At 35.6% G+C, this 72,089-nt stretch overlaps 2 protein-coding genes across 2 annotated transcripts; one reads left to right on the top strand and one right to left on the bottom strand.

Moving 5' to 3' along the window:
• Nucleotides 1-21,312: 21,312 nt before the first annotated feature.
• LOC124848603 (glycinol 4-dimethylallyltransferase-like) lies at nucleotides 21,313-28,323 on the top strand. Its single transcript, XM_047326320.2, has 13 exons — nucleotides 21,313-21,388; nucleotides 21,476-21,523; nucleotides 24,582-24,859; nucleotides 25,003-25,086; nucleotides 25,174-25,248; nucleotides 25,944-26,027; nucleotides 26,120-26,209; nucleotides 26,306-26,407; nucleotides 27,240-27,335; nucleotides 27,426-27,497; nucleotides 27,579-27,677; nucleotides 28,065-28,169; nucleotides 28,282-28,323. Exons 1-13 carry the CDS (start codon nucleotides 21,337-21,339, stop codon nucleotides 28,321-28,323), a joined length of 1,227 nt encoding a protein of 408 aa, XP_047182276.2. The 5' UTR covers nucleotides 21,313-21,336.
• Nucleotides 28,324-30,469: 2,146 nt separating this feature from the next.
• Nucleotides 30,470-31,045, bottom strand: LOC148193975 (uncharacterized). Its single transcript, XM_088097070.1, has 2 exons — nucleotides 30,898-31,045; nucleotides 30,470-30,834 (listed from the first exon to the last, which is right to left on the bottom strand). The coding sequence occupies exons 1-2, from the start codon at nucleotides 31,043-31,045 to the stop codon at nucleotides 30,470-30,472; spliced, it is 513 nt and encodes a 170-aa protein (XP_087953196.1).
• Between the last annotated feature and the right edge of the window lie 41,044 nt (nucleotides 31,046-72,089).

The following is a 72,089-nucleotide window of genomic DNA, read 5'->3' as shown; positions in this document are numbered from 1 at the left end:
TGGATATAAAAAAAACAGACCTGCTATTAAAAAAAATTGAAGGACAATAGGCCTCGGTTGTAGCCAAAACCAAGGTAGAAAACCTATGTATGGCTTCGCATTCAACCACAATCGATGCCATAGGGTGCACGAGAATTTTTCTTAAAAAAAATAGGGCTTTGGCAGCGGTTGAAGCTAGAACCACTGCCATAAGTCTACGTTATTACCTCAGTTGAACCGAGGTAATAACCCCTTCCCCCCTCTTTTTTTTTCTTCCTTACTACTTCGGTTGCTGATGAACCGAGGCAGTACCTTTTGAGATATTACATGGGTTGAAACCGAGGCCAAAAGTTCCCCACCTTTTTACCTCGCCGACATATGCCTCGGCTCGACAGCCAAATCATATTGTCAAAAACAACCGTTGTCGTTTCCCTTCGTTGCACTAGTGGATAAAACATCCATCACAAAGCAATTTTGTATGATACAATCGATTACATTGATGTTGTAATCAATTGAACTCATAAGATAGCTTATATTCATTTGAATTTAGTATAAATACTCTAATATCTATTTGTCATATACATTTTATATATTGTTTCAAACTGATAAATTGAGCTCTGTTACACACTTTAACATCAATCATGTACTGCTCATACAATGTTATAGTGCTCACATCTCTTTGTGATAGGGCAGCATCATATTTTTTAATGGTCCGTAAGTATTTTTTTATGTTCTTTATGACATGCTTATTTCCATGTTACTTGTTTTGCCATTTTTTTGCTAATGCTCAAAGGGAGAGAGTAACTGGAAAACATGTTTCTTGTTGGTCATCATAAAAAAAGGGAGAGATTCTTGATAAGGGGAGTTATCTTACCCTTTATATCTGTGTTTTTAATGATGAACAAAAAAATGGCATAACTATTGCTTTATCATTATTATGATTGTGCTTCATATATGAATTCATTGTTTGTAAATGAATCAAATGAACATGTCATTTATGGTAGAAATAATCGGTTAAGTAATGTATATAACTTGTTAGATTTCTCCAAATATCATTGTATGCTTAACAAGGGCAAATGGTTGTGTACTGATCGATTAAGAATGACAATATATGTTTCATTAGTGTACTGATCTAGTCATAAGTTTCATAATCGGTTAAGTATGTTTTATATGTCAAAAGCTATTTCATTTAATAGCCTGAACTATTTTAACGGTCAAATGAATTTATTGCTGGCTAATGAGAATTATATAATTGATTATGTGTTGTATAATCTGTTAAATCAAAATAGAAGCAAACCTAAGACAATTTGTTAAAGTAGATGGAAAAACTTAACAAATTACATATGTTTAGTAATCAATTATATTGCGTTACACTAGTAAAAAATTGGGTTTTTACAGCGCACATTATGCCACGGTTCAACGAAAACCGCAGCATAATGGTGCGCGGTGGCAGTTTTGTAAATAAATCGAACATATATGCCGCGGTTCTGCTCCAAACCGCGGCATATACTCCAGTCAACCATTGCCTTTGACGCCACGTATGAATAAAAAATTAAATAACAGAGTATATGCCGCGGTTCTCTGGACAACCGCGGCATATACCCCTGCCAATTTATTGCAGGTGCTGACTAGGTCAGAGAATTTGAAAAGTTACAAGGGTATATACCCCCTTTAACTTCTCAACTTCTCTGCCAGTCAGAGAATTTCAGAAAAACAATAGTGTCCAAAATGTGGCTTATCACGATACAAGTCAAAAAACAATAGTGAAGATAATGGTCAGATAGAAAAAAATGGATCTGCTTTGAAAGTAGTTTGGTACCTTCTGATGAGTCAATATTTTATTCACTTCACTTAGTTTATTGTACCGAATTTAATCGGGGAATTGTGCTTAAATGTCCGGTATTTTCCCGTTTTTGATAATTGTGCTTAATTTGACCAAAAATTCTTATTTTAATTAATTTGAATTATTTGAGCTAATTATTTGCATTATTAATTGTAGGGAAATTGTTGGATAATATTTGGGACATTTGGAGGTGAAAAGAAATACCACATCAATTATGTTTTAAAATAAATGAGAGAGGGGGTGTGGATTTCATCTTATTTAGGGGTGCACATGGAGATGGGCCGAAATTAAGAGCACATGCTAGAATCAATTTTGGAGCTGCATGGAGTGAGTAGAGTCACGGGCTGAATCCAGAAGCAACATCCAGCCGCGGAGAATGGGAAGCAGTTTGGGGGTGCATCCAGCACAGATCCAGTGGCTTTCATTTTTCCAGAGTGGTGTGTGCATGGAGAGAAAAGGCTCAGCAGCAGCACACGGCCCATGAGCAAAGAGGAAGCAGCTAGCATTAAAGTGGTGTGACAATGAAAAAAAAAGGTTCACGGTCCTGCTGCCAGCATCTTTGGAGGGGTGAACAAAGAGAACAACACGTGCAACAGCCACCGAGAGCAATCCACGCGTCCACTAAGTCCAGCAGTTGAAGCAGCAACACGTGTGCAGCAGGTCCAGCATCCAAGGAGCGTCCACGTCCAGCTGAAGCAAGGAAGCACGCGGCCCACAGAGAAGCACACGGTCCAGACAATGGAGAAAAAGCACGCGGAAAATGGCACCGAGCTGAAGGGGGTGTGGATTTCATCTTATGCATGGGGTGCACACGCCACGCGGCCCAAAGCACACATCAACACACGCGGAAGCAGCGTCGCTGAGAAGTATGCGGGGAGAGAATGGGAGGTGCACGAAGGGCTTCACCACGCTCCTGCATCACCACAGCCCAACATGTTTCTTCAATTCCCAGCAGCTTGGGGTGTGCACGGGGGGAACAGAAAGGTCCACCCTTCTCGGTCCAGCAACACTGGAGAGCACACGCTGGCAGAGAGGAGCTAAAAAAAGGAGGTGACCTAGGAGGGAGGAGCGCGTTCGTCCAGCAGGAGAGCAGCCGCCACTTAAAGAAAGAAGATTTTTCTTTCTTAGTTTTTTTTTGGTTGAACCATGTTTATGCTGTTGGATTTTGGATGAATGAGAATGGAAAGCTCCATGTTAATTTCATTTTACTGCGCATTGTTTTTTTTTATTTTGGTTCATACACTTGTTATTGAAGTTTTAGTCTATCTTTGTATTGTCCAACGTTGCACGGTGATTGATTTTTAATTTCTTTCTTGGAAATAAGCAAGTAGCTGCCACGTCCTTGATGGAGAGCTCCAAAGCCGAGTTACATGTAGCAGGAGGCACATGGGTGATTTACTTTTTGGAGGGTGCTTCATGATTGGAAAGGCAAAGTGCATTTTCTTTTAGCTGGCAACGGTGCACACAGTTACGGTTTGGAGGGAAATATTTTTTTATTCACATTCAGCTTTCTTTTAGAATAGGAGGCCCTGACTCGGCTTGCAAGAGGAAGCGGTGATGCTGGCTGGAAGAATGTGAATACGGTGACAGTTTTTTTTTTAGTACTTTTGCACATGATGAATATGCATTGATAGATTAATACAATCAACATTTTATTTTTTTAGTTAGTTCACTCATTGCAATTCCAATAGCATTAGATGTGTTGCTGAATTATCTGTGCATTTCAATTGGTCAAGCAATTTGGCATTTTATTTGTTCCTGGTGCAATGTGTATTTAAGTTTTTAGCTTAAGCGTTAACGTCTCAATACCGTTAGATGAGTTTCTTTGTTAGATGAGTTTGTTTATTATCTTTGGAATTTTAATTAATTTACACACCTTGCTTGCTTTAGAGACCGTTCGGTCTCAATGTAGAAATTGTTCGGTCTCAATGTAGGATCGTTCGGTCTTCATGCTTTGTTTATTTAATTCAATGTTTTCAATTATGTTCGGTTGAATTTAATTTTCAGTTTTAATTTAGTTTATTTACAATCACAAAAACACTTTCAAAACCCCCTACGTGTTTGACCTAAGACTCGAACCACATTTGGTCCTTGAGAGACGACCTAGGAGTCACTTCCTAGTTTATACTGCATTCTTTTATGCACAACTTTTGTGAGAGGTGCGACCCTCTCATCAAAATGGCGCCGCTGCCGGGGACCAACGATTCGGTCTTAGGTCTTTTGTTGTGTTAGTGTGTGTTGTGTTTTGTCTTGTCTTGTGATGTGATGTTTTGTTTTGTTTGTACGTGTCGCATGTTCAATTGTGTTGTGTTTTGTTTGTTTCGTAATTTTTAGCATCCCTTTCTACCTTTCCCCTTCTCTTTCCATGTCTACCTATTTTGATTTTGTGAATACTGCTTATTCTGCCAGTGCCTCTGATTATGATTCTCCTTCTGCACGTTACTTTGATTGTGATTCATATTCTGCTGATTTGTATGTTGAGAGCAATATGGCTCATCCTCCGACTTTTGAGAGTTCTCTTTGGGAACCGGTTCCACCTACTGAGGATGATGTTCATTGCGTTCTCAAGACTGGACTGATACATTTGCTGCCTAAGTTTCATGGTTTTGCAGGTGAATGCCCACACAGACATTTAGAGGAATTCCACAACATTTGCTCTTCAATGAAGCCTCCACATGTACCGGTTGATCACATGTTCTTAAGGGCATTCCCACATTCATTACAAGAAGCAGCAAGGGATTGGCTGTATTGTCTTCCTCCAGGATCTATCACTTCTTGGGAAGATCTTAAGCATATGTTCTTGGATGAATTCTTCCCCGCTCAGTATGGTTACAGCAACGATCCTGGATGGAATGACCCTAGTTTGGGATGGTATGATGCTCCACAGCAATATCAGGAAGCACCATCTCAGAATGCTTGTATGCCTCCGCCAGTCCAGCAATAACAACAGCTACAACTTTATGAGTCTGCCCAGATAGCTCCTCAACCTTCTACTTTTGAGCTTACATTGCAGGAGTTGTTGGAGCAGATGACCATGCAGAACCTTCAGTTTCAGCAAGAGAACAGAGCACACCTTCAATGTTTGAGCAATCAGATAGGGCAGATGACCACTCAACTCAATCAGGAACAGTCTCAAGATTTAGAGGAATCACCATTTCAGACTATTCTAATTCCTGATGATGATAGTGGCATCAACATAGAAGATGGGGAGAAGAGTCATGAGCGTATTGTTGCGCCACCTACTTTCCCATCGCCCTATGGCCCCACTCTTGCACCTGAGGAGACTGCTGAAGATCTTGAGGACCAGGCAGGTATAAGCAGTAATTTTGAATCAGGTAGACAATTTTCATCTTCCACCACTTTTCCGATCTTTAGGGAAGTGGAGGAAAACATACCTAATTTTGACTATGCTATCCATGATTATGATGTTGATGGGTATGTTATTGATGATTATATTGTTGATGAGAATGCTTTTAATTTTCCCTCTCTGCATGATGAGAAACCACTTTTGCCATCATATCTGAATACTTCTCATCCATGCACTGAACATGAATCTGAGTCTGTGGTTGATAATGTTTCTGAAATTGAAATTGATTCATGTTCTGAAGATGTATCTGAGGTTCAGCCTGTCACACTGGGATTGGGTGTTATACCCCTGCATGTAATTTCTGTAGAGCCACATTACACTAACCATGTTGCAGGAGGTACACATGAATTTGACCAACATGCACCCACAGTGGAAGAAAAAGGTGCTTACATACACAACAGTTTCAACATCAATAAGCACCAGCTGAACCCGCTCATCAACAATCACTTCTTAGATCCAGCTATGGAAGACATTTCCCTGCTAGATCAAATCTGGAGGATGAAGCAATTCTTCCTAAAAACTTCCTGGTTGAACCTTAAGGTGGAAGACATCTCCCTGAAAGTCCAAAATTGGCAACTACCACCATGATCAGGGAAGTTTCCTTTCTCTCTTCTCCCCCTTTCCCTACTTTTATTGCACTTGTCCATGATCTGTTGACTGTTATGATTTCTGATCTTATGCTTATGACACATTGAGGACACTGTGTAGTTTAAGTGTGGTCTATTGGGGGAGATTTTTATTTTTCTTTGTTAGTTTTTGTTTTCTTGGTTAAATTTTTTCTTTTCTAGGTTATTTTTGTCGTGTCTTGTATACAGTTTTACATGTTTCTCTTGAATTCTGGATTGTGGTTAGGTTGTCAATTTTCCTTCACTTCATTGATACTCTGAGATGTTGGATTCCTTGCTTTTCTTTGCTTGGAAGATGATCATGATGTTTGAGAGTTGAATTGATTGTGACACAAATGCCCTGTGTGAGAATTTGAGCCACTTTATGTTCTTTCTTGTGTGTGATATGTCTCTTGATTGCTTGCACATATGCCTTGGCTTGACTCTTGTTGAAAATTCTTGATTGATATGCATGTTTGGAAGTGATAAAGGCAGTTTTGTTCTTGAGCCTCTCTAGCCAAATAAGCCTACCTTATTGTGATCCTTTGATAACCCTTTTGAGCCTGTACTTTCCCCATTTCTTTGTTTTGAAGCTCATACACTAGCCCTAAGTGAAAAACCATGTTTAACTTAACCTTAGGGAATTTTGGAGCTTTCGAAGTGTTTTGGGAACAAGTGTGGTCTTCCTGGGGATTCTGATGAATTGGCTAGTTGGTTCCTCTTGTTTTGTTTCGTAAATATATGTGTATCTTATCTCTTGAAATTGTGTGCTGAATAGAGAAAAGAAAAGAGACAGGATGAAAAAAAAGAGAGCAGAAAAATAGTGAAAAAAAATGTGAATAATTGTGAATAATGGAGTCAAGAAGAGGATGAAATTAGAGGTTGTGGGTGTGTTTGAATGTGTTTACACTTGTTCCCCATTGCTCCTCTGTTCCTTATGGTTTGTAGCTTCTTATCCAGATATATCCTGCCTTGTCCTTGGCCCCATTACAACCATGAAAAGACCTTTTGATTTGAACATGCGTATGTGCTTGAGTGTTGATATTAGAGGCTTGCCAAGTCTGTTGTTGTTTGCTTTCTTGAGTGCATTAGTTGAAATTGCTTACCGTAGACACTTGAGAGAAACACTGATAGTGCATCTGTGAGGTTCTGTTGCTTTTGATTCACCTCTTGAGCTGATTGATCATTTTGCCATGTCTTGAATTGCTTGGATGATTTCATGAGTATCTGCTTTCTCTGATTGATTCTGTGTTGGATATTGTCTACTTCCTTTCTTTGTCCAGATTTCTTGAGGAATGTGTAATTCTGTTTGTTTCCTTGTGAGTCTTTACTTTCTGTGTGTCGACGTTGTGTCACCTTCTTAAAAGTCCTTTGAACTATTCCCTGATTCGCGTCTTCATTTTGCCCAGGAGTGCAAAAGACTAAGTGTGGTCTATTTTGATGAGTCAATATTTTATTCACTTCACTTAGTTTATTGTACCGAATTTAATCGGGGAATTGTGCTTAAATGTCCGGTATTTTCCCGTTTTTGATAATTGTGCTTAATTTGACCAAAAATTCTTATTTTAATTAATTTGGATTATTTGAGCAAATTATTTGCATTATTAATTTCAGGGAAAATGTTGGAAATACAATTTGGAATATTTGGAGTTCAAAAGAAAATGTCACATCAATTTTATTTTAAGCTAAGATGAGAGAGAGGTGTGGATTTCATTTTTATTTTTTTGCTATGCACACATATAGGGACTTCATTTATTGGAAAAGAAGAGCGGGCCCATGGACAAATTAAAATTGGTCCAGCACTTGGTGGCAGCATAATCCCGTCCAGCAGAAGAAAGAAGCTGAAACACAGCGGCCCACATGAGAAGCAGCCACATTCATTCATTTTCCAGCAGCACACCGTGGCCCATGAGGATTTGTGACATCCAGCAATTGGAGCAGCCATGCGTCCAAGTCTAGCAGGGGTGTGTCAGTAGGAAGAAAGCCTCCACGGTCCAGCAAGCTTTGAGGAAGCCGCTACGTCCAGCTGCCACACACGCACTGCTGCCAAGCCCATAAAATCCAGCAGCTTTGGAGTGCACGGGAGGCAGCAACATTCCACGGCCCAACAGAGAAGAGAGGCACACAGCTGAAAGGAGAAAAGGGGTCTAGTTCATTAAAGCACGTGGACAACAAAAGTAGCAGCATGGGTGGCAAAGAGAAGAAACATCCAGCAGCTCCAGCAATTTGAATTGGGTTTGGCTTCCAGCACATTCAACCATGTGAAGAGGTGGCATCCAGCAGCTTGAGAGGTCCAGGAGGTGCAAAGAGAAATTAAAAAGCAACCAGAGGAAGCGGTAATAAAAGTGGAGTCTCCAGCCGCAACCTAGAGGTAGCAGGAGAGAAGGGAATGACCGAGAGAAAGGAGAGACGTTACGGAAAAGAGGAGAAGAAGGAGGAAGAATTGATTTTGGCTTGAAAAAGCTGAGCTGCCACCGAGAGGAGAGTGGATCTGGAGAAAGAAAGCAAGCATGGAGGTTCCAGTAGCCACCTTGGGGGAGATTTATTTTTGGTGTAGGGAATGAACACGGAGGGAGAAAATTGATTACAGCCAAAATGTAGGTCCAGATGCTTGGAGAAAGTGATGTCTCAGCCTATTTATTTTATTTGATTCCACGTAACCTTGCTTTTGGTAGGTACAGGGTCTTTTCATTCAACCTTTAGAGAATGTGCACATGGTTAAAGCTCAATACAATGTGCTGGAAAAATCAGAGAGCTCCAATAGATTCTTCAATTTGTCTTTAACTCTTGGACCGATAATTGTTTTCTTTTATTCTCTATATTGAAATGCTTTTAGGGTAAAATGTTTACTAAATTACATCATTCTACTGTTCAAGCACGTTTTTATTATTGTTTCCGCTGGTGATGTGCCCATCTAGATGACTAGAACGTACAATTTCTTTGTTAGCTGAAGGTCCCAATTTAATAGTTTTAGATGAGTTGCTTTATTTAACTGTTACGTTCAATCGGTGCTTTCAAGTTAACACAAGTTCGGTTTTTAATTTGCTTAAAAGTAGCTTGCTTTTAATTATTTAATTTTCTTTGGATTGAATACATGGATGTGTCACGGCTAAGGAGGTAGTTCTTTATAAGCATTTGCAATGTTTAATTTCTTTTGGTAGATGAATGGGTCATAAGTTTTATTTTCTTTCATTTTACTTTTTTTTTAAATTTTACTTCAACGCTTTTAATTTTTACCGCAACCAAAAAAAAAAAAAAAACAATCTTTCAAAATCCCCCCTCACAATGTGTTTGATCTGAGACTGAACCACATTTGGTCCTTGAGAGACGACCTAGGAGTCACTTCCTAGTAACTATACTGCATTCTTTTATGCACAACTTTTGTGGGAGGTGCGACCCTCTCACCAAAATGGCGCCGTTGCCGGGGACCAACGATTCACTTCACTTCATTTTGATGAGTCAATATTTTATTCACTTCACTTAGTTTATTGTACCGAATTTAATCGGGGAATTGTGCTTAAATGTCCGGTATTTTCCCGTTTTTGATAATTGTGCTTAATTTGACCAAAAATTCTTATTTTAATTAATTTGAATTATTTGAGCTAATTATTTGCATTATTAATTGTAGGGAAATTGTTGGATAATATTTGGGACATTTGGAGGTGAAAAGAAATACCACATCAATTATGTTTTAAAATAAATGAGAGAGGGGGTGTGGATTTCATCTTATTTAGGGGTGCACATGGAGATGGGCCGAAATTAAGAGCACATGCTAGAATCAATTTTGGAGCTGCATGGAGTGAGTAGAGTCACGGGCTGAATCCAGAAGCAACATCCAGCCGCGGAGAATGGGAAGCAGTTTGGGGGTGCATCCAGCACAGATCCAGTGGCTTTCATTTTTCCAGAGTGGTGTGTGCATGGAGAGAAAAGGCTCAGCAGCAGCACACGACCCATGAGCAAAGAGGAAGCAGCTAGCATTAAAGTGGTGTGACAATGAGAAAAAAAGGTTCACGGTCCTGCTGCCAGCATCTTTGGAGGGGTGAACAAAGAGGACAACACGTGCAACAGCCACCGAGAGCAATCCACGCGTCCACTAAGTCCAGCAGGAGAAGCAGCAACACGTGTGCAGCAGGTCCAGCATCCAAGGAGCGTCCACGTCCAGCTGAAGCAAGGAAGCACGCGGCCCACAGAGAAGCACACGGTCCAGACAATGGAGAAAAAGCACGCGGAAAATGGCACCGAGCTGAAGGGGGTGTGGATTTCATCTTATGCATGGGGTGCACACGCCACGCGGCCCAAAGCACACATCAACACACGCGGAAGCAGCGTCGCTGAGAAGTATGCGGGGAGAGAATGGGAGGTGCACGAAGGGCTTCACCACGCTCCTGCATCACCACAGCCCAACATGTTTCTTCAATTCCCAGCAGCTTGGGGTGTGCACGGGGGGAACAGAAAGGTCCACCCTTCTCGGTCCAGCAACACTGGAGAGCACACGCTGGCAGAGAGGAGCTAAAAAAAGGAGGTGACCTAGGAGGGAGGAGCGCGTTCGTCCAGCAGGAGAGCAGCCGCCACTTAAAGAAAGAAGATTTTTCTTTCTTAGTTTTTTTTTGGTTGAACCATGTTTATGCAGTTGGATTTTGGATGAATGAGAATGGAAAGCTCCATGTTAATTTCATTTTACTGCGCATTGTTTTTTTTTATTTTGGTTCATACACTTGTTATTGAAGTTTTAGTCTATCTTTGTATTGTCCAACGTTGCACGGTGATTGATTTTTAATTTCTTTCTTGGAAATAAGCAAGTAGCTGCCACGTCCTTGATGGAGAGCTCCAAAGCCGAGTTACATGTAGCAGGAGGCACATGGGTGATTTACTTTTTGGAGGGTGCTTCATGATTGGAAAGGCAAAGTGCATTTTCTTTTAGCTGGCAACGGTGCACACAGTTACGGTTTGGAGGGAAATATTTTTTTATTCACATTCAGCTTTCTTTTAGAATAGGAGGCCCTGACTCGGCTTGCAAGAGGAAGCGGTGATGCTGGCTGGAAGAATGTGAATACGGTGACAGTTTTTTTTTTAGTACTTTTGCACATGATGAATATGCATTGATAGATTAATACAATCAACATTTTATTTTTTTAGTTAGTTCACTCATTGCAATTCCAATAGCATTAGATGTGTTGCTGAATTATCTGTGCATTTCAATTGGTCAAGCAATTTGGCATTTTATTTGTTCCTGGTGCAATGTGTATTTAAGTTTTTAGCTTAAGCGTTAACGTCTCAATACCGTTAGATGAGTTTCTTTGTTAGATGAGTTTGTTTATTATCTTTGGAATTTTAATTAATTTACACACCTTGCTTGCTTTAGAGACCGTTCGGTCTCAATGTAGAAATTGTTCGGTCTCAATGTAGGATCGTTCGGTCTTCATGCTTTGTTTATTTAATTCAATGTTTTCAATTATGTTCGGTTGAATTTAATTTTCAGTTTTAATTTAGTTTATTTACAATCACAAAAACACTTTCAAAACCCCCTACGTGTTTGACCTAAGACTCGAACCACATTTGGTCCTTGAGAGACGACCTAGGAGTCACTTCCTAGTTTATACTGCATTCTTTTATGCACAACTTTTGTGAGAGGTGCGACCCTCTCATCACCTTCCAATAGTGCCCAGACTTAAGCGTTTGTTTGCGAATCCCAAAGATGCTAAAAATCTTAGATGGCATGCAGATGAGAGAAAAATTGACGGGCTGCTTCGTCATCCAGCTGATTCAAAGCAATGGAAAAATATTGATCGACAATTCCCCGAATTTGGTAAAGAGTGTAGAAATCTTAGGCTTGGTTTAGCCACTGATGGAATGAACCCATTTGGTAATCTGAGTACCAATCACAGTTGTTGGCCAGTTATATTGATAATTTATAACTTATCTCCTGCATTGTGCATGAAGAGGAAGTACATGATGTTGTCTATGATGATATCTGGTCCAAAGCAGCCTGGAAATGACATAGATGTTTATCTAAGCCCACTAGTTGAAGACTTGAAGGTTTTGTGGGTTGATGGGGTTGAAATATTTGATGCATTCGCTTCAGAGACTTTTATGATGCGTGCAATGTTATTTTGCACCATTAATGACTTTCCTGCTTATGGTAATTTGTCAGGATACAGTGTCAAGGGTCATAAAGCGTGTCCTATATGTGAAGAAAACACTGCAGCTCATCAATTGAAACATGGAAGAAAGACGGTGTATCTGCGTCATCGGAGATTTCTAAAACGTAATCATCCATATCGAAGGTTAAAAAAAGCATTCAATGGAGATCAAGAGAGGGACGAAGCACCAAATCCACTTACTGGCCTTGAAGTTCTTGAAAAAGTTAATAAAATACATCATGTATTTGGGAAAACATCGAAGAAGTCATCTGTAACGACCCCTTGGAAGAAGAAATCAATATTCTTTGATCTTCCATATTGGTCAAAGTTAGATGTTCGACATTGCATAGATGTGATGCATGTAGAAAAGAATGTGTGTGATAGCTTGATTGGTACATTACTCAACATTCAGGGAAAGACAAAAGATGGAGTGAATGCTCGTTTGGATTTGGTTGACATGAATATCCGAGAAGAGTTGGCACCCAAGGAGATTGGTAAACGTACTTATTTGCCCCCTGCATGTTACACAATGTCTAGACAAGAGAAGATAAGTTTTTGTGTATGTTTAAAGAGTATCAAAGTACCACAAGGATACTCTTCAAATATGAAGAGTTTAGTGTCAATGCAGGACTTAAAGCTTGTTGGCATGAAGTCTCACGATTGTCACGTCTTAATGCAACAGTTGTTACCGGTGGCTATTCGTGGAATTTTGCCCAAAAATGTTAGGCACACCATAAACAGGTTGTGTTCATTTTTCTCGTCAATATGTAGTAAAGCCATCGATCCTACAAAGTTAGATGAACTTCAAGGCGAGATTGTTATCATCTTGTGTCAACTAGAGATGTTTTTCCCTCCATCTTTTTTTGACATCATGGTACATTTACTTGTTCATTTGGTTAGAGAAATCAAGTTGTGCGGACCGGTATACTTAAGATGGATGTATCCTATTGAGCGTTATATGAAGATTTTGAAAGGGTACGTTAAAAATCCATATCGTCCTGAAGGTTCGATGATTGAAAGGTATATTGCTGAAGAAAGTATCGAGTTTTGTTCAGATTACATGACATCAACGAATCCAATAGGAGTTCCTCGCACAGCATGGTTGAATAAATTTTCTACAAGTAAAAGCATCCGAGGTGTCAATGTGGTGACAAAAGATCGCGAAGAATTGTTGCAAGCGCATCTTTATATATTGAACAACACAGATGAGGTGATCCCTTTTTTGGAAGCACACAAAGCCATTGTTAAGAATAAAAATCCAAGACAATCAGAGAAATGGCAATTGATGGAGCATAACAAAACATTTATGTCTTGGTTCAAATCTGAAATTGACAAAGAGCCACATTCTTCTGAAACTTTATTGTGGCTTGCAAATGGTTTGAAGTTTGATGTCGTGTGTTGTACAGGTTATGAAGTCAATAATTGCACATTCTATACGAAGACTTTGGATGATAAAAGCACAGTACAAAATAGTGGAGTCAGTTTAGAAGCTGAGTCACTTCAATTTTCCACATCAAAAGATCAATCTCCTGTACTTGGATCAATGAGATATTATGGTATAATAGAAGAGATATGGGAGGTTGATTACACCAAGTTTTCTGTTCCATTGTTCAAGTGTAAGTGGTTTGACAATAAGAGTGGTGTGAAAATAGATGATTCGGGTATGACACTGGTTGATTTTTGCAAGGTGGGTTACCGAGACGAACCGTTTATCATGGTACATCAAGCATCTCAAGTTTTTTATGTCAAAGATCCTGCGTCTGACCATTGGTATGTTGCTCTTCAAGGCAAAAAACAAATTGAAGTTAACGAAGACAATCTGATTAATATTTATATTGCTGACAACCATTCATTTCAAACTACAACAAATTTGGATGACCAATCTGTAGTTGACGATGATGTACATGCAATTCGGTCAGATCATGATGAGGGAATATACATATGATGAATCCATATCTTTATGTATGAATTTTCAATTTCTGTATAAGTATTTTATTAATATAACATAAGTTTTCCTTTTATACATTTCCTATGATATTACATAAGTCTTGGAAGTGAATTTAATGTTGTTATTTATTTTGACAGATATATGGCTGATCATCCACATTCTTCAGGGGACGAGGCTCCCCCAACCAGATCCACTAGAGGACCCACTAGGATGAAACAACTATTATTCAGGAAAAATAGTGGTGAAAGAACTCCGGTGAATGTGAATGTCACCACTGGTGTGGCAACTGGCCCCCATGCAGATGACTTCCGATCATACCTTGGAGTAGTGGCACATGATAAGATTAGCATTCTCATTCCATCTTTTGATCATGTGTCCGAGGGTGATCGGAACATTATTTGGCAAGATATATTGGTAAGTTAGTTAATAGCATTTGAATTAAAATTTGTTTATATTGATAATTTTGTACTAATACAACTTTATTATGTTTTTTTCAGATGACATTTGACATTCCAAATGTCCCAACACTTAGAAATAAGTGTTTGTCAACTGTTGCAGAAAATTTCAGAAACTTTAAAAGCAAGTTGACATCAAGGTACATCTTTGGACACCTTAAACATAAAAGTCCATGTAGTTCATATAAGTCCATTGATGAGGAGACTTGGCGGCTTTTTAAAGAGAGTCGGATGTCAGAGGAATGACAGGTTAGTGTAGTTCATATTATTCAATTCCTCATTAACAAATATATATCATATGAACTAATTAATTAATATGTGACAGGCAATTAGAAGCAAAGCACAAGGAACAAGTGCTCAGAACAAAAACCCCCACCTATTATCTCGTGGTGGGTATAGGAAGCTTGAGGAGAAAATCCTCAAGCAAAAGGCAGATGTTATACCACCATCTCAGAGTGGTAGCCCTCCTCAGCCTCCTTCTCCACCGTCTAGACATGAGAAATGGAAGTTGGCCCGTATGCGACCATCGGGCACCTACTCTTCCGACACTGCACTAGAGATTTCTGAAAAAATTGTAAGTTATCACTGTTCCTAAAATAATAAATATTGTCATTATACATACTTCATTAAACTATTTAAAGAATAATGGTGTTTTGTAATGTTACAGGACGCCTTGGTTGAGCAGAGCTCCCAAGGCCAATTCACTCCAGAGGGTCGCCAGGATATTCTTGCTGCTGCAATTGGACGACCTGAGCACCCTGGACGTGTACGTGCTGCAGGTCCTGGAGTAGGAATTACAGATTATTTTGGGAGCTCTTCTCGTCAGCCTTCATATTCATACAGCGATACACAAAGGATGACAGAAGAGATCACAAAAAAGGTCCGACAAGACCTTATACAGGAGATCAAGGCCGAGGTGAGGGCTGAATTCCAGATGCTATACCAGGAGCAGTTTCAGAGCATGCGCCCGGTGCAGTCTCCTATAGAGGAACATGTTATCCCTCCCCCTCCCACAGGTAAACTTAATAAACATTTATGTGCAATTATTTCTATCTCTTGTATAATCTAACATTTACTCTGACAGGGAGAAGCGGCAAAGGAAGTTGTTCCGCATCAGCCATCCCAGAGGATGACATGGACGATGGTAGTCCATGTCTGCTATACATTTTAGAAGATACTGAGATGGTGCTGGTAGCTCGTGGAACAGAGTTTAGGTCAGCGACTGTATGTCATGGTATGCAACTATTAGAGGATGAGGTGAAGGTCTCAGTGGATGAAATGATCATACCAGATGCCTCGGTTCCACTGTCCACGGAAGAGATTTTCACTGTGGAACAAGCATATAAGTCGTTTATCACTTGGCCTAAATTTTTGGTTAAACCAGTTTCTGACCCCTCGGTATGAAATTCTTCTTTACACTTCTCAATTTTAAAGGTTTTTGATGTCAAAACTTATCTTATCTTTTCATGTAACAACAGACGCAGGCACAACAGAAGATTCCTCTATCTGAGGATGACCCTCTTTCTTCATTGCATCTACTTGCTGACATCCTTGATGATAAGCCTTTGGAGGTTGAGTATGATGCTAATGTATTTGGGCATGGCTCTGAGGTCCCAATATACCTTAATAGCCAAGATGTCCGTGAGCTTGCGTCGGGAACACAAGAGTTGAATATTTCAATTATTCAACTATGGACGATGTAAGTCTATGACAAATTATTTATATATAAAATTGATTTATATATCAAGTATCCTTATATCAAAGTTAATTTTTGATTTCAGGTATATGTCTGGGGTCACTAATAAGTTGGGGCGTTCTGATGATTATGGATTCATTGATCCCCAAACAATTCATGAATCAAATGATTTTGAGCATATCAACATGAGTCTGATAAGAAGTTTTGGAAGGGGCAAGAAAATATACTTTTTGCCTTATATATCCGGGTAAGTGAACTTTGTTAACATAATAATGTTCCATATGTGATTTTAATATTTAATAGTTACGTTATTATGAATATCAGGCGTCATTGGCAACTTCTTGTTATGTCTATGCAAGACAACTATGCTTTGTGGTTCTGCTCATTGCACAGGCCTCCTCCCACACAACTCAAACAAGCAATTGATTGGTAAGAACCTCAATGTTTGGACTTTCTTTGTTATATAACTGAATGCTAAAACCTTTTTTTATATACAGTTCTATTCCAGCAAGTATGATGATGGGTGGGAGATCAATTGTTAGTAGTAGAAAGATTGCTTGGATTTCTCTCAAGGTTTGACATATGCTATACTTTGTTATAATTGTTTTATAACAAATGTTATTCACTAACTATTATCAACTGTGATGATATATTGTAGTGTAACAGACAAAATGGGTCATATGAGTGTGGATACTATGTAATGTATTGGATGACCCATATTGTTCGTTCTCACATCACAAGTCGCTGGGAAACGGTAATATTTAACTTTAACAAATTTTGATTTTTTAACAAATGTTGAATTCATATACACTAATTAAAATGAATTGTCTTTTGCAGAGATTCAAGACTACTACACCAGTTCCTGAGAAGTCACTATTATTCATTAGGAACGCTGCTGCGAAGTATATAGTTAGATTATACAATAGCTCTTAGATTTAAACAATGCATTTGATTAGATAGAATTTTCTTAGACTTTGTACTTTATTTGATGTTGAAATACATTTGAACATGTGTTTGCTATGTTCAAATTGAATTTGTGTATATGTTTTTATATGCAGGTTTGTTTTTGTGGTAGTGGATATCACAAAAACAGACCTGCAATTTTAAAAAACTGCAGGGGAATATGCCGCGGTTCTAACCACAACCGCGGCATATAGTGATTCGTTTTTTTTAGGTTTAATTGCTTCCTTTGTCCCCAGTTTGGTTGAATTGTGTCAAATTCATCCTCATTTTTAAAAAAGTTTCATTGTCGTCCTCACGTGGTATAAAAGTGTCAATTGAATCCAAACATAGAAAAAATTTGTGTCAAAGTAGTCATTTTTCCTATATATCTGTCTTCCTTTCATATGTCACTTCTCTGGAGCTATGAAAAGCCTTAAATTGGATAAGGTAAAATGAATATTTGTACTTGATTGTATGAAATGAAGACACAGAGATATAGGAAAAATGACTACTTTGACACAAATTTTTTCTATGTTTGGATTCAATTGACACTTTTACACCACGTGAGGACGACAATGAAACTTTTACACCACGTGAGGACGACAATGAAACTTTTTTAAAAATGAGGATGAATTTGACACAATTCAACCAAACTGGGGACAAAGGAAGCAATTAAACCTTTTTTTTAAAAAACGAGACATATGGCCGCGGTTTTGACACTAACCGCGGCATATGCTTCACTCTTTTGCCGCGGTTGAACCGCGGCATATAGTGTATTTTTTTTTTTTTTTTAAAAAAAAATGGATTTAGGCAGCGGTTCCCTCGACAACTGCGGCATATTCCGCAACCTATATACCGCGGTTAGAACCGCGGCCTAAAGTGTCTGACTTACTACCGCGGCTGAATATGCCGCGGTTCAAGAACCGCGACGTATAGTGAAAATGAACCGCGGTAAAAGCCCCTCGCTGCACTAGTGTTAGGATTCAGAAAATCCTATAAATAAATGTCTTGCACGCTGTTTCAAAATAATTCAATTGCAATCAATTTCATAACTAATTGTTTCATTGAGCTTTGATTACAAGAGCGTCCAAGAAGTGTCTTGAAGAATAAGGATGAAATTTGGGTTTTACACATCAAGATTCTATCAAGAAACTGAGTTGAATTGTTCTGATTGGATGTGCACTACTATATTGTACTTAGAAGACCAGTTTCATCTTATACAATCTGTTGATTGCGTTCTTGTGCAGGTGTGTCGAACCAATATAAATTGCTTGTGTGAATCTTTTTCTATCCTTTCTCTTTTAATATTGATTCATCACTTGTTGTTGTTTTATTGATTTCAAGAAAACCAAAGATTTTGCAAAGCTTTTGGAAAGATCAATTTTTAAAGCAAAATCCAATTCACCCCCTCTTTGTTTAAGATATAAGGCATATCTTTTTAAGATATAGTATCCTATAATGCTTTAATGATCTCATATACATACTTTTATGTATACTTTGACATTTGCTCTAAGATTTTGAGAAAGATTTGATACTTTGACGAATAAAGTTTTATATGGTCTGATAAATGCTTGAGTAAACACTTTGATAATCCTATAATGCACAATTGCTATTCACTAGTATGACCATATTGCTCTAAATAAATACAAAAAGTTGTAATGAAATTTGACTAGCATGATAGTTTTGATAAAATGGTCTAACTCTTTCTTGACAATATGATCTGATATCTATTTCGTGTTAGCATGAGTATTTCTTAAACATAAGAAAGAGGAAGATTGTTAAGACAAGATTTTCTAATAAGAAAAGATCGTCACAAACTATGTTTAACAAAATATCGTCTGATAAAACTAAACCATCTAGGATAAACATGCTAAAAACTATACATGTGTAAACATCCTAAACGCATAACATTACTCTAAAACAGACTTCGCTAAACGTTATAGTACACATATCAAGTTAAACGCTTAACGTATTAAATGAATGTATGAATAATACTCTTTTGTTTATTGTGATATGTTCTCTTTATCTATGCAGATCTCAAAAGTATAAAGCTTTTTCAAATGTTCTACACTGGATCAAAAGAGCGTTAAGAGATAGGAGGACATTCTGGGAAATGTTTCTTTAAGTTCTTTACACTCTGCTCATTCGTACAAGCTATCTCAACAAAAGCATATAACATCTGACTTCGTACCAAAGAGGCTACCTACCCTTGAGAAAGTAAATGATTCTAAGTAAAAATATTTTTCGAAGAAGAATATAAAAAGAGGAATGCACGAAGAGAAGGAAACAAGAATTATTATTGCTCTTATGTTGTCAACATTCTCTTTCGCTCACACGTCTAACACTTTCTTTCAAAAGAAAATATTTGTTACAAGTTTTCATATATTCATTGTATTGATAAATCATCTCTTTGAGAGTTATTATATTTGTACTTGTTTTTCATAAAAACACTTTGTTGTTTTTATAGGGTCATAAGTGATTTAAAATACCTATTTGTTTAACTTAGTGGAGTTAATCGATGTAGTTAGTTGGACTATTTGATACCATAAGTGGTTATACTCGTTGTAAACTAGAATCGGTTAAACTCATTGTAATCTTTCTATATATCAGTGGAACCTCTTAAGAGTGCTTAAGGGAAAACTGGACGTATCTTAGTTTGAAGTGAACTAGTATAAAATATTTTTTCTTTCTCGTTATGGTTTTAAAATGCCTTATAAACGTGTTTTAATATCTTTAAGTGTTCAACACTATGTACAAACTTTTAACCCTTTAAATAGCGTCTAATAGTATATTACAAAAAAGTTTTAAATTGTATTCAACCCCTCTCATTTTTAGAGTACCTGTGTCTCACAAAAGTAAAAATGGCTTAACTTAGGTCGAAGGTATAGAAACGGGTCAATCCAAGTCTTAGACTGATATGAGTCGACTCAAGACAATGGTCGAAACATGCTCACATGGGTTGATGGTTATCAAGGGTTGGCATAAGCCAAAGGTCAACACGGGTTACTGAAGTCAAAGGTCAAAATAGGTTAACTTGAGTTGAAGGTCATGACGGTACCTATAGAAAATCGAGATGGGCTAGTTGACCGAAGGTTAAAAAGAAATGGTCTCAGTCGAAGATCGAGACAAATTAGTTTGAACTAAGGTTGTAACATACTTGCATGAAGGATAAAGTCGAATAAACCAAAGCTCAATCAAACCTTGTCTATCTTAATCTCAGAACAAGTCACATAAATTGACTTATGAGCTAGTCTTGACCCATTAGATTTTTTATATTATATAGACTTTTTGAAACTATTTTAGCCCTTAAACTTTTTATTTGTACACTTTTTGCCTTTTTTTTTACCTTAACCCATCTAGATCACAACCCACACGGAAAAAATTAACAAGTGTTGTAAATTATAGAGTTGTAAAAGCATTATCCTCTAATAACAATACACATGGTAAATATTTTGTATTTACTATTATATTATATTTGATGTTTAAATCATTCTCACTACAACAATACACATTGTCAAGATTTTGTATTTACTATGATATTATATTTGATGTTTAAATCATTCTCACTATGTCACGGAGGTCGAGTTTGTTTGTTTTCTTACTATTCTCTAAACTTTCTATATTAATACACGAAACATTCCTCACTTCCTATCATGTTGAATTACCATAGGGTACACTCCAAGTTACATATCACTAATCTTAGAGTTCCTTATTAAATTTCTGAAGCTCCAATTGTCAAGTATAAAATGAAGAAGAAAACCTAATTTATATTTATGCACTCATAAGTGACCTAGGATTACACATTTAATAAACTAACAAAATAACTATATTATATTATCTTTTATGTAAAAGTATTACGCTAAAAGAAAATATATTTAGATACCTAGATAATGTTACTCAAATATGTGTGAAAGTTAGAATCAATCAATTATTTATTGAAAAAATTGTTTCAATTTTCTATTGTTTTTTCGTTTGTCCAACCTTATAAAATCTTATCTATCATTAATGGATATTTTTTTAGCTTTGAATATACATTATAGAAATCTATGTGATTCACAAAGTCTTTCCAAACCTTTTAGACTTTTACGTTACTAATTATTAAAATCTAAAATACTAAATCATGTACAAGTCTTTTAAATGTTTCTTACACGTGTGTTATGTTTGATTATTTTGCAATTCTTCTCCTACAAAATATTGACTATGTGCGTTGTGTATGAATTTCTGCGGACCAATGAAATTTGATCTCGCCCTAAGAAGAGTAAAATTTCATGGAGTCTTTTTGCCTATAAAATATTTCATTCCTCTCTTCTCTTGTAAAAGGTATCTACAAGAGTGTAGTGTACTAAGTGTGGTGAGTTTCCATGGCTAGGGCACATCTTATATCTTCTCCTATCGTCTGTTCAGTGACAAATGGTACCTATATTCACTATCTTCTAATTTTGTTCATTTTTCATTACTAAGTTATTTGTTGAGTAATATGTGAAAGCATGGTAATTGTAGGTCATTTTTGGGTCAGGAAACTCTCCTTCAAGAGCATCTCCTGTGCAAGTATGTCTCTTCAGTTATACCCTATTCCTTCATCTAAACTATATTATAGTTATTTGATTAGCTTTCTTACTATCTCACACTAAAATCTATTTTTTCATCTATTAGGTGGTGCAATCACCTCTAATTATCACCCTTCACAAAATAATTAATATATACATATATATAAAAGAAAACATAAATTTATCATTTAATGTAATATGACACAAGATTAATTTTAAAATAATAAAAAAGAGTAAATTTATTTATAAATTTTTTTATTAAATAAAGATTTGTGTTGGTATAGACTGTTATATAAATTAATAATTAAAATCAAATAATTTTAGCGTCAACTTAGAAAATGTTAAGTTTATTTTTTTTTATAGTTAGTATCCGTTACATTGAGTTAAATAAATATAAATATTTTAAAAAAAGTTTAGCATATAAATATTAGACTAATTTTATTCATTTGTTTTAGTTTATTTTTAAAATTTGTATCTGCTTAGCCAACATTAAAATATTTATTATGAATATATGTGAATTATTCACACTGAATATTGAACCATAGATTACTTTTAATCTAAAGATCAAGTTTAAATAATAATAAATCCTCTTATTCATAATTTTTTTCTTTCACTTTCTATATAATTTTTATCATATTCATCTTTTTTCATTCTCGTTGATAAATTTTATCACATCCATATTTTTTCATCAACACTCATCTCTTTTACTTGGATTCATCTTCTCCATCCATATTCATTCATTACATCTATGAACATATCATTTATTTATATTTTTTCTCATATCTTCATAATATTCATTTTTTTTCTCGTCTCATTCGTTCATACTTATTTCCTTTTATTCAAAACTTATTTTTTTTTAATTCACAATCATCTTCCTAATTTATTATAATTAACTATATCAATTAAAAAAATAATTTTAAAATAATTATGATTTAGTTTTGGTTAAATGAACACTAATTAAAGTTGGTAAAAATCTGACACTAACATTAACCTCTATGAATTTAGTGTGGCATTTACATCCAGTGTAAAAGCTGACAATGATATCTATTTAGCATCACTTTTTTGCTTGTAAGTATCAGTTTTTACTGACTCTAAATACTTATTTTCTCGTAGTACCAAAATGACAAAAGTTAATGTCTCGGTTAATCTTATTTATTATATATTTTACTAGCCATTTCTATTGAACAAGTTAGTTGAACAAGTCAGTTGATGTCGTTTTATTTTATATATAATAATTTGTACCAATATATAAAGAGAATATATTTTGTGTACTTAATTTTTATTTTCATTTTACTTTTTAGAATATAATGTTTAATTGAATTTTAAAAAATATAAATATTAATCGATTTTTAAAAAGTAAGTACTGTTTTGAAATATTTTATATAAAACTGTTATATGTTTTTTTATTTCTTTATTATATTTGTAGTTTTTATTTCTAACATTCAATAGCTTCTTATTACTCTCGATATTCAATTACTTCTTATTCTTCTTATTACTTTTCTCTTATACTTACACCTATATATGAAGAGATATCTGTTTTTGTATACACAATTTTTATTTCCATATTATCTTTCATAATCTAATTAGTATGTGATCTTTTAAAAAATATAATTGTTAATTGATTTGTTAGAAGTAATCGGTTTTTTGTAATATTTTTTTGTAATTACATGTTTTTCTTTTATAATCTAATTACATGTTTCTCTTATATATATATATATATATATATATATATATATATATATATATATATATATATATAGTTTTTACTGCTAACTAGTTACTTTTTACTATTTTTATTATTTTTCTCTTATATATTAACTTAATCAATTTACATATATTATTAACTTATAATATAATGCAAACATTTTAAAAATACGAACACACATGCTATATTGCACATATATTTACGCTAGTAATAAATAATAATAATAATAATATCTTTATTTAAAAGTTTATACAAATTAATAAATAAATTCTTATGAAATATAAGTATACATTTAATTTATTTATTTGTAAAACCATTTTTTTCATAATTAAAAGTAACAAGGTAAACATATTAATTGCAAAGCTAGGTCAATTTGACTTTTCAGCGTCTAACCATAAGTAGAAGTGTTATGGACCCGTAATGCTAAGTTTTTGTTTTCAAAATAAAAAATTCATTCATTTTTTAGAAGACATATAATGTCTTTCTTTGTGTTAATAGATAAAATAAATATTTTCAAAATTATTAAAGGCATTTGTGAATAAGTTTTTTTTACAAATATTGAGCAAAATAAAATAAAACGAAAGATGAAATAAACTTTTGCATAATTTTTGTATGAATTAAAAATTACTTTTAAAGAAATAAAAGCATGAAACAGATTTATAAATTACCTTACATATAAACAAATTTTAGGTTTGAAAAAAACCAGGCTGCTTATATTTTCTTTCTTTCACATTATTAGAATATATATATATATATATATATATATATATATATATATATATATATATATATATATATATTATCTTTATTTATTGGAATGTAATTATGAGTTTAAGTTCAAGTTAGGTAAAACTTATAAAAATAAAAACTCAAACTTTTGAGATTTTAGATTGAAAATATTATCAATCATTTAAGTGAATGAAACTCAAAATTTGTTAGACTTGAATTTTGCCAATAAAAGCCCCTCATAAAAGAGCCATAAAAAATCACTAGGTAAACTTAATATCTAGTATCTCAAAATCATTAATTATATATCTTCTTATAAAATTATTATTAAAAGAAAAAATACAAAAATTATAGAAGAACACGTAAAACAAATATTACGTTTGAAAATCAATAAAAGTTGTTTTTATAAATATTATACATTATTAATAATTTTTTTCGTGTAAGTAATAGTGACTATTGAATTTGACTTCTCCCAAAAAAACTACAGTTATTTTACCACGATTTTTCTTATTTCCACTTTCAAATTTATCATTCTCTCAATTCATCATCTTGCCATGATTTAGTTTCATTAATTTTAAATCTATCTTTCTGTTGTGCATGCTACAACTTTGAACACGTGTTACATTAGGTTCTGGTGGATCAAAATCTTCTAAGCACAATATAAAAGCTCAAATACAGTACAATCCTTTGAGGTTTCAACAATCACCGTTTAATAACCATTACAAAAACACTGAAAGAGGACCAACATATGAAGAAAGCAATAAAAGTTATGTTGCGAAAGCCGTCAATGTACCATCTTCTGAGTCAGAATCTGAAGCTTCCAACTCCAATAACATTGTCAACTCTGTCAAAAATTTCATGGCTGTTATGTACCAATTTATTTATCCTTACGCAATGTATGGTCGGGTAAATACAAACTTTTCCATCACTCTCATAATTCACGTTCAAAAGTTATGGTCAATACTGAGTTTTTGTTCCTTGATATTAAATTCCCATTTAGATAATTAATACTGTTTTTGTTTCAAATTAATTTTATCTGTATTTTATAGACGGCAACGACAATTTCTGCGTCTCTCGTTGCAGTAGAAAGACTATCAGATATATCTCCGTTGTTTTTTATTGGTTTGTTACAGGTGACACTCCAAATATGTTGTTTTTTAAACAGACAACTGAAAATAACCTTTAACCTCAATAATAAATATTCTTTTGAGTTGTTTCAGGCTTTGATACCTTCCTTGTTCATGGATCTTTATGTTAATGGAGTGAATCAAGTGTTTGACTTCGAAATAGATAAGGTATGAAACTTACTATGAATCATTGATAAATTATTTATTCATTTGTTTTATATACTTTATATATTCCATTAAAAATTATAATAAAAACATTGTTGTTGAATAAGATTGACCTAAGAATATATATATATATATATATATATATATATATATATATATATATATATATATATATATATATCTTGATATATATAAACGCTAAGAACAAAGTTTACACAAATACAACAATTTGAATAATTTATATAATTTTTACTTTCAAACTCCTTGTCACAATTGAGAACGACGTACTCCTACGTTTTTCTTAATGGGAGTACAGCCAAACTGTAGCTCCCAAATTTTGACCGAAAACCTAACTATTTTTTTTTATGTTAATTAATTCAGTTTATGGGACATATTAAAGTAATTTAACATCTATTTTATATATTACCGAATTAATTAAAATAAGAGAAAATATAGTTGCATTTTGGAACAGTTTATTAATGTAATATACTTCAACCTTGAAAATGGTGAGATTACTTAACAAGTCCTTATATAGTTTCTTGTAAAAAAAATAAATATAAACCCTTTATAATTTTGAAGCTAAAGTCTTCCTATGATTGCTATATCCATTGATAGGATGGTGAAAGTGTACCTTTTTATAGTTTACGAACCTTTTGGATATTTCTTAGAACTAATAGATGCTACATGTTTTAATGCAGATAAACAAGCCACATCTTCCATTCGCCTCTGGGAAATTATCCTTCAAGAATTGTGTCTTTATTGTTGCCGCATCTGCAATCTTGGTACCATATAGATTCATCCCTTTCCATGATAAAAGATTTTAAACTGAGATTCATTGAGAAAGGATAGTTATTCGTTTTATTCTCTTTTACAGGGTTTGGGGCTTAACTTGATGATAGGTTCTCCGCCACTGATTTGGAACTTTGTGTTGAACGTTATATTAGTGAATTGCTATTCAATGAATGTGAGTCCTTTTTGCATTTATACTTCTTTTTTCCCCTTACAAGGTTGCCAAGGGAAACATATATATAAAATATCTGATGGTTCTGAAACTTTGCAGCTTCCTTTCTTACGATGGAAGCAACATCCGGTGCTGGCAGCATTATTAGTTACCTCTAGCATGACATTGTTATTTTCAATTCCATACTTCCTTCATATGCAGGTTGTGTCCTATCACTAATCTTTTCCTTTTACATATATGTTGAAAGTCTCAAATCGACTAAAGATAAGGTTAATTTATAATATATAAGTGGGTACAAACCTCATTTTACAAGCCGGTTTTGTGGGGTTGAGTTAGACTAAAGTTCACTTTTTAACGTAGTATCATAGCTATGGTTAAAGCCTATCCTAACAATATTTGTTGTTTGTTGGACATATTGTGCCACTCGCTATTGGACCGCTATCGGATCTCATTAATGTTTAGTCTCATGCTCGAGGAGAAAATACTATTTCAATTAAAAATAAAGTATGACCCAGCAAATTTTCAAAATTAAATACTTTTACTATATAATTAGATTTCGTTGTGAAAAAATCAACTTACTCAATATTGTTGCATGGGTAGAGCCACAGTGTGAACTCTACAAGTTAACACTAACATTGATTAAATGAATCAAAAATGAAAAGAAAAAGACTCTGGTGTATAGAGAGGACCTGGTCATTTAAAAAAAAAATCATAGAAACAAAAGAACACACCAATTAATTATAAAAATATGTGTCCTATTTTATTTACTATTTTTATTTTATTTCGACGTGAGTGGAGTGTGTTGAAAGTCTCATCGATTAGAGATAAGATCAATTTATAATATATAAGTAGGTGCAAACCTCACTATATAAACTCTTTTGTGAGGTTGAGTTAAGCTAAAGTCCACTTCTTAACAAGATCTTAGTTTTTAATTAGCATGCTCCAACTATTACTATGAGTTTCAAACAATAATAACAAATTTCATCACAGAAATGGATTTACTAAATTACTAATTGATGTAACAAATGTTCAGACGTTTGTCTTGAAGAAGCCACTTGTGTTTACAAGATCATTGATTGTTACTCTGCTGTTCATGGGTTTGTATTCTACTGGCATAGCATTATCCAAGGTAAATGTCTTTATTTTTAAGACATGTACTAATTTTCCAACATCAAGCTTTTAGTTCGATAATGTAAAACCTTGTATTGGATTTGTGTAGGATATACCTGACGTAGAAGGAGATATAAAACATGGCGTTGATTCTTTTGCCGCACGTTTAGGCCAGAAAAAAGTATGCTTCTTAAATTCAATATTTTCTTTTGGTTTTATCTCATTTTTGTATAACATTTGATTGATCCTAAATCTTTGATAGGTATTTTGGATTTGTATTTCCCTTTTTGAAATGGCGTTTGGAGTTGCTTTCTTGGCAGGAGCATCATCTTCATCTCCCTTTTGGATTAAATTTGCCGCGGTATATATGTTTCTTATATTTACATAATCTGGAGTTTTAGTTATGCAAAAGCTGCATTATCGATAGTAAATAGAAAAAAAAATATGTAAAAGCAAATGTCGTATAAGCCGAAAATGTAAGAGTGAACTCATTTCTTTCTTCTTCTAAACCTCTCTATAAAAGTTCAACCAGGATCCCTTATGTTAATTAACATTACTTGCTTACGATTTGGCATGTATATATTTATATTTAGATAAAGAAAGATTTCCTTAGAAAGTTGTCTTTACTGAGTAGATTATTCCAACTTTATAATATGATGCAAAGCATATTTACATACATATCATTATAAATGAATATAAAGTTAAAGTTTTGAAGAATATTTGAAACTGAATCTGTGGTATGTTTTAGTGTCTTGGAAATGTTGTTCTTGGTTCAATTCTCTGGTACCGGGCCAAAGACGTAGATGTGACAAATCCAACTTCTAGTGGATCCTTCTATTTATTTATCTGGAAGGTAATTCTTCTCTTAAACACTGTTTACCATCTGAGTAGTTCAATATCCAGACCATAATTTAAAGGGAATAGTTATCTAATAACGTAAGTACTTTATGTGTTTGAATTTGCAGTTGATGATGGCCGGAAACGTTTTTCTGCCTTTAATCAGATGAGGTGTCACTGAACATTAAAATTACTTTTGCGACAAAATAACATAGAGATATTTGCCTTGAATCACTAATATTTTTTTTAATTGTATGATGATTTTCAGTATCTATATCGAGCTTTATCTCTATAGACACATCTTTCACGAAAGAAATAAGAAAATTGAAGTTATAATTAGATTTTCTTTTTCGTCAGAAACAGAGAAAAATATAAATAAATTTACAATAATGTTACCAACAACCGCTTTCTTTTCCAACTCGCACTAGTACAGTCAGGGGAAATGGCACCGGTTATTTTTGTCTATAGGCAGCGGTTTCTGAACCGAGGCATATTCAGGCGAGGTAAAAAGTCTAACACTTTTGGTCTCGGTTCCCAACCGAGGCATAAAAGAAGAGGATTTGGCCTCGGTTCAGCCATAACCGAAGCAGTAAAGTTTTTGGTTTTTTTAATTTTTTTTTCGTAGGACTTTATGCCTCGGTTCCCTTTAACCGAGGCAGTAAGTCTCACTCTACTGCCTCAGTTCAGGCTATAACCGAGGCAGTAGACTCTTTTTTTTTCTCTTCCGCAACACATTCTGCTTCGGGTTTGACCATAACCGAGGCCGTAAGTGGTCTTTCGACTTCGGTTTTGACATGAACCGAGGATATAAGTACGTTTTTTTTAAAATGATGTCTGTTTCTGCAACATTTCGAACCACAGAAACAGACCTGCATATATTTTTATAACTAGAACAGTCCAGAATAATGCAGAAACGTATGTTTTAAATTAAAATTATATTAAAACATAAATATATTGAATGGAATCATAAATCAACTTCTTAGAAACATAAATCAATCCAATGTAATCATAAATCAAGTTTCAAGCATAAATCAATGCAATGTACATGTTAAACTTATAATAATGTAGAAAAACATAAAACAACTTAGAAACATAAACTTAGAACTTACTATATCCTAATATCTACTACATACTATTATATAAATGAATTACATATTTAGCAAGTGTTTTCCTCACAAGTTGAATTGACTTCTCTGGAATTGGAGCAGTGCTATTAAATCTCTGCATAAAACGCAGTGATTTCAATTAGTGTCTATGAAATCACAATATAGAGAAAATAAAATTCAAACCTAAATATTACCGTTTCTCATCCAGTGGTGTAATGTGCACGAATGATGGTCATCATCCAAAACATAACGTAGTAACCACATTCATATGACCCCATTTGTCTATTACACTACAATATATCATCATAATTATAAAATGTTAAGTAACATCATTTGAATGGAACCAAATGTAACAAAGTATGGACTAAAATACCAAACCTTAAGGGCAACCCATGCAAGCTTTTTAGCTGTAGCAGTAGATCTCCCAGATAACATCATATGTGTTGCAAGGGAACTATTAAAAAAAAATTCCTTTAGCATACATTTATATAACAAAAAATTCCACACATTGAGATTCTTACCAATCTACTGCATGTCTAAGAGGGCTGGGAGGAGACTTCTGCAATGAACAAAACCAGACAGCAGTGTTCTCCGGTATGGAGATCACAAGTAGCTGCCAATGACACCTGAAATTGGTAATAACTTATGAATCATATACCAAAATTAATAAATGAATGTGTTGAAGTTAACAAACTTCACTTACCCATGTATATAAGGAACAAAATATATCTCCTTCCCCATTCCAAAGCAGGTGGTGATGTATGTCTGGATATCATCAAATTTATTTCTTTCATGAGTCATAGAGGGGTCAATGAACCCATATACATCGTTGAACCCCTTCTTGTTACTAACATCAAACATATACCTAAAATGAAGAAATAATCTGATATAAGTAAGTTGATAAAATAGAATTATATATAAAAGTTTTCATAAACTTACATCATCCACAGCTGAATGAGTGTAATATTAATTTCTTCTCTACCTGATGCAAGCTCCCTAACATCTTGATGATGCAAGTACAATGGGATTTGAGCTTCTCTTCCAAATGTAGTAGAATCCCAATGTACATTCATCAGCACATCTGAAATGATTTTAGCAAGCTCGTCTAACGCACCAAGAGGGTCATCCTCAGATAAATGAGTCTTCTTCGGTGGAGGACTTCCCTCTTGACCTATCTGCTATTAAATGCAAAAATGGTTATGTTATAACGTCAGTTAGAAGTAAATATTAAAATTGAGAAGTATATAGTACGAGTGTTTACCGGGGGATTAGATACATCACCAACCAAATGTCTAGGCCAGGCGACAAAGGACTTAAATGCTTCTTCCACAGTGAAGAACTCATCTGTAGGCACAGGAAGAACGTCATCCGCTATGACAACTTCATCCACCGTGACCTTGACCTCATCTTCTGCAAGCTGTACACCATGCACTACAGTGGCTGTCTCATAAACTGTACCACGAGCCACTAGCATGGTCCCAGTATCAGAGAGAATATATAACTGACATGGACGAGTGTCATCCATGTCGTCCCCTGGGGCACCGGCAGCTGAGCAACTTCCTTTACTGCTTCTACCTATCAAATTAAATGTTAGGTTATGCAAAAAGTAAATTAGTAACCAAAAATAAATAATTTTACCTGTAGGGGGCACAACATGTTCCGCTACAGGAGATGGCGGAGGACGATTGCCATAATCCTCATAATGCTGCTGGAACTGGCGCGCAACCATTTCAGCAACTTCATCATACAACTCTGCTCGAACCTTCTTTGTGATCTCCTGCGTCATCTCTTTTCTTATTTCCTCCTTCATCTTTTCGTATGAATATGGACGCGAGGAAGACCCAAAAAATTGTCGTATGCCTATGCCAGTCCCAGCACCACGCACCCGTCCTAGGTGCTCAGGTCGTCCAATAGCTGTGGCAAGAATATCTTGACGACCTTCTTGTGTGAACTGACCTTGGGAGCTCTGCTCAACCAAGGAGTCCTGTCACATAACAAAAGTTCAAAATCATTTGAAAGATCTATGTAATATATATAACAAAATTAATATGTACAGATTGAAGAAATGACATCTTACAATTCTTTCAGATATTTCTCTGGCAGACTCGGAAGTGTAGGAGCCCGATGGTCTTATACGGGCTAACTTCCACTTGTCGTGCCGAGATGGTGGTGAAGGAGGAGGAGGAGGGTCACCACCCTCAGAAAGTGGAAGTCTACTATCTGACTTCTGCTTCATTATTTTTTCTTCCAGCTTCCTATATCCACCACGAGACAGTAGGTGTGGAGTTTTATTCTGAGCGCTTATTCCCTGTGCTTCTGACCTTTTTTCCTGTGACAAAATGAAACAATTGTCATGGTAGAGAATTATGAATGATGAATTGAATGATTTTACTGCACTTACCTGCCACGCCTCGGATGAACGAAGCTCTACAAACTGACGCCATGTTTCTTCGTCAATTGCTGAATATTTGGAACATGGATTTTCATTACTTTTTGGTCCAAATATATATCTAGACGTCAATTTTGTCTTAAACCCTCGAAATCTTTCTGCAATTGCAGATAAACACTTATTCCGTAGGCTCTCGACGTTTGGCATATCAAATGTTATCTGCAACAAAGAAATATAACCTTATATCAATACAGATTTATCAATATAATGAATATAGAATTTGGAGCAATATTGCTTAACTCACCAATAGATCTTGCCAGATGAGATTCCGATCAGCCTCAGAAACATGGTCAAAGGATGGACTAAGTATAGAGATACGATCACGTCCTAGTACTCCAAGGTAAGACCTAAATACATCTGCATTTGGGCCAGATGCAACTCCAGTGACCACGTCAATAATGACAGGTGTCCTCTCACCTGCATTTCTTCTAAGTATAAGCTGTCGTAACCTCGTTGCTCCTCTCGTCCGTCTAGAAGTGGTGGGGACTTCATCGCCTGACGAATGAGGTGACTCAGCCATATATCTGTCAAGATAAATAAGATGAAATATTTATAAAGCACTTATAAAATAACATATATTATTTTACAAAAGCCATAAATATTAACACAAACATCAAATTCATACATAATCATATGGATTGGTCATATATATATATTCCCTCATTGTGATCTTCTCGTATTGCTTGTATATCATCAATTAGAGGGTCGTCATCCAAATTTATTGTCGTTTTAAATGGATGACTGTCAACGATATGAAGATTACTTAGATTCTCTTCTTTATCTTCAATTTGCCTTTTTCCTTGGAGAGCAACATACCAATGGTCAGACGCAGGATCTTTGACATAAAAAACCTGACTTGCTTGATATGCCATGATGAACGGTTCGTCTCTATAACCAACCTTTCGAAAATCAATAATGGTCATCTGTGTTGTTTAATATGTACAGATGTGCTTGCATCAATTCTTCACGACTTTTCGTCACCACATTCACACCTCGGATGCTTTTACTTGTAGAATATCTACTCAACCATGATGTTCGAGGGACTCCTATCGGATTTGCTTTAGTCATATACTCAGAGCAAAACTCAATACTTTCTTCAGCAATATATCTTTCAATCATTGAACCTTCTGGACGATATTGATTTTTGACGTAGCCTTTCAAAATCTTCATATAACGCTCAAGAGGGTACATCCATCCCTAGTTGACATAAGATGATGATAATTTCGCTTTGAAGTTCATCTAACTTTGTAGGATCGATGACTTTACTACAAATTGACGAGAAAAATGAGCACAATCGAGTTATGGTCAGCCTAACTTTTTTGGGCAAAATTCCACGAATTGCCACTGGTAACAACTGTTGCATTAAGACGTGGCAATCGTGAGACTTCAGTCCAACAAGCTTTAAGTCCTACATTGACACTAAGCTCTTGATATTTGAAGGGTATCCTTGTGGTACCTTGATACTCTTTAAACAAAGACAAAATCTTATTTTCTCTTGTTTGGACATTGTGTACGTTTACCAATCTCTCTTGGTGCCAACTCTTCTCGGATCTTCATGTCAACCAAATCCAAACGTGCATTCACTCCATCTTTTGTTTTTCCCTGGATGTTTAGTAGTATACCAATCAAGCTATCACAAACATTTTTCTCAACATGCATGACATCTATGCAATGTCTAACATCTAACTTTGACCAATATGGAAGATCAAAGAATATTGATTTCTTCTTCCAAGGGGTCGTTACAGAAGACTTCTTCGACGTTTTCCCAAATATATGATGTACTCTATTAACTTTCTCAGCAAATTCAAGTCCAGTAAGTGGAATGGGCGCATTGTCTTTCTCTTGTTCTCCATTGAATGCTTTCTTTAACCTTCGATATGGATGATTAGATTGTAAAAATCGCCGATGACGCATATACATTGTCTTTCTTCCGTGTTTTAATTGTTGAGCTGCAGTGTTTTCTTCACATATAGGACATGCTTTATGACCTTTCACACTGTACCCCGACAAATTACCGTAAGCTGGGAAGTCATTAATGGTGCAAAATAACATGGCATGCATCATGAAAGTTTCTGAAGCAAAGGCATCAAATATTTCAACCCCATCAACCCACAACATGGCATGCATCATGAAAGTCTTCAACTAATGGCCTTAGATAAACATCGATGTCATTTCCAGGCTGCTTTGGACCAAATATCAACATTGACAACATCATGTACTTTCTTTTCATGCACAATCCAGGAGACAAGTTGTAAATTATCAGTATAACGGGCCAACAACTGTGATTGGTACTTAAATTACGAAATGGATTCATTCCATCAGTAGCTAAGCCAAACCTAAGATTTCTACATTTTTCACCAAATTGGGGGAATTCTTGATCAATAATTTTGCATTGCTTTGAATCAGCCGGATGACGAAGCAGCCCATCAGTTGTTCTCTCATCTGCATGCCATCTTAGGTTTTTAGCGTCTTTGGGATTCGCGAACAAACGCTTAAGTCTGGCAACTAGTGGAAGGTACCAAAACTACTTTCAAAGCAGAACCATTCTTTTCTGTGATGCCACCTTCTTCACCGTTGTTTTTTGACTTGTATCATGATAACCCACATTTTGGACATTTTATCAAAACTTCATTCTCATTCCTATATAATATGCAATCATTCGGACATGCATGTATCCGTTTATATTCCATACCCATCGGACAGAGAATTTTTTTTGCATCATAATTACGATTGGGTAACGTATTTCCATCTGGCAGCATTTCATTCAACAACGACAACAATTCTGTAAAACTCTTATCACTCCATCCATTGCTCGCCTTTAAATTCATCAGCCTTAACACCGCTGACAACCGTGTGAACGTAGTTGAACCCGTATACAAAGGAGTCTCCGCATCAGTGGACATCGTTTCATACACATGCGCTTGGGCAAAAGCTTCTGCGCCAACATCGCGGATCATGTCCTCTTAGTTGTCTTCTTCTACTTGATCTTCCATATCCATTGTGGAATCATAAACATTTCCAGTTGGAGAGACAGTTGGAAAGTTTGTTAATTCGTCGTGCCATATCCATGTTGTATAACTTCGTATGAAACCATCACAGATAAGATGTTCCCTAATATCAATTGCGTTCAACTTCCTCCCATTCAAACAGTTCACACAGGGACATCTGAACTTGACTTCATCATCACCACTTGTACTCGCATTACGTTGCGCAAACTCTATAAAGTCTTCTACCCCTCTCTCGTACTCAGTGCTGATGCGTGGTAAATTAATCCACCCTCTATCCGTACGCATGTTTACTGAAATTGTTTACACAATTTCAATAGTCTTGAATGATCACTTTGATCGTGTTTGTATTCAAGGTGTGACCCTATCCCATTCAAGAAGATTCACTTTTTTTAGTTTATTAAACATATCAATTTTAAACAACATATCTTAAATTTCACGAAATTTTGCCAGCATTTCGCATTGGTCTTCAGGTTACACGAAATGAAAGTGATTATAAATCACAATCAAATATGCACCCGAAGATCAATACAAAACACAACGGCAAATTTTCATGAAATTTAAGACATGTATATTAAAATTGAATGTTATAATAAACTATGAAAAAGTTATTACTCTTCTTAAACTGTCCAACCGGACAATTCAAGATTCAATACTTATAAATTATTATTACCATCTCCTTCTATCCATTTGTAAAAAGTACATTTGTTGAAAAAAATCTAGAGATAGTAAATAATTTTTGTATTGAATCTCAAACGGGAAACTAAGGCTAATTCACAACAACAAACAATATATTGAAGCAAACAACTCATGATTTCCAACCTTAAACTTTATCTAATCAGCAAATCAACCAATTTAATACAATAACCATTATACCAATGTAATCATCAAATAACAATAACGAATATATCAATCTCACAACAACAATTATCAAACAAATATCAAAATTTTATGATCAAATAACTATATAATTCTATTTCTAATTCTATTTATCACCAATATATCATCTCACAACAATTATTATCAAACATATATCAAAATTTTATTATCAAAATTTTATCAATCAAACAGTAAATTTATTGTCAATCAAAGTAGAATATAATCAACCAACCGTGAAATGTGCGAAAGAAATGGAAGTGGACGATTGAGGCACGTTGGCGGCTGCAGTGACGGAGTGTGACCGGCGGAGGCAGCAGCGTCGTCGGAGGCAGCGCACAGCGAGAGGAGACGTAGAGTCATGGACGGTTGAGGACGGAGAAGGAGAAGAAACGGAACAACACCGACGATGGAAGCACGACCGCGGAGGGGGAGTGGCGGCGAGGAAAAGCGCAGTGGTGGAGGAACAGTGGAGAAGAGAAATGTCGCGTGAAGGAGAAGAAGCGTTACGGTCATGGAAATATAAACACGAATTTAGCTCGGTTAACCAAATAACCGAGTCAGAAAGCAGCTACTACCTCGGCTATCTTCCAGACCGAGGCATAAACATTTCAGTAAATTCAATTTTTCAAATTAAATTTGGCTATATGCCTCGGTTTTGCGCCAACCCGAAGCGGAAAAGCCTCTACGACTTCGGTTTAAAGCAACCGAAGCAATATCCCAATGTACTTGAGGGAGCAGTTCAGAATGGTCAGAAGGAGCAGTTCAGAATGTTCAGAGGGAGCAGGCTATACTGCCTCAGTTCTGAGTATTAACCGAGGCCATATCCCTGTTTCGAAAAAGTTGTCAGTGGCAGCAGGGCGACGTGGCAGGAAGAGCAGGGTATACTGCCTCGGTTCTAAGTGTTAATCGAGACAGTATCTTTGTCTTAAAAAAGTTTTCAGCTGAAGCGTCAGAGTTTTGTAATATTTTAAAACGTATATGCTTTGGTTGCCTCTACGAACCGAGGCAGTATATCGATTAGGCTTCGGTTGATTTAGAACCGAGGCATATAATATGTTCAGAATTACAGAAATGCCACCGTGTTTGGATACGCTTCGGTTTTGATAAAACCGAAGCGTAATGTACGAGTTTAAATCTACTTTTTTTACTAGTGTCGTATGTTGCCTAACAATTGTGAGTCATCCCCTAGTCTTAGCAACTACGCATCGACTACACAGTCGATATCTCTTTTTTCTATTATACACTTATGTCCTATCATTAATCCCATTTCTTCAACCAACTCCAATTTTGACTCCTCTGACTCCTCCTCAAGTAAACCTAAATTTCATCCAACACTCATAATCACTAGTATAAAAAATTACATCCCTTTTATATTGAACATGGAGAATGATCATTATGCTATGTGAGTTAACTATTTAAAACTCATGCTCGAGCTACAGAGTTCTTCACCATATCATCTCTCAACCTAAGAAGAAATGTCCAACTCCAAGCAATACTAACAACAAACAATGGACAACTCTTGATTCTACTGTACTTCAATGGATCTACTCTACCATCTCTTTTGATCTCTTCACCACTATCATGGAGAAAAGTTCGTAAACTATGACTACATAGAATTGTTTAGATGCCATTTTTCAAGTCAACCAGAATTCTTGTGTTGTTACTCTTTTCAAGTAGTATTTTTCTTCCTCTAGCATGGATAACTTTTTGAATATTTCTACATACTATCAATGACTCAAACAAATCTTTAATCAACAAATGAATGTTGGTGCTCTTGTCAGCATGCATGAGGGTCTAATAATTCTCTTTTGAGAAATGAAATTGATCTTGATTAGAACGATTGTAACGCTCCAACTCCAAGTGTCACGAATTATTACAAAAATTGAACATTTCAAATAATTCTTATAGCACGAAAACATATTTTTCAAAAAACCTCATTATTTAAACATGCATAATTAAATAAATTCGTAATAACTCCAAAAAACAATAATGTCCAGTTAACATTATTCAAAAGTAATTAAAATAACTAGGGGAATAAGAATAACTCCAATTTACATTGTCTTGAATGTCTAAATTTTTTTCCCATCATCTAGCGAATCTCTCATGCTTTTAAAACATGTGGAATATTATCTACTCAGGTATTATTCATTATATGATCATCGCTGATAATATCAATTACAAATACAAACACAAACAAGTATGAAATAAGTTACTGTTAAAACAAACCATAACAACATAATATACAATTATTTAATAACATCACATAATATCATGCAACCCCATTCTTATCATTATTTATATAATAATTATTATTCCATTGTCAACACAGAATAACAACGATCCCTTAATCCTCGATGTCATCACAAGTATCATCTTCTTCATCATCATTATCACATATGTCGTCATGAATATCCTCATCATGAACACCATTATGAGCATTCAGATCATCATGAACTCCATCATGAAAATAGGCTTTTTAAGTTTGTTATTTTGAGCTTTTTAAGTCTGTTTTAGAACAAACTTAGATTCGACAAACTTAAATTTTAAATTTGTTATTAAGCAATAAATTTAAATTTTAACTCTGTCTTAAATCAACAGACTTAGATTTTCCATCAAAAATTATAAAGTCAACCATATATTCCATTGGCATCTCTGCAAAAAATTAACCAGTTCACCACAAAATTAATCTTTCTTATATGTCAAGTTCTCATACACAATAAAAATAAAATTGGAATATAATATAACATTAATACATCTTCACAACCAATTACTCTCCCAATTCAGTTCATCTTCCCAATCAAATGAATACAACAAGAACCCATAAATTTAATCACATTTTTTACACAATATAATACAAATAAAATACTATGGAAGAGAAATTAAAGTCATTATTAATCACTCACAAAAAACCCTAAAACCTTAAAAATTCTTAACCCTAAAAATCACTAACATAAACTTGTAATGGAAATTGGGGACAAAAAGAGTGAAGAGCACGTTGCAGAACAAGACAACACAAGAGGCGATGGCGAAAGCAATGCAGAAGGCGACGACAGTAGCAATAGCGCGAGAAGCGACGGCGGCAGCCCGAGAGGAAACGGTAGGAGCGACAACGCAAGAGGCGATGGCAGCGCAAGAAGCGATGACAACAGTAGCAACGCGAGAGGCGATGACGACATCGACATTGCGAGAGGCGACGACAATAGTGGCAACGCGAGAGGCTACGGCAGCACACCAGTGTAGAAAGGGCTTTAGACGTCTGTTATTTTGGGCTTTTAACGTCAGATCCCGATCCGACGTCTTTATGGGTGACGTTAATGGGACGTCGGGACTCTACAGGTTTGACGTCTTTATAGACGTCAGATTACACCAAAACCGACGTCTATAGACGTCGGACATGACATTAACCGACATCTACTACAGCTCGTGTCTTTGGGTAGCGTAGTAGCACCTTCTTCCTTTGCTAGTTTCGTCATAGAAAAGGTTGCGTCTTTTGCACCTCTTATGGCATTTCAACCGAAAACCGAATCTGGGTCCTTGTATAGTTCCATTCCATTCGGCAATGAAAACGAATACGATGACATGAGAACTAGGGAAGGACCCAGGTTCGGTTTTGGGTTGAAATGCTATAAGACATCCAAAATACGCAAACATTTCTTATAGGGAAACTAGCAAAGGGAGAATGTGCTACTATCCTACCCAAAGACATGAGAAAAACTGCACCAAAACACAACGAAAACTCATTTTAATCGATTCAAAGGGAAAATAATGCATCAAAGACTAATTTAATCGAAGTAAAAGTAAGTTTAAACGGTTCAAAAGAGACAAAACGCATCTAGAAATGCAATGTCGCAGAGAGAAAAGGCAAGAAGAAAGACGATGAAGTACGCATAACCGCAGGTTTGATTTCTAATTTAACAATAAACAAGACGTCAGACGCAGAGGGCACCGGCATCTATTCTCTGCTAGACGTCGGGGCCCTCACTAATATGACATGCAAAACAACTTTTCACCTACCCTATCAAGCCATTTAGATGTCGGATGGCGGGATCAGACGCCTATATGGCGGAAAAAAAGAACTTTTCATCTACCTCACAAACATATATACGTCTGTTAGGAGGGGCACCGACGTCTATAATCGTATATAGACGTCGGGCTGGCGGGATCAAACATCTATAAGGCGGAAAAAAAGAACTTTTAATCTTCCTATCAAATATATACATGTCTCGTAACAGACGTCTATGTGTCCACTTATTTACGAAAATGCCACCGGTCAATAATTTACGTTGGTTATTTTTTGGTCCGACATCTACTAGGTGACGTTAAAGACCAATTCTGCATTAGTGGTAGTAGCGTAAGAAGGGGCGGGGAGACACGGCCTGCAAGGCATCACCTTCAACACGCGTGCCGTTGGAGGTAAAGGCGGGGAGATCTTGCACAAAGATGAAGGTGGAGAGCGTGAGCAACTGAGAACACTTCCCATTGGACTTGGGGGATATCTCTCCATGCGAAAACAAAGGTGGAGGACGTGAGCAACTGTAGGAGGCACAAGATGGTGGAAGAAAATGAAGAAAGAAGTGTGTTGTTTTTTGAGTAGAAGGAGAATCCGTATTAAGAAAAAGTTGTGATTTAGATTAAAAATAGATTTAGGTTTAGAAAACTAACAGATACAAAGTAAAGTCTTGTTATTTTCGAAAATATTAATTTAAGTCTTTTAAAAAAAGTCAACATATACAAAATTTAAGTCTGTTTGTATTCTAACAGGCTTAAAATTAAAATTTAAGTTTGTTATGATATTACCAAATATAAAATATGGACTTTTATTTACCAAAATGTCACCGCACATTTATTAAGTTTCATATTTTAAAAACAGACTTAAATTAAGACACATAAAAAGGTGATTGTACTAGTGTACCCTACCTGTCACACTTGTAGCTTCCCTATACAAGTTTGCTTGAGTCGTCCTGCGTTCGCAGCTAAAGGACTTGTTTCCCTGCTCCACAACGACTTACGAGTAAAAACGTCAACACATCGCGCACTGTTAACTCATTGGCAAGTGTACCAAATAGTTCAAGTAATATAAAATGGTAAGACCAAGTATAGTTTCCTAAGAGACTCGTGTAACACTAGTTAATTGCACTATTAACAACTCATTTAGACTTAAGAACAACATATCAATTGACAAACAAGTGCAAAGAGATAAATTCACAAATAATTACAAAGTTGGACTTTGGTTTTGAAGGCACTTAGAAATGGAAAAGACTAGAAATGGTATGAAATGACAATGTTAAGATTAGTTTTCACCAATTCACTTTTGTGTATACCCAATTTCATCTCCTCTCCATCATTTTACTAAAGTCAATCCACAAAAATACTCTAGCCCTATTTTCTTAGGTGAAAGAGCCTAGATTTTCTTATTAAACTGCAATCTGTTTGAAAAACTAGCAAGCAAAATCCGCATTAATGAGCTAGGATCTTAAGACAACATGTGAATCATCTTCCATTCCTAGAATCAATGACCACAAAGACTCTTGTTTCAGTTCTAGGTTCCATCTTACGTCTCCATAACACATGAAACCCCAAAATCAGTTATGAACGTATCCATTACATGCAAGCTTTAAGATTAGAAACAAGAATACTAGCAATTGATAGCAAATGCATATATATATATATATATATATATATATATATATATATATATCTATATATATATATATATTCAAATCATTCAACAATTAGACAATAATTCAAAGGATACAACAAACCCCAATAAGATAGGTATGGCTCTCCATTTCCATGGAGAGCCTTTAAGCTTACAAAATGACCATGGAAGAAGAAGAAGAACCCAAAGAGGTAGAAGGCAGTGTTCCCACAAACCCTAGCATCCCTTCAAGCTCTCCTCTGAGTGAAATCGTGCCTCCAAAACACCAAAGACGAAACCTCTTCGCGTTTTAGGTTTAAATAAGCTCAAAATGTCACATTAGCGAAAGTAGCGCTCAACACGAGCTCTACATAACTAGATGGCGCTTAATGCCCTGGATGGGGCACCCAGGCGAATTTGTGCAGCAAATGACGCTCAACATCCCAAGAGCGACGCCCGGCGCGAGCACACAAGAAATCAGCTTCTATGTAGTTTATATAGGTGGTGCGCAATGCCCTTGAACCAGGGGCGCTCAGTTTGACTCTACTGCACTACATATTTTTCTCTTTTTCTATAGATTTGCTTGATTTTGTGGTTGGTTCAGTCCTCTACATTCTTGGAGATTCTTCTAAGCACAAATTTAGCTACAAAATAAGGGAATTAGTGATGAATTTATATCAATGTAGGCCAAAATATAAATAACATTAAAACAAGATAAAAGAGAGGATTTAAGCAAGTAATAAGCTAAAGGGGAGTTGATTTTGTCTCTAAAATGAACCTTAGATAATGGTAAGAATTACCGTTATCAGGCACTATACTTAGCAACAAGTCGGAACAAGACAATACATCATTCTCCCCTTACAAAGAAGGTTCAACACTCAAACGCCATTCTTTTTTCACACACAAGGCCAAAGAGAGCCGATATCCCGTATCGCAAAGAAGGTGCAACACTCGAACACCATTCTCTTTTCACAAAAGGTCAAAGAGAGGCCCTATCCTGTATTACATACATTCTGGTGTAATCCAACACTAAACCATGCTTCAACATCAAACAAGAGTCCTATTTGACCTCAAACATATCAAACAACTTCATTCCCTACTCAACATCATGTTTTCCAACCCTTGAACCTTAACATGAATCCATTTTCCATCAAAACGCACTTTTCCAGCACTAATGCACTGGGATAATCGATTATCACTAATGGTAATCGATTATTCTAGAGAGGTTCACACACCTATTTTCCAAATATACAACGTATGAAAGGATAATCGATTATCATCTTAGATAATGGATTATTTCAATGATAAAACTCAAAATGATGCACAAATAATTGATTACCACTTAAGACAATTGATTATTTTCGAACTCAAACTCATTTTATACATGTATATCAAGTGTTTGAAACACACATACATGATCCCTAAACCTTTTGGAAACGTACTTGGCACATCATTCATGTATTATAGCATGATAGATACATGGAAACATACCCAAACCCTCACATGTTACCGAAGGAATCATCCAAAACTGATAATTATAAAGATTACACCTATTCACATCAAATATACTACATATAATCATCATACAATCCGATACAACACATAACTGAATTTGCCACTCCTTGAACCTACATATATCTCATATACCCAATCATCACACACATAAAATTAACACAAACCATAACAAAACCCTATAATCATATGAAAAACCCCTAACCATCATGGTATACACCATATCATATTGCAGAAACACGTTCTCATACAAATCCTATATCATTCAAGATAATCAAGAACATACTTCCATAAGACATACAATAAAAACAAGGTAAACTTCAACATACCTTGGCCAATACTAGGGCTTTATCTACTCCCCAAAAACACAGCAAATTGCCCATTGCCCTTACGATTTCTAACTCTGAGTATTCCATCTCCCACGCGTAGTCCCTTTTTTCCTCTCCCTAGAGAAACGTCTCGCTCTCTCTCTCTTTCTCTCTCTCTCTCACTATCACTCTCACTCACGTAGGTTTCAAGGTTTTCAAAAGTGTAGACCCATTCTCTCTCTTTTCTATCTCTATTTTATTTTTCAACCTATCTCTTGATTTAAAAATCTATATCCAAAACCTTGAAACTCCACTATCTCTTATTTTATCTCTCAACCAACTTTCAAAACATAACTACCTTATCTCACATGCTTATTGTTTAATTTTAGTTTCTATTATCTAATGTACATGGTTTCCCTTCCTCCACCCCGAATTTTAATTTCTACACCTAATTAGTAAAGGGGAAAGACCCTTTTGCCCCTAGGCAAAAATACAAATAAATCAATAAGGTTTTCCTTAAGCTTTCTTCCTAAGAATTAGACTGATATCCCTTCAATCCACGAAAATCATCTCTATCAATAAGCCAACACATCATATTGGTAATACACACACCCCAACCTAACAAACATATCAAAACATGTGTAACACTTTATTAAAATAAAATCAAAGAAATAACACAACATTTATGTCCTAACAAAGATGTAAACACAAAACCACTTAGCCCATTCAAGAGTTCTCACCAAATAAGCTACATAACACCTTGTTATATTAACTCCTAAAAGAAATATACTCAAGTATCAATATAACTTTATTTCCAAAATTCATATCTTCTTGGGTCTTACAACTATCTCTCTCAAAGAAGGTTGTGAGGTAATATATGGTTTTCTTGTAGTAAGAATGCATGATTGGTTTTCTTGCAAGTCTCACAATATTTATTGTTGTGGCCAATAGATTTGGGATAAAGAGGGTTCTTAGTGGAAATAGTGTTGAGATTGGTATCGCGTAGCGGAACATTTTAAAGAGGGTGAAAACAATCAATAACCAAGAGGGGAGGGGTGAAATGGTTCTTTTAAAAATTATGATTTTCTTTTGCAACTTTTATCGAATAGTTTATTAGAAAGAGTTGAGGAGTTAAAGGAAATCACACAAAAGATTTTATCTTGGTTCGAATAAACAGATTCTACGTCTAGTCGTTAATCACTATAAAGAGAATAATAAAGCAATATGAACTGATTACACACTTTCCTTCGACACACGATGGAAAGAAACCAACTCAATCAACTTGAAGAGAACCGCTTGGATCTTAGACGCACTAAACACAAACTTCTCATTTTCACAAGACTCACTTAAACTTAGAGAACTTCCTCAGAACTGACCTGTGCTCTCAAGTAGTTTAGGTAGCCTCTTAAAGGTTTAGAAGGGTTGTATATTTATGCTAGGGGTCAAAAAATGAAAAGTTTGCTCTCAACTTCCAGTGATAATCGATTATTTTAGGCCGTTATGAGGTTTTAGAAAACGTGATAATCGATTATCCTTAATGGTAATCGATTATTGCCGAACCTATCAAAACTAGCATTCATAATCAATTATCCCCTATGATAATCGATTATTGCCGCGAGAAACCCTTCTCTATTTTAGGTTGTGATAATTGATTATCCCCTTTGATAATCGATTATTGACGTAAAGATTCACTAGTTATGAAACTTCCAAGTGCTTTGATAAATGTAAATTTATTCCTATACCATGATTTCCACAGTGAATGCTTTTAACATTGATAATATAGATTCTTCAAGTCTTTAAGAGTATCATCATCGAAATCGCTTCAAGATATCAATGCTCCTCATTGGTAACAATCTCCCTCTTTTTGATGATGATAAAAAATCTCTTTGTTAAAAGCATTTATGTTTATATGCATAGTCTTAAACTTACAAACAACATAAAGATGTTAGTAGCTTTAAGCAATACCAACTCTATAAATTGTTTCTCCCCCTTTTTGATCATAAAAAAAAGGTTACAAGATAAAGATAAGAGACTTCCCCTCAAATTTTGCTCCCCTTCAACAAATTAAAGATGCAATCCAAAGATAAGAAAACTTTAAATTTCATAAAATAAGAGGCATGTACATCATAAAATAAGAAATACAAGAAAACAAGCACTCAAACACTAAGAAATCTAAATTTTGAAAAGTAGGACTAGGTTGTTGATCAGGAGGTTGAAGGTTGAGACATTTCTCAATGTTTCCTAGCCTAATATCGAAATCTTCAAGACGCTAAGTAACATAGTTGTAATGAGATTGATGCATCTCAAAGAGTTCTTCATGCCTTATTTGATGAAGCATACTCATTTATTCCATTTGCATTGAGAGATTGGAAATATGCTCTTCCATGGATAAGAATGAGGAGGAAGGAATGACTGAAGGACCAACTGCAGATGGATCAGCTACATTTATCAGTTTTGCCATGTGAGCATCAATATCTTCATTTTCTCCATCTTGATTAGCTTCATCTTTATGGAGAAAAATATTACCACGCGCTACAAATCCCATTTGACGCAAAGTGGTTTCCCAATTTCTGAACCAACAGCTTGAATAGCTTGAGTATGTTCGTCTTCGACATTTACCCCTTTATATTCAAGAATGTGAGATATAAGGAAGGCATTAGGAGGATCGTAGGCTGAGTACTTTTATGCCTTCAACATGGTATCTATAATAAGAGAAGGCCAATCAATGTGAATATGATTTAAAAGACCAGAAATGATGAGAAGGTCTTGTTCAGAACATTAAGAATGGTTGCACAAGGGCAAAGAACCTAGATTATCAGTTAGTAGATCAATATTTCTTCAACCTTAAAGCCTCCCACCAATAGTTGTCGGCGACCAGTTTGTTGTTGAGCATTTTGAAGAAATGATTGAAAGGCGAGAAAATGATTGAACCCGTCAACACCAAGATAAACCTTGACAACGTCATCCCAAATGGTCATCATAGCCACATTAGTCCAAATATCATCATCAAGAATGATTCAGACACCTTTGGCCTTTGTAGTTGCAACTCCATGACGAAGACGAAGGTTGTAGTAGAAGACTATAATGAGATTTGGATAGATGCATCCTGTTTGTTCGACAAGATGTGTCAAACCTTAAGCTTCAAACAAATTTGGAAATTAGAAGCCAAAGAATCTGTGTAACACCTATATTTTGGAGATGTCACGGTGTAAAAAATTTTCATAAAATATTTCCATCAAGCAATTCTTTAAGACCATCAAACATTATTTGATTAAAGCGCAGAAGCAAAACATAATTATAAACGTTGTCTGAAATTCTAGAATATCGCTTTTACATAGAAATACCAAGTCTGAAAAGTTTTAAACATAATAAGTAATCAACCCCGATATAAGGATCCCAACTCTCGTCAACTACCTCGATCCAGCCTTTATCTGCAACGTCATCTACTCCCGTACAAGTACGACTATTGTAGGTGGAAACCACAAACACAACATGCCAGGGTGAGCAACCAGTAATATTATAACACACAATATACAATAACATTTTAAACACATAATAAAGAAATCATAAACATATATCATCACAACATCGACATCATAACATTAACATCACAATATTATCATCTCAGCTTAGCGGTCAATTTCCCCTACACTACCACACCATCTACTCATCACAACCACTTCATTATGTGACACACGACACCCTCCTCCCACATCACCCGAGCAAAGAGAACCTCTTTTCTGCATCACACGGCCAAAAGAGCCATCATTATCAAACCATCATCTTAATTTTGATATTAAAAACTAGCTTGGAATCATGTTTTTGCTTAAGTTTTGGAAATAAGAGAGTTGGATGGATTTTATGCTTGATTTTCCTCGTTTTGGCAAGAATTAAGATGAATTAGATGAAAGAAGTTGAAGTCGTAAGGAGATGGACTCAGGAAAGGAAGTAAAAGTGCACAAAAGAAGAGCCACATTCACCGCTCAACGCAACTTTTACCGCTTAGCGGCTTTCTGAAGCACCGTAGTCACCGTTGAGGGCCAAAACTGTAGCTGAGCACCATTTAGAAGAACCGCACTTAACGCTGAGCGCCAAAAGTGCCACTGAGCGCCATTTAATTGGGCTTGGGCCTATTTTAAGTAAATTTTAATAAACTATATAAGGGTTTAGTCGACCTAGGGTTAGTATCTTTGGACAGAAAGAGGCGAAATCACACTTTCTTCACCCCTTGGAGGCGGATTTTGGATGCGGAAGCTCCTTTCTTCAAATTCTAGGGTTCTATCTTTCATTCTTTCATTGTTTTTCATCTAGTTTCACCATGTCTATGGTGAACTAAACCTCCATTGTTGTTGGGGAACCGATGTAATCCTTTGAAACTCTCATGTATTGAATTGGTTCTATATTCTATATGCTTTGCTTTATTAATTGTTAGGGTTTCTCTTCTATACTCTATGCATGCTTTGTTTAACTCATTCAATTGCATGATCATTGATGTTATTTATATGGACACATATAGATAAATCTAGAACTGAGGAAATTCTCCCAGGAGCAATATTACCTAGACATAGGGATAGGAGGATTGTTTGCCTTTAAGCTTCTATGCGAATATAAAGCATGCTAGGGAGACAAGACACTGTAAACTAGTGATTAGGAGTAGGCTTTCTTCACCGAGACATCGGGTTTAAGGTAAATTATAAAGTGGCATTAACATTAATGAAGAAAGATGAATTCTTGAATATATGAGAGTGGATAGGATAAATCGGAAACCCCAATAACATAATCACATAACTGTCTAGGCCGTGAGTCCTTTGGGAAACGATACTTGGTCTTACCATTTTATTATTACTTGATACGATTCGGTACACTTGCCAAGTGTTAACAACTTTTTGGCACCATTGTCGGGGACTCGTGGTTTAACTATTCTATTTGTGTGATTATTGATTAACTTTGACTTGTTTTTTTATCTTTTTTAGCTTTTTATCTTTTTGTTTTATCTTTTTATCTTTTTATCTTTTTGTGTATCTTTTTATCTTGTTATCTTTTTAATTTATCTTTTCTATCTTTTTTTGCTAACAATTGTTTCTAGGGTTTTGTGTTCTTGTGTATGCAGGATAAAATTCGGACTAGGAGCAAGTAAACAACATAACCTCTTCTTGAAGGATTGGACGAAAGTAGAAGGAGGAGGAGAGTTCAAACTTCTAGAGAGTTATTCCCTTCTCTGGAAACACTTCTACAACCCTCACCACAAAGATCTAAGTAGAGCACTAAATATATGGCTGGAGAGAACAATGGTATACGTACTCTGGTGGATTACACCACTGTTGTTGGCCCTCATCACTTTAATAGCATTGCTAGGCTGAGGGTCAATTTTGCAAACATGGAGGTGAAACTGGCGTTGATAAAATTGGTGAAGAGCACACAATTTAATGGACTGTCTCATGAAAGTCCATATGAGCATCTAACCACATTCAACAAGATTTGTAACACTATGAAGATCAATGATGTGTCGGATGACGCTATAAAGCTTAGTTTGTTTCCTTTCTCATGAGGAGGCAATGCAAAGCTATGGTTGAATTCTTTCCCAGAGGATAGCTTTACTGAATGGGAAGCTATAGTTTCAAAGTTTCTAAACAAGTACTTCCCACAATCCAAAATCAACAAAGGGAAGCAAGAAATTTCTTCTTTTAGACAAGGTCTGGAGGAGACGCTAGGTCAAGCATGGGATAGATACAAGAGCTTGTTGAGAAAGACGCCCACTCATGGCTTTGATGAAGCAACAATAGTCATTCTTTTCCTTGGGGGTCTTGGTTCACAAACCAAATTTATGCTAGATCCCTCAGCTGGAGGTAATATTAAATGCAAGACTCCAGAGGAAGCTTTTGAATTGATATACAACATGGCTACCGATGACAACGAGATGCATAGTGAAAGAGGAACTCCAATTCAACAAAAGGGAGTCTTATAATTGCAATCACAAGATGCCTTGCTTGCTCAAAATAAAATAATAACTCAAGAGTTGGAGAATTTGACAAAGACACTCACTTAGTTGCCAAAGGAGTTGAAGAATGTTTCACAGGTTGAACAACAAGAACTCTGTGAATTGTGTGGTGGTGACCATATCAATGGTCAATGTGCTTTTCCAGTGGAGGCCTTAGAAGATGTCAATTTTATGGCAAATCAATTTCAAAATCAATTCCAATACCGCCAAGGGACCTCAACCAAGGGTGGAAACCTCACCCAAGCATGGGTCAAGGGCATAATGGACAAGCTGGACAAGCAGGACAAGCTAATAGACCACAACAGCAACCATCACTATGGCAACAGGTATCTACGCTAAATGAGAGATCAACAAAGCTTGAAGAAACTCTTCAACAATTTATTCAGGTTGGCGAAATGGCTAACAAGTTGGAGGATATGCCTGACAGGAGTTTTGAGGCTAATATTGAGTTTAACCCTAAGGAAGAGTGTAAAGCTATTGTGAGTATATGTGATGAGAGGGTGGATGAAAAAGAGAGAGTTGAGTTAGAAAAGAGAGATGAAAAAGAAGAGAGAAAAGGTGAGGATGAGAGAAAAGAGAAAGAAAAGAAGAGGGGAGTGAAATTGTGAGAAAAGTGAAAAAGTTCTTCCTTATCCTAAGGGGAGTGAAAGATTTGATAAAGAGAGACAATATAAGCTTTTTAAAGAGATCTTCAAGCAATTGGAGATTAAGATACCTTTGACTGAAGTATTGCAACAAATTCCTGCTTATGCAAAGCACATGAACCAAATCCTTGCAAAGAAGAGATATCTAAAGGAGGAATATAAGGAAGACCTTAATTGATTTAGGGTCAAGCATTAATTTGATGCCCTTATCTATGCTTGAAAGGATTGGTGATCTTGAAGTCAATCCAACCAAGGTGACTTTGCTCATGGAGAATGGATCTTCCAAGAAACCCTATGGTGTAGTGGAAGATGTGGTGGTTTGCATAGACAAACTTAAATTCCTGCTGGATTTTGTGGTGATAGAGATGGAGGAAGATGAGAAGATCTCAATTATTCTTAGAAGATTGTTTGTGAAAACAGCAAAGGTAATCATCAATGTGGATGATGGGATGATAGTACTTCAAGACCAAGATGAAAAGGTGATCTTTAATGTATTCAAAGCTGAGTAGCAGATTCAAGAGAAGGAGGTTAGGCATAAAGCTGCATGTAAGGATGCACCCATGAGTAGCTCTAAAGCTGAAAAGCCGGTCATCAAAGGTAAAAATTGTTTCTTGTCACAAGTTAGGGAAGAAGAAAAAGATGACAAAGGAAGAGAGGTTCATGATGACTTCATGGATGCACAACTCAAACTTGGTACACCGGTAAGATTCAAGAACAAGTTGTGGGTTGTCAAAGATTTCAAAGAGAATGGAGTGATAGAGATTGAAGCTCGATATTCAAGGAGAGTCAAAAAGGTCGGCCGAAAGCAATTGATGAATTGGTGTGATGAAAGCAAGAGGAACACCAACATTGAAGAAGGAACATGAGCTTTATTGAGTCAAGCTAGTGACGTAAAAAGAGCGCTTGCTGGGAGGCACCCTAGTGATTTGAGAACATTAATTTCTTTGAATTTATTTATTTTGGTGATGTAATTTGAAACTTTGGAACATTGTTATATTTGGGTTTAACATCTACTGATGATGCTAGGTTGGTGAGTATTTACCGAAGGATACTCAGAAGGTACACCTACTGAAGGATGATGATAAGATTTGAACCTACTAATGGGTGCTGGAGGATTTTGGGTCAGGCTCGTGACGTTAAACAAGCGCTACCTAGGAGGCAACCTAGTTGATTGAATTTATCTTTGTTTGTTTGTTTTGATTCTACTCTAGTTGCATTATAGGTATTGAATGTTTGAGTGATGTGAGAGACTAAATACATTGGGTGAGTGAGAGGAATTGGTAAAGGACACCTAGGGCAAGCTAGGAAGAAGGAGACTAGGTGTTGCGAATGCCGCTCAACGGTAATTACCGTTGAGCGTGAATATGGCAGTTTTGCTGATTGGGCTTGTTTTAATTGGGCTCCCATTAGATCATTTTTATACCCTAGGGTGCGTCTTGGTTGCCACTTTCAAATTTTTAGATCACTTCCCACACACTCTCAAGCACTCTCCAAAGAGTTCTCTACAATTTTTCCTTCTTCCCCCTTTATAAAATCTCTCTTTAAACCACTTTTGCATCAAGTTTCCATCCAAGTTTGGGGTTTGGTGAGAGCTGATAACAGTTGAAAAACTGTTATTTTTATACTTAATTTTGACCTTAAAGACAACCTTTATGACATAGAAACTAGCTTGGAATCATGTTTTTGTTTAAGTTTTGGAAAAAAGAGAGTTGGATAGGTTTATGCTTGGTTTTCCATGTTTTTGCAGGTTTTAAGATGAATTGAATGAAAGAAGAGTGAAGTAGCTAGGAGTTGGATTCAGAAAAGGAAGAAAGAGTGCATAAAAGAAGAGCCGCAAGTACCGCTCAACGCTACTTTTACCGCTGAGCGGTACTATGAAGACCCGCAATCACCGCTTAGGGGCAAAACTGCAGCTGAGCGTCAAATAGAAGAACCACACTTACCGTTGAGCGCCATTTTATTGGGCCTTCGGCAAATTTTTTATAATTTTTGAAAGTTATATAAGATTTTAGTCGAAATAGGGTTACTATCTTTGGACAGAACGAAGCAAAATCACACTTTCTTCAACCCTTGGAGGAGGATTTTGGATGCTCAAGCTCTATTCTTCAACTTGTAGGGTTCTATCTTTCATTATTTCATTATTTTTCATCTAGTTTCACCATGTCTATGGTGAACTAAACCTTCATTATTGTTGGGGAATCAATGTAATCCTTTGAAACTCTCATGTATTGAATTGGTTCTTTACTCTATATGTTTTCTTTCATTAATTGTTAGGGTTTTTCTTCTATACTCTATGCATGCTTTGTTTAACTCATTCAATTGCATGATCATTGATGTTATTTGTATGGACACATATGAGTAAATCTAGAACTGAAGAAATTCTCCCAAGAGTAATATTGCTTAGACATAGGGATAGGAAGATTGGTTGCCTTTAAGCTTCTGTGCGAATGTAATGCATGAATAATTTGATGGAATCGTACTTGATGTAGTCCTCCTTTTGTATTTTTATCTTTTATAGTTTAGCTCTTAAGGAGCATGGGTTACTATAAATACCCAGCTCCTCTATTGTATTGTTACTTTTGAGTTTAATGAGAATTGAATTTTCTGAAATCAGAAATTATTCTCTCTTGAAAGTCAGGCTAGAGAGTCCAAAGACTCCCTCTAGCCACCTTCCAAGCACACTCTCTCCCTTTCATTTTCCATTTCCACCGTGCTTCTCTCTCATCCCACACCATCCGCTTCAGCATAGTGGCGTCAACACTTCTTGGCCATGCATCCTCCTTTCTCTGGTGCACATCATCTAGTACCGTGCACGCGTCAACGTTCCTTTCCTCCACCTCTTCATTCAGCCACTCGTGACATCTTTCACGCTTCACTTTCATTCCTCTCCCGAAAGAACATCACCACATTTCTCTCATTTTCCACTTCGAATAAACCTCATCAGCTAGGGTTTTCTTCTTGAGTGCATCACCATCACAGATCTACGTCTCGTCCTTCGTAAGTTTTCATTTCTCTTCATGAATATACATCTCCTTCCATATTTGCACCTCATCTTCACCGATTAAAAACCTTGTTTCCCGATTCAATCCATTTTCCACCGTTCAATCTTCATTTTGAACCGATTAATCGGTTAATATTGGGTTTCCTTCCATTTCTAGGGTTTCTATCGAATTTAACCCTCTATTTCTTGTTCTTCTTCGAGTTTTTGTCTTTTTCCGCTGTGTTCACATCTGGAGGAAGCTTCGAAGGAGCTCGCAACACGCACGTTCGTCGTCTCCTCGGGCGTTCGTCCATCATAATTACTAGGGAGACAAGACATTGTAAACTAGTGATTAGGAGTAGGCTTTCTTCACCGAGACATCGGGTTTAAGGTAAATCAGAAAGAGGCACTAACATTAATGAAGAAAGATGAATTCTTGAATACATGAGAGTGGATAGGATGAATTGAAACCCCAACAACATCATCATTCCATAATTTACATCAATGACTTTTGCTTCTTTTGATCCAATTGATCAACACATGCATTCATATTTAATTTTTAGATTTGCATTTAAACCTACAAGAATTCGTTCATAAGTCTAATTTAATCAATAAATCACATAACTGTTTAGGCCGTGAGTCCTTTGGGAAACGATACTTGGTCTAACCATTTTATTATTACTTGATACGATTCGTTTACACTTGCCGAGGGGTATCATGTTTTTGGCACCGTTGTCGGGGACTCGTGGTTTAAGTATTCTATTTGTGTGATTATTGATTAACTTTGACTTGATTTTTATCTTTTTATCTTTTTTGTTTATATTTTTATATTTTTATCTTTTTCTTTTATATTTTTATCTTTTTATCTTTTTGTGCTAACAAATGTTTTCTAGTGTTTTGTGCCTAATGCTTGCAGGATGCAATTCGAACAAGAATTTAACTATACGGGCACTCAATTCTACCAAGGTAATCTCAACCACTGGTGGGAACCTCACTCAAGCAAGGAACAAAGCTCTCTATCAGAAAGAAGGACAAAGATGGATGACGTCTTTCAACAATTTATGGAAGAATCCATCTCCACTCAAAAAAGCATTGAAGCATCATGTAAAAGGATGGAGATGCAGATTGGTCACATGATTCAGAAATTGGATGATTTTGGGGTTGATACTTAGTGTGAAACTTTATCTGCTATGATGGTCTGCTTGTGATTTATGCATGATAAGTATTACTGGATGATGCTTGGATATTGATTGATGTTGAGATTGTGTACTATATGCTGATATACAGGTGGTTGTTCACAAGCTATGTGAACAAATGCAAGATGTTGCGATTGTGATTATGATGCTAAACAGGATGTGTATGTAGAATGTGAATGAGCTTATGTGTGAGGTTTTGAACTCTAGAGTTTTTGTGAATGAGTGTTATTACATTGAAAGCATGAATGAATTTGCACAAGTTTATATGATTGAATCACTTGCTTGTATGTGTCATATGATTAAGGCCATTTGTTGGTAACCCTTTATTAGCCAAATGCATGATTTTAGCCCAATAAAAGAGAGCACAATGTGTTCTATCCTTTGAACCCTTAGCCTTGAACATGATAGAAAACCCATTTTGAAAATCTTTACCTTGAGTTGAGTTGAAAAATATCTTGTGGTATTGATAAAGTTTCAAGTTTGGGGTTATTTGGAGGTCTAAAAAGGGAATATGAAAAGCATTGAGCTAAGCACGTGAAAAGAAAAATAAAAAGGAAAGAAAAGAAAGAAAAAGAAAAGCTCAATACAAAGGAAAGTTGGGAAGAAGTAAGAATGGTTGTGTTTAAATGATGATTCTCTTAACTCAAGGATTTTGTGATCCAGAAAGACCAATTTTCTTCTTAGCCCAACCACATTATAAGCCATAGAAAAGTCCTTGTGATGATGTTTGTTTGTGAGTGTGTTTAATTGTGGTTAAATGAAAGGAAAAGTTTATTCATGTGACATTGTGATAGTAGAGTGAATGAGTAATCTCTATACACTTGTGTGATCGAGTGAAACACTTTATCTAGTGAGGAATAATTCCATGAGCACATGATTACATCTATGCTTAGTTAATTGATCATTCATGAGAATAACATTTGTTTGATACTTTGTGACTATGTGAACACCACAATGAGTTTGATTGAATTAAAGAATGTGTGCATCTTGATTGAATTCTTTTTGATGAGCTTATTTGAGTAATTACTTGTCTTGAAAGAAAGAATTTTTGAATGTGGGGATCCATTGTATGGATTGGTGGAAGACTGAGTTAAATTTTGTTTGGTTGAGGACAAGCAAAGTTCTAAGTTTGGGGTTGTTATAACGGTTGAAAAATCGTTATTTTTATACTTAATTTTGATATTAAAAACAACCTGTATGACTTAGAAACAAGCTTGAAATCATGCTTTTGCTTAAGTTTTGGAAATAACAGAATTGGATGGGTTTTATGCTATGTTTTCCTTGTTTTGGCAAGAATTAAGATGAATTAGATGAAAGAAGTTGAAGTCGTAAGGAGATGGACTCAGGAAAGGAAGTAAAAGTGCACAAAAGAAGAGCCACATTCACCGCTCAGCGCAACTTTTACCGCTTAGCGGCTTTCTGAAGCACCGTAGTCACCGTTGAGGGCCAAAACTGTAGCTGAGCACCATTTAGAAGAACCGCACTTAACGCTGAGCGCCAAAAGTGCCACTGAGCGCCATTTAATTGGGCTTGGGCCTATTTTAAGTAAATTTTAATAAACTATATAAGGGTTTAGTCGACCTAGGGTTAGTATCTTTGGACAGAAAGAGGCGAAATCACACTTTCTTCACCCCTTGGATTCGGAAGCTCCTTTCTTCAAATTCTAGGGTTCTATCTTTCATTCTTTCATTGTTTTTCATCTAGTTTCACCATGTCTATGGTGAACTAAACCTCCATTGTTGTTGGGGAACCGATGTAGTCCTTTGAGACTCTCATTTATTGAATTGGTTCTATATTTTATATGCTTTGCTTCATTAATTGTTAGGGTTTTTCTTCTACGCTCTATGCATGCTTTGTTTAACTCATTCAATTGCATGATCATTGATGTTATCTATATGGACACATATAGGTAAATCTAGAACTGGATAATTCTTCCGGAAGCAATATTACCTAGACATAGGAATAGGAGGGTCGATTGTCTTTAAGCTTTTGGTGCGAATGTAATGCATGAATAATTTCTAGGGAGACAAGACATTGTAAACTAGTGATTAGGAGTAGGCTTTCTTCATCGTGACATTGGGTTTAAGGTAAATAAGAAAGTGACATTAACATTAATGAAGAAAGATGAATTCATGAATACATAAGAGTGGATAGAATAAGTCGGAAACCCCAACAACATAATCATTCCATATTTGACATCAATTTCTTTTGCTTCTTTCAATACAATTGATCAAAACTTGCATTCATGTTTATTTTCCAAATTCAAATACAATGATTTCGTTTACAAGTCTAGTTTAATCATGAAATTACATAACTGTCTAGGCCGTGAGTCATTTGGGAAATGATACTTGATTTTACCATTTTATTATTACTTAATACGATTCGTTACACTTGCCGAGTGTTAACAACTACCATTTAACACTTCCCTATAGCCATTTCTACTTTTTTCCTCTAAATTAACACCACCCATCTTCTAACGCACCCCTAGGTCACCCAGCTCTCTTCTCATTTTATTCTTCTTCATTCCCCTTCTCTTTTCTAACAACACCTACACACAATCACCACTCTGCACTCACCGTTTACCCTGCTTAAAAAAAACACCCTCATCTCACGTCTTCACCACCCTTCCACCCAACTTTTCTTCTCATGCACTTATTCACTCGTGACCTTCCCAAGATCGAAAAGAGACCGAGAAACGGCGACCTCGAGTCTACTTCCCTCCCCAAACCCTTGATTCTTGTTCCTTTCTGCATCACGGTGACCATACCAAATGCACAAACACAAAGTAAACGAGAACTATTATATTGCAAACGGCAAACATAGTGAAATAACACATAGCACTAGGTTACTCCCCTTACATTGGTTTCCTCCCGGTTTTGATTGTAAAGACGGTCACGCTTCTTCTTTCGGCTTGATGTGGTGCTCCTTTGTCCTTCCTGATCAACAATCTCCTCACTCCCAAAACTAGGGTTTATTTTCTCTTCTATCTTCTTTTCACTCCCCCACGGTTGCGGCCTTCAAAACTATGTCCCTGCTTTTCGTCTTTACGGCTCCAGGATAACACACTAAGTTTTAACCCTAAATCTAACTTAAATACTACCTCACCCTTTATGTTAATATTCTATTTCCTATCTCTATGATGTGTTAGCCAATAAAAGATAAAATAACCACCCAATTACTACACCTAGTATGTAAATATAACATCCTGCTTTTCTTTTTCCTACCAAAACCGAACAACAAGACCAAGCCTCTCATGCAGGGTTCGAAGGCAGCCCCCAAAGGTCACACAACTTCCTACAAATGCCATTACGAGAAGACCAACAATAATTCAATGATAAACTAGTGCAAAAATTATAATATAACCACATCTTCAACCTATTTCGAAAATTAAAAATAAAAGCAATTATTAAACTAATTTTCATACAACTTCTAAACACTTTTTGTCAGACCTTATTAAAACGCACCAAAACCCCTCTGCGCGGACGCCAGGTATCAAGAAATTAGGATTCTGAAATCAGATAGTGGAAGACAAGTGTCGGCAGAAGAGCGGACGCTCGTTTGGACGTGGGAAGAAAATGATTGTTTCTGAAATTTCCGTCCCACTCTCCTCTGCATGCACCCTCCTTCCCAAACTCTAAATTTTCCATTTCTCCTCCTTCTCTCTAAAAACTCTCCCTTCTCTCTACCAAAACTCACCTTTTCTCCTCTCCGATCACCGTTCAGGCACCGTAGGAGCACTCCCGGCATCCCAAGCTTCAATTTGAACTGAACAGTTTCGAGTTCTGAAACTGGTAAGTTTTCTTCCCCTTAGCCGTTCGTTCTTGTGAACATGCAAACCAAGTTCTGGTTGCATGAGTCCTTAGTTTAATTCTGAACCCTTTTGGTCTGTTGTTTGATTTTGGTTCGAAGAGTAGTTGAGCGTTGAGGGTAGAAGGAATCTTAGTTTGGAAAAATGAGTTGCGGTCTGTAGAACGTTCGTTCACTTTCAGAGGTAAGGGAAGCTTATCTAATTTAATTGTATGTTGTTTGTACGTTCGTTGATAATTAATGCATGTTGCTGAGTGGTTGAATGTATATAAAGTAGGAATGTTGATATGCTTGTTTACATGGAACATGATTATTTACGATGATATAAATGGTATGAAAATTGATTACAATATGAATTTATAAAGTTATGAAATTATGTATTAAGACATGGGTTGAAGATAAATGAGATCTGAATATGAAATTTTTACTATGATAAAGTACATTCGTTACTGAACGGTCATTGACCGTTCGGTTTTTTTGGTGAACATAGTTAAAATGGGATTCTTTCATTTGGAGAGAATCCTAGTGTAGCACGAGCGCCCTCGTGTGGTAATACTATGCTTGAGCGTTCGGCCAAGCATAGTTGTGCCTGAGTCTACTGTGATAAACTCAATATATATATATATATATATATATATATATATATATATATATATATATATATATGTAATTGTATATTATTGTTGTTCGTAAACACCACTTCAAGAATATCTTAATATATCTCTCAAGCCTTTTATTAGAAGTTTATTAGTGCTTGGTCTTACACCTAGCACTCATACTGAGTAGTGCTCGGTCTTATACCAAGCACTCGTACTCATTTCTTGTATAATCAATCTTGGTGAAATAGCGTTCGTTCAACTTCAGTAGAATTTTCCTTTACCATGTTCGGTCATTTATTGGCATTGGATTTCTGTATGTGAATTACTCTAAATATGGTTCGTTAACGTCTTGACGTGTCTACATTCATTGGATTCGGCCTAGACCCTCCATACTCGATTTATTCTTTGAGTATTGGTTTGAACTCACGAGAGTCGATCATTCAACTGATTTATGTAGTGAATAACGTTCGTCATATAGAATATGGTAGTACTCGGTTTATTCCTAAACCTAATCGTAACTCTCTCGGTCTTATTCTGATCTGGAACGGGCGACTTCATGGTCTGGTCCACAGTGTTCATCCTCGTTCTTAGTGAGGACTGAATGTTCGGTATTTGATGGTCTTAACATTGATGATAAAGATGAAAGTAAAATGATGGATAATAAATGATGAAGAGTATATGAGATGGAGGAAACGTTGTGATTGTTGAACGAGCGTTCCGGGGAGGAACGACTCATGGATGACTATTGAAATTGTAAAGTATGAATGTGGTAATGCTTAGCTGGCGGTTCATCCTGATTTTCAGTGAGTACTCGTCCTCACGTAGAGGAGGGTAGGTCATGTGTGGGAACGGCAGGAGGTCCTAGTCCTTAGGGGTACTTTGGACGAAACGGACTAACCTCGGGTGGCAGCTGATGAGAGTATTCCAGTTACTACATCACCCGGGTGCACGAACGTCGTAGCTACACAGAATTCATACCGTCCGGATAGTCAGTCTAGTAGTAGCCCTTGTTTGAATCGTATGTTGAAATGCACTTGATGTGTTTGAATATGATAAACGTATGTTATTACTTGAATTAAATTACATAAGCTTACCCTGCATTTTTCCTGTATTGTCTGGTTTTGTACGTCCGTCCTTGTCGTGGCAATGATCATCTGTGGGCATGTGAGCAGAAGGAGACGAGCTGCTGGAAGAGGCGCTGGAAGAAGAGAATTTGGTTGAAGTAGAGGTGAAAACCGAATAGTAGGACGTTCGGCTAGTAGTTGGTTATGTGGTAAGGTGGTCGTTCGATCACCTTTTCCTTTAAGTTTTGTATGACCGTTTGGTGTGGGTTTTGTAAACCGTTCGGTGTGGGTTTTGTAAACCGTTCGGTCAAATTATTGCTTATCTTGTGCAGTTAAGTTGTAGTTCTTGTAAGGCCGTTCGGCCATAGCAGTACACTCTTTTAATATTAAAAACTGATCTGTGTTATTATTAATTGTAATTATTCTATTATATGGTTTATTGCTATATTTTTGGGATGTTACACTTTTATTCCCCAATAACCTATCATAATTAAATATCAATATTATAAATTATAAAAATATAAACAAATAAATATAAAAGATAATTTTATTTTATCTGGGTCTTACAATATGTAATATCTTAATCTGACGTATTTACATGACATGATTTTCTTTTCATGCCAAAAATGAGAAAATTCGGTTTGCTTCTTTGGGTCAGAAATCGAACCTTCAAGAGTTGCAAGTCGAGAAGAACGAGGACGATAAGAAAAAGAACCACCAGTTCTTCTACAGGTAGGCATTTTCCTTCTAGCATCAGCCATGGAGTTTGAAAAGTAATAAGATGAAAAAGAAGAGAGTGTAGAGGGAACGTATGAGAATGAGAGAAAGTAGAAAGACGTTAATTTGGGTAGAGTATGGGTGAAAATGGGAGTTTTAATCAATTAATGGGCAGTATTTATAGAGAAGAAAAGGAAACTAGTCGTTTATGGCCGTTTATAGCCTTTTTAGAATGTTTCAACGACTACGTTATGAAATAACGACGACTGATAATCGATTATCACTAACGATAATCGATTATCATTTCAAAAGTTTTTCCCAGAAAAATGCTGATAATCGATTATTATCTTTCAATAATTGATTATTGCACGGTGATTTATGAAAAACTCAAATTTGAATTGGATTTCAATCTTAAGACATATCTAACACCCCCAAATCTCATCTAAGGTCATAAAATCTATCCTTGGGTAATGCCTTTGTGAAAATATCAGTCGATTGAAGCATTGTGTCAATGTATTATGGTACAATCCCCTTTTTGAATGTCATCTCTTAGAAAGTGATGTCTAATTTCAATGTGTTTGGTTCTAGAATGCATTGTGGGGTTCTCAGTTAAGTTTATTGCACTTGTGTTGTCACATTTTAAAGGAATGTGATCAAGGAAGATAAAATCCTCAAGTTGTTGTTTCATCCAAAGTATTTGGGCACAACAATTTCCAGCAACTATGTATTCTGCTTCTTCAGTGGACAAAGCTACACACGCTTGTTTCTTTGAGTGCCAAAAGACTAAGGAACAACCTAGGAAGTGGTAGGTTCCACTAGTACTTTCCTATCAATTTTACAACCCCCATAATCAACATCTGAATAACCTATTAGACTCAGTGTTGCATCAGAAGGATACCATAATCCAAAAAAAGTAATGCGTTTAAGGTATTTTAGAATTCTCTTAACAATTATGAGATGAGATTCTTTGGGATTGGCTTGATACCTAGCACATACACATACACTTTGCATTATATAAAGTCTATTGGTTGTAAGATAAAGCAGAGATCCTATCATGCCTCTAAACATTGTTTGATTTACTTCTACTCCTGATTCATCTTTGTCTAAATAACATGAAGTGCCCATTGGAGTATTAGCTTCTTTGGAAGTATCCATTCAAAATTTCCTAAGAACTTATCTACAGTATTTAGTTTGGGAAATAAAGGTTTCCCCATTCATTTGTTTTATTTGTAAGCATAAGAAAAATGCCAACTCCCTCATCATAGACATTTCAAATTCCCTTTGCATTATGCAAGGAAATCCTTCACATAGAGGAATTATCAGTTGACCCAAATATTATATCATCTACATAAATCTATAAAAGAAGAATAAGACTTCCTACTTTCTTAATGAACAAGGTTGAATCAACCTTTCCTCTAGAGAAGTCATTTTCAATCAGAAAAGTACTAAGTCTCTCATACCAAAACCTAGGTGCATGTTTAAGGTGATACAAAGCTTTCTTTAATTTTTAAACATGATTAGGAAACTTAAAATCTTCAAAACTAGAAGGTTGATCAAGATACACTTCCTCCTTAATAAAACCATTCAAAAAATAACTTTTCACATCCATTTGATATAATTTGAATTTCATCAAAGAGTAATAAGCAAGTAATAATCTAATTGCTTCTAACCTTGCTACTGGTGCATAGATTTCATCATAGTCTATACCTTCTTCTTGATAGTAACCTTTAGCAACTAATCGTGCTTTGTTCTTTGTGATATTTTCTTCTTCATCCAACTTGTTTCTGAAGACAGATTTGGTACCAATCACTTGGTAATGTTCTTCTCTAGGAATGAGTTCTCAAACTTCATTCCTTTCAAATTGGTTCAACTCTTCTTGCATAGCAATACACCATTTGTCATCTTGAAGAGCTTCACCTATGTTATTGGGTTCTATTTGTGACACAAAAGCAACAATTAAGTAGAAATTATTCAAATTGTGTCTAGTGGTTACCCCTTTTGAAATATCTCCAACAATATTGTCCATAAAGAGGCCTTGTGGTTGTTGATAGCTTCTATGTTCAACTTCTTATTGCACATTTGGAACTTTAGAGGGAGTATTCTTATTCAAATACATTTCTTCATGTGCTTCCCTTAGATAATCTTCATCACCTACAATGGGCTTATTTGACTCAAGAGGGTTCTCCTCAAGATCCACTATTTCATCAAAAACAACATGCATGGACTCTTCAATGATCAAAATTCATCTGTCGAATACTCTATATGCTTTGCTAGTTAGTGAGTAACCTAAAAAAATTGCTTCATCAAATTGAGCATCAAATTTTCCTAAGTTATCTTTACCATTGTGCAATACAAAACATTTACAACCAAATATTTTTAAATGAGATACATTTGTCTTTCTATCTTTAAACAATTCATAGGGAGTTAACTTTAGTATTGGCCTAATGAGCATTCTATTTAAAACATAGCAAGCAGTACTAACTACATCTGCCTATAAGTAGTTTGGTACATTTCATTCATTTAGTAAATTTCTAGCAACCTTTTCCAAGGATATGTTTTTCCTTTCAACAACCCCATTTTGTTGGGGAGTTCTAGGAGCAGAAAAGTTATGAGTTATACCATATTTATCACAATTTTTCAAAAGACTCATTTTAAACTCTTTTTGCAAATGTTTTGAAAACTTTAAAAGCTTCACTTTTCAAGGTTAAAAAGAAAGTCCAAGTATACCTAGTGTAATCATCCACAAACACAAGTGCATAGTAGTTTCCACCAAAACTTTTGATTCTAGAAGAACCAAACAAGTCAATATGCAATAATTCTAAAAGTTTTGATGTAGAAATCATTCTTTTAGATGAAAAAGAAGATTTTGTTTGCTTTCCTTTTTGACAAGCAGCACATAGTTTGTCTTTTCCAAATTTTAGTTTAGGCAAACCAATTACAAGACCTTTTGAAATCAATTTATATATTCAAGTGTTGCATATGTATGTGTGCAACTCTTTTATGTCGTAGCCAAGGATTTTCTTCTTTTGCAACTAAACATGTTATACTATGACTAGATGCACTTTCAATATCAATCAAATAAATATTCAATGTTAGATGAATCTTTAAAATAAATAGTGCACTTTCAAACATGTTATACTATGACTAGATGCACTTTCAAATGTTACCTTGAGACCTTTATCGCATAATTGACTTATGCTTAAGAGGTTGTACTTTAGTCCTTCAACATATAGTACATCTTTGATTGTCAAGGCATATCCTCCTCCAATGTCTTTGGTTCTTGTGATTATTCCTTTGTTATTATCCCCACAGGCAACAAATTGTAACACCCCTTACGGAGTGCCACTAGAAAAAAACAAAATCTAAACTTTTACGCCAGTTTTTTTTTATTAACATCGCGAAACTAAACCATCAAAAGTTTAAATGTCTTACAACATAAGGTTAAAACCTTACAAATATCAAATTCATTATTCAAAGACATAAAATTACATTAAAACATGATAAATTCCCCATAGTTATTCCCATAACTCTCGTCGTGCTACTCCATCTCTGCCTCATCTGCAACGCCATCTACTCCCGTACAAGTACGATCATCGTAGGTGGAAACCACAACCACAACATTTCTGGGTGAGTAACGAAGAACCTAACATAGCATATAATTTAATTTCAAAATATCCCAACTTAGATTGTTCTAGTCACAACCTTACAATACAACATAATATTCAACTCATAACTCAGATCCTCACCACTCAGACTATCAAGTCACAATATTACAATACATCACAGTATTAAACTCACGACTCAATCATTTACTCAAGCTTCTATTGTTTCCTTGAATCTTGTCGTACCAAACCTGTTTCGCAAAAACAGGGCGATTCGAGCCGTCTTCCATCGCAACTTCAGACCTATCTCCCCGACCTCTCAAGGAATTACGAGTAAAAACTTCGGTTAGGCGCACCCACCGAGCACTATACTCACACGAGCCGAAGTCATTGGGCGAGACATTCAACCCTCTCTAGTCCTCGCACACGAGGAAAGGGTGACACTCGAATCTCAGTCTCTGTAGAGACTCAACACACTATCGTATCGCAATACGAACACCATCGATTCGACAAAAATTCTAAGGAAAAGACAGACCGCTTGTTCGCACAATTTTACCATCACCCAACATCTCTTTCACTCCTCTCATTCTAAAAATTCATTCTTTCCTTTTCCAACAATGGAAGAGAATTCTCAATACCCTCTTACCCACACTCTTGGCCAAAGAGTGTAGATGAGTGCTCCCAACGAGTAAAATTGAATGTTGTCCACACTGACCTTTTCTTGTTATTTTACTCATATATCTCTGTACATAACTCCAAATGAGTTTATTTCTTTTTTATTGGAAACTAGACTCAAATATCTTTCTTTGGACATATAAATCTAATTTTTTGGACAACAGAGCTAGCTGCAGTAAAATTATTAAGAAGCGGAAAATTTAACCACGCTCTGGTCTTCTCAGTTTTGACCTTTGCTTACTGTTTTACTCATTAATCTCTGTACCAAACTCCAATTGAGTTGATTCTTGAGCATGTTAAATTTAATCCCAACACACAAGGAAGAAAGCATGCAACTAAGTGCTTCCCTCAATGATTCAAGCACTATTTTTGGTCTTATGAGGGTTTGAACTTGAGACCAAGCACACATACCCTCCATGCACACTCACATCAACCACTAGACCAGGCTCCATTTGTTGATATAATAGCGCAACAATTATACTAAAACACTATTTCAAACTTTTCCATAAATTATTATAAAACCAATATTAATTTAATTTTCTTCCCTTCCTTAAATATCTTTCAACATTAATTCTCATCACAATTTATTATATAATACCACAAAGTAAAATTGTTAAGGTAAGAAATCATTTTATTTAGACGGTTCTTACACAAATCCTAGCTTCTTTTTCTCAAAGCTTATGAACTTTTTCTTGTCACCAGTCATGTGTCTTGGGCAACCGTTATCAAGATACCATAATGACATCTTTGATGTTAAAATAGAATGGCTCAATTTTTCACACCAAGAAGGGGGGGGGGGTGAATTGGTGAAGAGTAAAAAATAAAGGCTTTTAAAATCTTTTCCACAAAAAAATGATGCCTTTATAATTTTCTTGAATTGTAAGGTAAAAGATTTTCAATGCAGCAAAAACTTAATCGAATAAGTACAGAAAGTAATCAATTGAATAAAAGAGTGTAGGGATCAGAAAATTCAAACACTGTGTTTTTATACTGGTTCGACCAACCTGCCTACATCAAGTGTCCTTCCAACCATAGGAAGCAAATGCACTATAATGATCAAGGTTTTTACAACAAGGTTTCAACAGAAGATCTGACGTCAAAAATGTAAATCACCTCTCTAACCCTCTAATCAAAATATAGGCAATACACAACAAGACCAACAACAAGAATCCCCTCTCCTGCCGTCTATCCCCTTTGAGGCACCCTCAAAGTGAAGAACACACACATTCTTCTTCCTGTAGTCACGCAGAATCTGATCACGCAGTAACACACAAATGTGTATATTTGATCAGTATTTGAAATACAACAGTCTTGCTCTTCAAGAAATCACAAGTTGTTGATCACCACGGTCAATCTTGTTTCTTGGAGCTTTTCCTCTCTTTTTGTAAGATCACAGCTTTCTATAAATGATATGAAATTGTTAGAATCACCAAAAGTTCTTATAGAATTCAAATCTATGTCAATTTATTGTATAACACATATCAGACGCATTTTAATCGATTGAGCTACTAACGTAATTGAATATAACAATCAGTTATAACAAAATTAGCAACAGTCAAACAAATAATTGAATGTACAATTAATGCAATCGACTATCATTTAATGCTTGGTGAACATATTTTAAAATATGAGTGTTATGTTATTCGAATACAGAGTGCATGCATTCGATTAAGTGAAATCTTTTTGCACAGTTTTGAAAACTTTTTTCTTTGAAAAAACTCACAGCACACTTCAAAAGAGTTTGTGCAAACACACGAGTTTTAATCGATTCACCCATAATGTAATAGACTTAAAACTATTGTTTTGCCACACATTTAAAGTTGAACCATAATGCTTGTGATTTTCCTTTTCCCAAAAACATATGTCATGCATAAAAATATAAAATCACATATTTCACACCGTGATATGCAATGAACAACACAAACATAACGCAAACATGTTCTCAGATATGCTTTAATAGATTTAACACATTAAGAAAAGGCATATAACATGTAACACAAAATACACATGTGTTATTATTTATGTGTTTTCATCATCAAAAACTCAGATATAACTGAGATTATGGGTTAAGCTAAACCTGTCCTCCCCCTATCAAGAATCTCAACAATCTCCCTCTTTTTTTATGATGTACAACCATGATTAATAATCAACCATGTTGGACAAATCAATACAGATTATTAACCAATTACAGAAATATCATAATTCTCCCCCTTTGGGCATTAGCAAAAAAGGTAAGCACATTATAATTGATACACAAATAATGAAGCACAACAGAGATGCATCAGATATAAACATTTTATGATGCTCCTCCTGACAATATTATTTACATGAATTAGGATATTCTCCCCCTTAAATGAAGACATGTAAAACAGTTCAATAATATGCAATGCTCCCCCTGTCATTATGCATGTTTCAATCTCAAAACACAGATGCACAATGCAATAACCAGAGTATATATCAGAGCATGTAAAAGCATATTCCAAGTAATGTATCAAAGTAGATATGTAATCAGATCAAAAGTTGATACATTTTCATTTAGTAAAAAACAATTTAATCTCTTATCATCTCAAAATATGTATATCAGTTAAGCAAAGAGATATAAGAAGAATAAACATTCAACAGTATATAAGACAAGATTTAAAGATATTAGATATTCCATGTTTGGAATCTTTAAACCCCTGTTGATACTTAATCGATTTGAATCCAATCAGAATCAATTTCTTGATGTAGCATATTGTTGATTTTCCAGTTTCATCTAGCCAACAACTAATGTACCTGCAAAACCTTTCATGGTCTTTCTAGATCAAGCATTTTAGAATCAATATAATACAGGAATTATCACAGATAATGTGTGAGTATGCAAAGATATGAATGTAATAGTAAAATGTAACACATTTGCATACAAGCATAGTGTAATCGATTTAAGTGCTATCAGTTTTACTCAATCACAGATATAATTTTTCATACACAGATTGAGTTAACCATAAACTCTTATTTCGTTGAAATTTAATCATGAATTACAATCAGATTAAAACAAAAAAAAATGGCATATAAAGCCAGCAATACAAAATAAATATAGAAAATACTACAATAAAAACACATCTACGAAAGACTTTAAACTGTAACCACAGGACTCTAAAACATGTAGTCCTATAACCCTATTATGATTCAGATATTTTCATAGAATCCTCTTGATGGAAGAAGCATCCAGCTGATTCTGGTGCAAGATGGAATCAACGGAACTTCTCCTAAGAACTTCTGGAATCTAAACTAGAAAGGAGGATGAACATCATTTTATTGCAGCGGAAGAAGATGAATTATGATGATTATGACCGGAGGAAGCATAAACTCTGGAAACTCTTCAAACAGTATTCGGTGACTGGATTGAAGGAGAGTAGATGATTCAGTGATGAAGATAAGGTTGAGGCAAAGGAGGATTGAATCAAACAGTGATGCGGTGAAGAAAACAAATGAATCGGTGATGGAGAAAATGGAATGAAGGAAGTGGTTTAGGTGCTGAAATATAATACAAAATGTGTAGAGGAATGCTAGGAATGGAAGCCTAGCTAGGGAGAGAGGCTAGAGGAAACTCTCAGGCTCTCTCTCTCGGTGACCTTCAATAAGAAGAAAGTTTTGGACAACATCAACAGAAAACAATTCTTCATTCAAATCAAAGGTAAAGGTTACAAGCAATGGAGCAAGCTATTTAAAGGAGAAACAAAGCTCCTGGTTCACGCCTATTTAGCTAACGTTAACTATGATGCCATGGAACAAGTGCCCAGCTATGCAAGTGTGAAGAAAACATGAAGAGCCACGTGGAGATCTCTTGAATCTGCTGAAACGTTTCTGAAGTTGCTGGTTGGACATGAAAGGTGCTGGATGCACGTGGAAGATCACAGCTGGTGCTGGATGCACGTCAGGCTTCATATGGTGCAAAATTATGCCTTTTACTCCTTTGCTTCTCCTGGCTAAACAACTCCTTGGCTTGTTGTTTCATGATCTCCTAGCTTTATTAGACCCTACAAAACACATATAAACATATTAAAGAGAATTCTACTAAGACTTAGAGAAAGAAAATTAAGAAAGAGTCTTTAACAATCCTTCTTCACTTCCCTTTCTTAGCCTTAGCTTAAGTTGATACTCCTTTGAATGGAATGCCCTAAATGGTTTCCATCATACCCTCCCTCTTGAAAAACGATTTGTCCTCAAATCGGAAAGATATAAAGAAGCACAACTTTGGTTTGTTACTTTCCTCCTGGATCAAAAATATATCTACAATAAGCATCAAATATATCTCTAATTAGTATCAACCCAAGAAAGAATTTTTTTATGGAAGTAACTTTACAATAAAGACTTTGTTTTATAGTTTTAAAGAAATATGAAAGTCGTAATTCCCAAGTCACTTTTCTTTTATCTTGAGTTTCTTGTATCCCTAAGGGTAACAATAACTCAAGATTTAAATTGCCATAGTTTGAAGAGGATAGTATAATGATAACTGGTGTGGCAATTGGTTTAAAAGAGAAGTTATCATGCAAAGACTTAAAGATAATTGAAGAAGAATTAAAGGATTGGAAACCTTCCCTTTTTGGTTCACTTTGAATTGTAGGAGTAGAATTTGCCATCAGTAGCAAATCCTCCTTTTCTCTCTTTTCTTTTTCTCTTCTATCATCTTCTGGTCTCTTCTCTTCTTCTCTCTTTCTCTTTTCTTCTTCTATCTTTTCTCTCAATTCCTCTTCTCTCCTTCTAGTCTCTCTCTTTCTTCTCTTATCCAAGAGTTTCTCAAGTTTTTCTTTAAATTCAACTTCCCTTCTAGAGAAACCATCTAGACGTTTCATAAATGTTTTTCCCTCTTGAATGAGGTGTCCCATTAATTCTAGGTCTCTCTTGGCTGAAGGAGGAACAAAGTTTCTTCTCATGCAAGCTCTTAGCTCATACCAATCATGAATGGAGGATTTTCTACCTTTCTTGACACTATATTGCCCATGATTCCACCACTCACTTGCATGTTCTTCTAATCTAGAAAGATATATGTTAAGAGCAAGGGATGCACTATCTCTATCAAGAAAAAGATGTATTTAATCAATTTTTCTTTCTTAAGCTAAATATGTTAAAGCACTAATGTCTTTACCAAAAAATGAAATATCTTTCCTAGCTTGACTGTACCTTTCATCCTTCCTTCTTTCTTTTTGTTCACACTCATTTTGATTTTTCATGTATTGGGTAAACAAGTTCCTAAGCTCACTCATTTCTATTCCTCTCTTGGTGATCATGATTTCCTCATACATCTTTTTAATTTCAAAAGTGGATTGTTAGTTTGAAAAGGTTTAAGATTTTACCTAGAGACAATTCCCAGGTAAGAGAGGTGAGCCAAAGGCCGCTTAAATACCAAGTCTTACCTAGCCAGAATGTCTAAGGTTACTTACTTTACCATTTTCAAAGTAAGATTCACTATTGAATTTAAAAATGGACTCAAACAATCTAAATGAAAGATAAAACACCTATACTTCTAATGGAACAAAATCTTAGAGCATGAAAATAAAACAAAAGAAATCCTAGGTGAGGCTTGTAGCTTTGGCTAACAAGACACACTCACCGTCTACTATCAACGCAAGCAAAGAAAATTGCCAAGATTGGATAGAGCACCAAGGACCCTTCCAAGTACTTGGTCTTAATTGGCCTTTTACAATGAAAGTTGAAAGAGATCTAAAATAGGAACATTACAAATCAAATGACTCAAAGTAACTACAAAAGAAATAAAAGTGTTGCTGCCACTATGCTAATTTGGTCCACTTCTATAGAAAATGATTAACGTGATAACATTGAGGCTTCTAGACAACTGATGGACAAATTTATGAACACCAAAATATGATGTCACAAACTTGTTTTTCAATCGGCAAGTATGACCGAATCGTTCAAGTAATAAACTTGGTAAGACCAAGTATCGTTCTTCCCAAAGGACTCACGGCCTAGTTTAGTTGTGTGGTTTATTGATTAGCTAAGACTTAAAGACGAAATATTTGGATTTTATATGCAAAAGACGAAAATTAAATATGTATGCATGAAGTTTTGATCAATGGCAAAAGCAAAAGATAAACACTTTCAATGAAATATATGTATGAATATGTTGTTGGGGGCCAATTTCATCTTATCCACTCTCATATATTTTAGGAATTCAACATTCAAATCATCATTGTTAATGCCACTCTCTAAAGTACCTTTCAAGAAGGCTTCTCCCTAATGACGAGTTCATACAATTCCTAGCATTCCTAATGATTAGTTTATAAGTGCAGGAGCTTAACGACAACCAATATGATATTGGGAGAAATTCCCCGGATCTAGACTTCCCCGTACGCGCCCGTATCGACAAAACCAATAATCATGCATCGAATGAGTTAAACAATGCAAGCATTACGCAAAGAGGAAAAACCCTAACTAATGATGAAAGAAAGCATAGATCTTAAATAAAAGATGTAAAAACAAATTCCATATATGAGAGCTTCAAAAGATTACATTGATTCCCCAACAAACATACAAAGTTTAGTTCACCATATTCATGGTGAACCTAGATGAATAACAATGAAAGAATGAAAGATAAAAGCCTAAAAAGGTGAAGAGGAAGCCTCAGCATCCAAGATTCTCCTTCAAAGGGGTGGAAGAGAGAGTGTTTGCTTCGTTTCTGCCAAAGATACCTAACCCTAGGAAACCCTAAAGCTTATATATTATTCGTAAATTACAGAAAATTAGGTCCAAGCCCATAAAAGTGCCGCTCAGCGGTAAAGTACCGCTCAGCGGTAAGTGCGTGAGACGTTTCTTCCCCTCAGCGGCCATTTTGCCCCTCAGCGGATCTCCCGTAAGCTCCTGATTGCCGCTCAGCGGTAAACTGCCGCTGAGCGGTGACTTCGGCTTCTCCTTTTGCACTTTTTGATGTCTTTTCTGATTCCATCTCTCTCGTTCTTCACTTCTTTCACCAAATTCACCTTAAAACCTGCACAAAAACACTAAAATCAAGCATAAACCTGTCCAGCTCTCTTATTTATGAAAATATGAAGAAAAACATGATTTCAAGCTAGTTTCTAAGTGTAAAGGTTGCTTTTTGTGTCAATTTTAAGCATGAAAATAACAGTTTTTCAACTGTTATCACAACCCCAAACTTAGAACTTTGCTTGTCCTCAAGCAAACAAGATATAACTCAATCTTCAACCAATTCATATCATGGTTCACTCATTCAAAAATCCTCTTTTTAGATAAGTAAAAACTTCAATCAAACTTATGACCAAGAGTTCAATCAAGATGTGCACATGCTTTAGTATTTCACAAAGTCAGTTAATACCCAACAAATGCTCTTTTTCATGAATGACCAATCAATTAAGCATGGATGTTCATGTGCTAATGGAATATTTCCTCACTAGGTAAAGTGTTTCACTCAACACACAAGTGTATAAGAGGTAATCACTCATTCACTCTACTATCACAATGTCACATGAATCAACTTTGCCTTTCATTTTACCACAATAAAAAACATTCACAAGCATGCATCATCACAAGGACTTTTCAATGGCTTATAATGTGGTTGGGCTAACAAGAAAATTGGTTTTTCTGGATCACAAAATCCTTGAGTTAAGAAAATCATAACAACACAATTATTCTTATTCATTCCAACTTGCCTCTGCATTTGCATTGAGCTTTGCTTCTTTTTCTTTTCTTTTCTTTTTTTCTCTGCATATTCTTACTTTTTAGCTCTTAGCTCAATGCTTTTC

This window comes from Vigna umbellata, chromosome 8 (genome assembly GCF_029865625.1).
Source record: "Vigna umbellata cultivar VRB3 chromosome 8, Vumbellata_1.0, whole genome shotgun sequence".
NCBI lineage: Eukaryota > Viridiplantae > Streptophyta > Magnoliopsida > Fabales > Fabaceae > Vigna > Vigna umbellata.
This window is presented reverse-complemented; position numbering and strand designations above follow the sequence as displayed.

Bases quoted from the DNA above. Each gene is read 5' to 3' on its own strand.
- LOC124848603 (XM_047326320.2), top strand. From the start codon at position 21,337: ATGGCTAGGGCACATCTTATATCTTCTCCTATCGTCTGTTCAGTGACA. The intron at 25,087-25,173 runs GTGACACTCCAA...GAGTTGTTTCAG, and splicing joins TTTTTATTGGTTTGTTACAG to GCTTTGATACCTTCCTTGTT. The intron at 26,408-27,239 runs GTTGTGTCCTAT...ACAAATGTTCAG, and splicing joins CATACTTCCTTCATATGCAG to ACGTTTGTCTTGAAGAAGCC.
- LOC148193975 (XM_088097070.1), bottom strand. From the start codon at position 31,045: ATGACGCAGGAGATCACAAAGAAGGTTCGAGCAGAGTTGTATGATGAA. The intron at 30,835-30,897 runs GTAAAATTATTT...TTAATTTGATAG, and splicing joins ACATGTTGTGCCCCCTACAG to GTAGAAGCAGTAAAGGAAGT.